Source organism: Staurois parvus, unplaced genomic scaffold (genome assembly GCF_062004578.1).
Source record: "Staurois parvus isolate SC_StPar_1 unplaced genomic scaffold, SC_StPar_1.0 ptg000191l, whole genome shotgun sequence".
Taxonomy (NCBI): Eukaryota; Metazoa; Chordata; class Amphibia; order Anura; family Ranidae; genus Staurois; species Staurois parvus.
The window spans coordinates 2415394-2487482 of record NW_028317987.1 but is presented as its reverse complement, the minus strand read 5'-3'; the positions used below and the strand labels follow the sequence as shown (position 1 = coordinate 2487482).

At 45.5% G+C, this 72089-nt stretch overlaps 1 protein-coding gene across 1 annotated transcript; it reads left to right on the top strand.

The window, feature by feature from the left end:
• Positions 1-15767: 15767 nt before the first annotated feature.
• On the top strand, positions 15768-53644 carry LOC149461858 (uncharacterized). The gene is made up of 2 exons (XM_089677649.1): positions 15768-16915; positions 51449-53644. Exons 1-2 carry the CDS (start codon positions 15778-15780, stop codon positions 52732-52734), a joined length of 2424 nt encoding a protein of 807 aa, XP_089533775.1. The 5' UTR covers positions 15768-15777; the 3' UTR covers positions 52735-53644.
• Positions 53645-72089: the final 18445 nt, after the last annotated feature.

Here is a 72089-nt window from a genome sequence, read left to right as displayed (position 1 = left end):
CTGATTGTTCACATTTATATATATTTATAGTGTACACGGAGTGATTTCATGATTCACGTGTTGCTCACGATTTGAATCTTGTTTTTATTTTGTGCATATTTTGTTAAGTATATATTATTGTTGGTAAAATATATACCAGATGATATTGAAGGTAATACACTATTTCGTTTTTCCGTTTTTTTGAGGTACACATCTTATCTGGATTTATGGGGATGTTGAAGTTGGACACGGAGGATTAATTTATTTGGACTTTAATTTATTTGGACTATAATTTTGGATTTTAAACATTGACTGGCACAAATAAGATTTTTGTATAATGTCTGATAGTTACTAGATTTTGGACCCACATGTTTAACCTTATGTACAGGGTGATGGGGGTTAATGTTGGTAGGGCCCCGGAAACGGCCCTCTTCCATAAATTTCCACTTACAGTACCAAAAGAAGACCCTTAACCACTTGCCAACTGCATATAGGCAAATGATGGCTTCATTGTGGCCGGCTAGTTCTGGGAGTGTCATATGACGTCCTCCCACAACACGCCCTCCCGCGTACCCCCGGAGGCGTGCACTCTGTGATCTCCATGATCGCTGTGTCCTACGGACACAGCTGATCATGTGATGCGATAAAAGGCCAATCACAGCAACCTTTTACCACATGATCAGCTGTGTCCAATGACACAGCAGATCACCAGGAAATGAAGTTGCCAGTTATCGGCTGCACTTTCCTCACACTGTCACAGCATGAGGAAAGTACTGCTGATAACTAGCAATTGTACCCTCCCCTCTCCTTCCCTTCCCTCCCCTCCCCATCTCCTCTCTCCCCTGCGCTCCCCTCCTTTCCCCTCCCCTCTCCTCTCCCCTCCCCTCCCCTCTCCTCTCCTCTCCTCTCCCCTCCCCTCCCCTCTCCTCTCCTCTCCTCTCCTCTCCCATCCCATCCCCTCCCCCATCCCCTCCCCTCTCCCTTCTCCTCTCCCCTTCCCTCTCCCTTCTCCTCTCCCCTTCCCTCTCTTCTCCCCTTCCCTCTCCTCCTCCTCCCCCTCCTCTCTTCTCCTCTCCTCTCCTCCTCCCCTCTTCTCTCCTCTCCTCCTCCCCTCTTCTCTCCTCTCCTCCTCCCCTCTCCCCTCCCCTGTCCCTTCTCCTCCCCTCTCCTCCTCCTCCTCCTCCCCTCTCCCTCTCCCCTCCCCTCTCCTCCTCCTCCTCTCCTCCTCCTCTCCTCTTCTATCCTCCTCTCCCCTCCCCTCTCTTCTCCTCCTCCTCTCCTCTCATTACTGTTACCCTCTTTTCTTCCTTTCTGCTGTCTCTTTTATTTTCCATGTTCTGGTGCTAGTTGAGTTCCATGTTGTATGTGTTGTGCACTATGTGTGGTGTGTATGATGAATGCTCTGTGTGATCCATATGTCTCCTATTATTGCTACCCCTGTACAAGGTGGACTTAATGTTGGGAATGTTCTATGTGACGTCTCCAGTCATTATTGCACACATTTCCTGCTTCCCTGCGGGATGTCTGTTGTTTATTCATCCGCCTGTTTGTTGGGGAGATTTCATACCTTATAACATGACACTTGTCTATTACATTTTCTGTAACTTGAAACATTTCAATAAAAATATTGGAAAATAAATAGTTGGTTGCATAAGAGATAGATTTATTTTTTCTCAGTTATTTTTTAGTTATTTTTGATCTTTCATGGAAACCACAGGAACGGATATTTTAATGTTTCTCGGGGCTGCAGTTCCTCTGAACGCCACAAGGTGGTGATCTCACTTCTATCCAGAAAGAAAGTTATTATAGAGCACAGACAGGAAGTGATGTCAGGCAGAGACAGGAAGTGATGTCAGGTAAAGACAGGAAGTCATCTGCAATAAAGACAGGAAGTTTCATACCATAAGAAGCAGCGAGGAGACAGTGGTCAAAGCAGCAGCAGAGGAGGTAATAAGATGTTATTTTATATTTACACCCAGTAACTCCCCATCATGTCCGTCCTCTTCCTCCATAGTCATGTCCGTCCTCTTCCTCCATAGTCATGTCCGTCCTCTTCCTCCATAGTCATGTCCGTCCTCTTCCTCCATAGTCATGTCCGTCCTCTTCCTCCATAGTCACGTCCGTCCTCTTCCCCCAAAGTCACATCCGCCCTCATCCTCCATAGTCACGTCCGTCCTCTTCCTCCATAGTCACGTCCGTCCTCTTCCTCCATAGTCACGTCCGTCCTCTTCCTCCATAGTCACGTCCGTCCTCTTCCTCCATAGTCACGTCCGTCCTCTTCCTCCATAGTCACTGTGACGTCTTTTATCTCCAGCAGATGATGATACACACATATATAGTGTGGGAACCCAGATGAACCCCTTCAGGGGCAGAACATTCCCCCACTTCCGGGGCCGGAACATTCTCCTCATTGTGGAGATAAATTCTAGTAATATGGTCCTCTAAACAAACAGCACTGACAATAAATAGACAAGACAAGGACCATCCTGACCATACATGGCCTACAAAGGGCAATGATGACACTACACAGGCAGCCAATGGGCAATCATTACACTATGCAGCCAACACAATGATGGAGTGCCGGGGTCAGGAGTATGGAGCATAGAGCCCCTTACATTGCTGCTCAGGAGGAAGAAAACATTCCCCAGCCTGCCATGAAGAATATGTTCCATGATTGGTGTCAGAGGGAGGAAAATACTGAGGGGTCTGAGGGAAGTAGAGGAGCTGAGGGGTCTCTCAGGGATTACTGAGGATGAGAGACTTTGGGGGCCTTTAGGGGGCAGTGGAGTTCAAGGGTTTTGAGGGGGTAGAGTAGCTGAAGGAATCTGGGTCCTTGATAGGGTTGGTGGGGAGCAGAGCTCTGAGGAAAGAGAAGTTTGTCAGGCTCAGGGGGACACTGAGGCAGGGAGGGGGGCTCTTGGTCTCTGATTGTCCTCTTACCTGCACTTACTTTCCAGACCTCCTTACAGAACTCCTACCAGGAAAGGAAGGCAACCTTCACCTTCTTACCATCTCACTGGTCAAATAATGTATTCCAAGATACCAAATGGAATGCAGAAGGACAATCCTTCACCCCTTGGTGGTCACTTGTTCTTTGAGGAGGTCTGTTGGTGCATTTTTTACTAAAAGGTAGTCAGGGGTCAGTGCTGAACATCTTCAGGAGACACTCCAATACCTCCCATGACACAGGCTCTGGCAGTGCCCGGTGCTGGAATTCAGAGCCCCAGGAACCCACCGCCACTCTGTACAATGTCCTGGATATTACAGTATACTTGGGAACCAAACAGCTCCCCCTCCTGTCCTCCTTCTACCCACTGTGGGAACTCGCTTCAACTGGTAGAGCTTTTCTTGTCTAAGCACACAGCAACTCGCTTCTTTAAGGGCTTTTTTTGCCCACTTTTATTTAAAGAAAGTTCAAATAACACAAATGCTTCCCACGCAGGGGTATCCACCATCAAGAAATACCAACAAAGATTCAGCCTCCTGGCTTGTACACAGTTCACTGTCTGTCTCCTGCAGACTCTTCCCAAATTATGGCCACTAGCACACAGCTAGTCTGGCTTTCACCTAACTCCAAGGCAGAGACCTCCTGTCTGCCGGGATGGAGCCCTCCTGACTCCGTCTGCCGGGGTGGAGCCCAGAATCATGGCCTGGCCTCCACTAAAAGGCCTGCACACACCTGTGCAATCAGCACGCTGGCTGCTCCCAAAATATGGGCCCAGGATTGGAGATTTCATCCCTCCCAAATCTCTAAGAAATCTCCAGGCTACAGGTCCCAAAACAGGCTTTACCAACCAAAGAGGAAACTGATAAACCAGTTTCCTCTGCATTAGGAGATCTGCTTGGAGCCCCTCAACCTCTATGGTTGAGAATCCTGGGTCTCCATCGTGCTTTCCACCGTGGCAGGATACCGCACTGCCACATATCCCCCCCCTTTGTTTTGATCCCGTAGGGGGCAGAACACACAAGCCCAAACTCTTTACTTTGGCACCTCTGTGCCAGCTTTCACCTATATGAGCCCATTCCTGACCGACATCACTTTCAAAGGGAAACTTTCCTTCCTGTCTTATGAGGCAACTTTCCCTGTGTTCTCCTACTACACGGACTAGGGCTTTAAAAAGACACTGCGCCTTTTTACGGGTTCGCTTCCAAAAGCGTTGCCTTTCTATTTTCCTTGGGGCCACCCAAGTCACCTTCCCATTAAGGAATTTCCAAAACTTGGGACCTTTCTGAGGATGAGGTTGACGCCTGAGTTTTAAATGCCTGGTACCTGTAACATTACAACGTGCTCCCTCAAATTCCTCTAGACCATCCCTTTTTGCTTTATTTAATTTTGATGGGGTTATATTTTTAGACCCTTTAGTAATAGAGGTGGGCTCTTTTATTTGGGAATCAAACACTTTTAACATCCCCTTGTTAAGCTTTGGGACAGTTCCCTTAGACCGTTCATTCTTACAACTTGGGCGTTTACTGGACCTTTGGAAAACTTTTCCAGAGTGACCTTCCTGAACCTGTACGGGGCCTATTTCCAGACTCTTAACCTCTCTTGTGTCTGTTAAGTACTCATTACCTCTTTCAGGAGAACCAGCTACCATGTCAACCTGACTACCTGGTCTACTATTTTTTGTTATCACACACAGTAATCAGACAATCCAAATTCGTCAACACATTTCCCTTTTTATCATTATCAAAATTACTCTTGTCAGAACTCATTTCACTAGTAATTGGCAGGGCCGTTTCTGGAGAGGAATCACACACAGCAGAGTGGGTGTCTCCCATGGAAACTTCACTACCCACTGACTTCGCTGTCACAAAAGACTCTGCCAGCAACTGTCCTGATACCAAACCATCCTTACATAATGCTACATTAGGGTTGACGACCCCAACCACATCACATATACATGTGTCTTCTGGCCAAACCTCTGTCCTGTCCAACAGTACTCTGGTGTGCCTCTCATACCGATTACTGCTATGAAGCAACCCAGCCATGCACTGAAAGACAATTTTCACCATTACCAACAAGGATGGTATCACAGAATTCCTATATTGACCATCTTTGTCTTGTATAGCCTGTAATACCCAGCTCCGATTAGCGGTACTCCGCTGTACCAGCTCTCCCGAACATGGAAGAGACAGCAAGGTATACACCGGCTGTACACTCCAGAAGACTAACATTTCCTTCAGCAGGTCTGTTATAAAAATACAGCCGGATTCCACACATAAGACCTTCCTGGAGACATGGAGACACTCATTTACTGATGCCTCAGAGGTGGTGCTTCTTAAAGAGGCTTCCTCTCGGCTCAAGGTACCCAACACAATAACCTGGGGCTCTCCCAGAGCGTAACCAGGTGTGGGATTCACCCAAATACTCTGAGGCTCAGTGTCAATGAGCTCTTCCACATCTCTATGGATATCAGTTTGGTACACCACACCATTAACTCCTTTATGGGCTGTGGGCAAAACTTCTGCTGAGTGTTTATCCTCAATGGTGCCTTTTTCCAGTGGTGGATTAATTTTGGCAGCGACAGGAGCGCCCTGGACTAATAGCTGCTCCACAGTCCCTCTATTCAGCACAGCAGAAACCATGTCCACCCCATTGTTACCCACAGAGGCATCTTTTATTATTGCCAACAAGCTTGTTGCCCATCTGTCCCAGTCCATCTTCCCTGTGATCCCATCAGAGGTACTACGCAGTACCACTCCAGCCGCTGAAGGAGACACAGAGGGACAGAGTGGCTCTGTATCAGATCCATTACCTATATCTTCATTATCCATATCACAATGGGAGACTCCATTTCTAGGCACAGCAGGTTGCAATTTCTTACTCTCACCACCGTGCACTAGGTGCTTGCCATTCACTACAAAAACTTTTGCATTAGTGGATTGCATTAACCCATCATTATGAATACGTTCATTCCTTTTAGATTCACCATTGCCAGACTGAAATAACAAATTCTCAACACTCACTTCAGATACAGTCTGGTCCACCAGAGCAACATCATAGTTATCCTGGGTTACCTTAACCACCGTTGCTAGGGGAGAGAACACATCCTGTTTAGTGGTCACCCCTACTACATTTAATTCAGCATTCTCTTTAGATGACATTGGTGCAACCCCAATATCAGTACTCTTCGCATTGACATTTTTAACCGTTGCCTCCCTACTAAAAGCATTATACAGAGGCAAGTCTTTCTCACAATCACCAGCAGTGGGTTTCCCAACTGGGAGTATCCCATATTTATAGCAGAGAGTCTCAAAGTCAGTCTCAATCAGTGCATTAGTATCTCTCACATTTATCTCAAAAGTACCAGTCTTACCCACCACTGCAACAGGCTTCACCTTCACTTGAGTGCGTGGGATCTGGATCCTTTCTGTCATCTCCTCTGCTTGGCTTTGGCCAGCCAGTTCATCCATGCAGCTATAGGATGATACTGTGGCAGGCCCTTCTGACTCCTTGGCACCCCCTGCAGGCACAACAGGTACTTCCTCACTGTTGCTAGAGGTGGCTGCCAACATTTTTAAACATGAATCTGGGCTTGCAGATGAAGACTTTTGCCCAGTAGCACCATCATCAGTGGTATTCCATAATCTGGGGCAGGTAAAGATACCATGCCCAAACTGACCACATTCCAGGCAGGGTATGGTTCCACAGATACCCTTCTTGGGATAAGGAACCACATCTCCCTTGTAGCCCCTTCTCCTGGTTGGCAGGCTTTCTCCTGTTGCTATGAGAGATGGCATTCTCCCAGCTGAACTTTGTGGGTTCCTCCAGATGCGCTGAACTCTCATCTCTGCGTTACCACAATCCTGTGCAGACGACACTCCTCTCACAGGGTCCGCAGGCCTGAAGTCACCTGTGTTGCTATGGGCAACCACATTCTTCTGAAATTTTTGGGCAGCCTGCTGCTCCTTCCTGGAACTCCAAGCAGGCTTCCCAATTGCATACCCAGACCTTTGTCTGGTTCTGTCACCTTGCACTGGAAGCTGGGATAAAGGGCATTTGGAGACAGTGTGCCCCCATTCACTGCACCGCAAACAGCGCTCTTGCGGCAGTATCTTAGCCGAACTTCCAACACTGCATCCTCTTTCAGGCTTAGTACTCTGCACACAGAAAACTGGTTTCCTTTCAGCAGCATTGCCAGGGACAACAGCATGCACTTCCCACTGTGGCAAACTCTGTGCAGCCATATAGGGGGCTTGTTCTGGTGATAACCCCTCCAGCCACAGGGCTCTGTCTCTCATTTCAGAAAATCTTGCTTCTTTGAGTTTTGACCGCCCCATCTTTGCAGTCACTCCACAACACTTTTGCACAGTCCAGCAACACAATGGAGCACTGTCTCTTTAAGGAAAGTTCCTTTTCTCTGCAGGATCTCCTCACCTGCACACACAGATAGTGCAGAGTCATGCACCAAACACAGTTCAACACATGAACTTACTTCCTTGCTGGGATCTCTAGTTCTGCCCGCATCCTCCACCATATGTGGGAACTCGCTTCAACTGGTAGAGCTTTTCTTGTTTAACCACACAGCAACTCGCTTCTTTAAGGGCTTTTTTTGCCCACTTTTATTTAAAGAAAGTTCAAATAACACAAATGCTTCCCACGCAGGGGTATCCACCATCAAGAAATACCAACAAAGATTCAGCCTCCTGGCTTGTACACAGTTCACTGTCTGTCTCCTGCAGACTCTTCCCAAATTATGGCCACTAGCACACAGCTAGTCTGGCTTTCACCTAACTCCAAGGCAGAGACCTCCTGTCTGCCGGGATGGAGCCCTCCTGACTCCGTCTGCCGGGGTGGAGCCCAGAATCATGGCCTGGCCTCCACTAAAAGGCCTGCACACACCTGTGCAATCAGCACGCTGGCTGCTCCCAAAATATGGGCCCAGGATTGGAGATTTCATCCCTCCCAAATCTCTAAGAAATCTCCAGGCTACAGGTCCCAAAACAGGCTTTACCAACCAAAGAGGAAACTGATAAACCAGTTTCCTCTGCATTAGGAGATCTGCCTGGAGCCCCTCAACCTCTATGGTTGAGAATCCTGGGTCTCCATCGTGCTTTCCACCGTGGCAGGATACCGCACTGCCACACCACACTAGGCTGTCATTGGAGGGAAGAGAATAGGCTCCTTCCTCACAACTCTATACTCAACCAACACCATCCTCCTGCTATCCCATCCAATCCCTTCTCTTACTGCAGAGAGTGACAGTGACATCACTCCTGTCAGTCAGCAGGCTGCCACAGATTGGAGCCTTGCAGCCGGAGTTCTGCCAATTGTCCTGATTATCCAGCAACTCCGGCCAAAAGTCATCAAGTTCCCCTTCCTGGACCTCATGATGACCCGACATTGACCTCACAGCACTGCCTCAGAGCAAACAAGTCATAGGAAGGATCGTATTTATCATTCCTTGTCTGCAGATCTAATACTCATCAAAACCAGTTCAGAGACCAAACAAACCCAACAGAGAAAAGGAGATTTCTGATCTGGCAGACCAAGAGGGTCCCGGGACCTCCAAAATGTAGCAAATGCTAAACAGTCCAGACTACTGTCTTCCCATGGGGGAAGTAGTTCTTCAATGTCCAGCAACCCTCCTATTCCCCCCTCACATCCACATCCTATTATTGTGTGACCAATACCATCCAAATCATTCTTACTTTCATTTCCCAAAGTTATCCGTCTACAAGGAGACCTGTATAGATCACATGATGGCACCAATGAGGATGGAGGAGGACCGGAGTCACATGACTGAGAAGATACTAAACCTCACCCTGGAGATCATCTACCTGCTGACCGGAGAGGTGAGGATTCTGGGAGGTCACATGACATCACTCTTATCTCTATTAATAAAACTCAGACCTGACCGGAGAGGTGAGGAGGATTCTGGGAGGTCACATGACATCACTCTCATCTCTATTAATAAAACAGACCTGACCGGAGAGATGAGGAGGATTCTGGGAGGTCACATGACATCACTCAACTTTTTTAATAAAACACAGACCTGACCGGAGAGGTGGGGAGGATTCTGGGAGGTCACATGACATCACTCACATTTCTATTAATAAAACACAGACCTGACCGGAGAGGTGAGGAGGATTCTGGGAAGTCACATGACATCACTCTCATCTCTATTAATAAAACACAGACCTGACCGGAGAGATGAGGATTCTAGGAGGTCACATGACATCACTTTGATCTGTATTAAAAAAAACACAGACATGACCGGAGAGGTGAGGAGGATTCTGGGAGGTCACATGACAGCACTCTTATGTCTATTAATAATACACAGTGTGAGGATTGCGATATCAAATCTCTGCCCCTCTCACCAGACTCGTGACCAAAGGACTAGCCAATCTAAAACTGCGATGTCAGGTGCGTAACAATGCCACGCCCAGCTGCACCCTGCACATTGATTTTCCAGCTAACTGGACCACAAATCTATGTACCGGCATCTTGAGCACGATAGTTACTGGGTCAGGTTAATTACGCAATTAACCCTTCACATTGCCGCCACCTACTTTTTGTACAGAGAAAGAGGAAACTCGGCAATATCAGCAATAACACTAGGGTGGTTGAAATATTCATCTGTATACCACTTTCACTGCAGACAGGTTATACAGAGGGTTAAAAACACACAGTAGCGCTCTTCAGCGGCAGGAATTCTTAAGTTGCATTAAAGAGCTTTAGAAACAGTTCAACACTTTCAGAAAGTAAGTTTTATTACTAAAAGGTCAAAAGGGTGCAATAAAAAGATTTACAGAAAAAAGATGTAACCAATATATATATATAAATATATAGAGAGCAATAACAAAGCAAAGAGATAACAGAAGTTTAGGTAGATAAGTACTAGCCAAAAAGCCTTGGGTTATGCAGTTTCAAGTCTCATGAGCCAATTTCTTGGCTCTACTGCTAGTCTCGATGTTAAAAGCAGGAGAATCTTCTCTTCTCTCATCCACACTCCAAGCATAACAGCCTTTTTCTAGCAAATCCCAGCAGGGTGTCTCTTTGGAGTAGTAACCAATGGTCTCCTTTTGGGGAGGGGTGTTGGGTGGAGACCTAAGTTACAAGCAGAATCTCTCCTAGCTTATATTTTGGCTCATAACTTTTCCTAGGTACATTTGCCGGCCTGGTCACTAGTATATTAATACTCAGCCGCATCTGCGGAATGGTTAGAGATGAAACATGAAATATGCACTTAAATGGTTCAAGAGATATACTTTTCTGCTTTTCTCTGTAGGTCAGCTAAGGGGTGTCACATACCAGGAGAATGGTCTCAAACTGAGCCTTCTGAATATAGGCTCCATGTTTAGGTAGTTATGTCCTACGTGAAGATATCAACTTATATGTAAAGTGAGTTTTTAAAAGTAAGTCTGTGTTTACAACCCCTTGGAAGGTCTTTTGAAGTTCAGTGACCCTTCTCATCACTCAGGCCACATGTCACCCCACAGCACGGGAGGGGGATGAGAGATCTACAAGATGGAGGGGGTAGCCTGCTTTGGGAGTTAGAAATGGTATAACATAGAAAATTCTTAAGAAAACGGAGGGCCGTGTCAGTCTCTGTGTGCACGATTCCTACACACAGACCTGACCGGAGAGGTGAGGAGGATTCTGGGAGGTCACATGACATCACACAGACCTGACCGGAGAGGTGAGGAGGATTCTGGGAGGTCACATGACATCACACAGACCTGACCGGAGAGGTGAGGAGGATTCTGGGAGGTCACATGACATCACACAGACCTGACCGGAGAGGTGAGGAGGATTCTGGGAGGTCACATGACATCACACAGACCTGACCGGAGAGGTGAGGAGGATTCTGGGAGTCTAACATGATATTCCTATTGGTCCCTCAATACAGAGATTTCCGCTTCTGAAGTCAGGTGATCATATGACCATCACAGTGCCTCCATGTGACTCCCTAAACCCTGAGAGACACAACATGCAGAAGATTCTAGAAGTCACCAAGAAGATGATGGAGCTGCTGACAGGAGAGGTGAGCGGTGCCGGGAATTCTGGGACATTCTCCAGTAACAGACAAGGGATGTGTCTGGATGGTGACTGTATCATTGTGTGTGTCAGGTTCCTATAAGGTGTCAGGGTGTCACTGTCTATTTCTCCATGGAGGAGTGGGAGTATTTAGAAGGACACAAGGATCTCTACAAGGACGTCATGATGGACAATCAGCCGCCCCTCACATCACCGGGTAAGAGGAGACTTTATTGTAAAGGAGAGAGCAGTACGGAGGATCCACCTAGATCCCCCATCATCTGATAAACACATAGAAACAATGGATTCAGTCAGTGTGTGTGTTTCCTACAGATGGATCCAGTCATGGGAACCCACCAGAGAGATGTCCCCGTCCTCTGTATTCCCGGGATTCCACACAGGAAGGTCACACCATCCCTCACCATCATCAGGTAGATGAGGAACAATCACTGATAGTATCATTAGGATCTGTACATTATCTGCATTGTTACCATTGATGTCATTTTTATTATATATTCAGAGTGGAAACCTGAGAGAATTTGAGGTTGAAGAAGAAGAGGCGTATGTGAGGGATGATCAGCAGTCTATGGAGGAGGATGGAATAACGGGGACATTTATAGAGGAGGACACTCCTACAGAGATCAGCACAGGTGGGTCATGAACACTAAATCCATTCCTCCACCCATACTGCTCACTGATTGGTCCAGAGTAGGGCGGGGACTGGGTGATATCAGCCTGTAATCCCCTGGTCACTTTCCTGAGCTGTGTTCCCCGTCCTGTATTCCTGGATTTCTCTCGGATAATCTTCCTTCTGTGTGCTGCAGACACAATTTATGTATCTAGACTGGATTTATGGAGGTTCTGGGGTTCAGCTGGCAGAAAAATGTTCATTTTCATCATAGACGTTACTAGACCTAGGCACCTGGGGTGTGTGCTTTGGGTCTTCTGCTCCATGCCCGGGTCTAGTAAGATCTCTGACAGAACATTTCTCCCAGGGTACCTTCTCTGTTATCTGCTGGCTGTGCCGGGTGGAGGGATATGTCTGTAGTGTCTCAGCCCCAAGTCACTGAGTGCAGTCTCAGGAGATGGGAGGCAGCGGTGTGGGATCTCTGCAACTTGTCTACAGTAAACATTTAAAGTGGTTGTAAACCCTCCATATACTCAGTGCAGTGACTGGCCTCAGGTGATACACAGAGATAAAACAAATCCTACATATGTTGCACCTTTTTATCTGCAGCAATCTCTTCTCTACAACTGTTCAAAGCCCAGAATGTATACAGCTTGTCTGAGAAGTCAGAAAAAAAGAGACAGAGAGATAAAGTCACATTCTGCAGAGTTCAGTGAGGTGAGCTCTAAAGGTGATTGGAGGGAAGGTACACACAGCACACAGGAACAGAGCTGAGGCTGTCAATCACAGGCTGTGTGCTGGAGCTTCTCCCCTTTCACATTTTTTCTCTTGGTGTCAGGAAGACTTGTCAGAAGTGATTCATGCTGATCGCAGAGGAAGGAGACAGCAGACAGAAGTGGCTCTTATTGCTCTGGAGTGAGACAAGTACACACTATAGAGGGATATGTTTGTCCATATTCCATGTCTGAGGGTTACAACCCCTGTAAGTGATCTCTGATTACTAAACACCAATTTGATGTGATCCTTACACTATTTATTAGTGTGGCCCCCTTGTCCTGAATAGAGGTACTATGTGGGTGTTAGTTTGTGGCTGGGCTGTACTTGGCTCAGGCTGATTGTATAGTTCTTCACTTGGTTTCTCCCTAAGTTTAGGTTGTCTTGTGATGTCTCACTGTGGCCAGTAGATGTCACTGCTATCACTGGACATAGGATGAGGTGGCGGCTGCATTCCTTTTCTTTGGCTTTTTTCCCTGTTTTCTCCTGGTGATCTGGCCAGTAACACACCTTCTGTATTAGAGCGCCCCCGCTGTGGAGGCAGCAGCATGGTCAGTCTGGGGGGAGGGGAGTGTTAGATGTATTAGCAGATTTAAAACAGTAACTAATTGAAGCCAAACTCCAGATCACACTTCATAATCAGTTTCATCAAACAGTTTTTTTCTTTTGGGATAAAAGTTTTACATGAATAAATAAAAGCTGATCATTGTAAGCCCCCTGTCAGTGGTAAATGGTCTGCCTCATCCCTGGAACTGATACATTCTGCTGCAGAGTTTTATAAAACAGATTTACTGGCTAGATCACCAGATGAATATAGAAGAAAACGAATACTGTTCAGTCCTAACTTTTGTATCCCGTATGATAAGTTGTACATTACATACAGTGAAGGAAATGCGTATTTGCTCCCCGGCTGATGGTGAATGTTCGCCCCTCACACAGAAATGATCGGTCTAACAATGGAATGTTCGCCCCTCACACAGAAATGATCGGTCTAACAATGGAATGTTCGCCCCGCACACAGAAATGATCGGTCTAACAATGGAATGTTCGCCCCTCACACAGAAATGATCGGTCTAACAATGGAATGTTCGCCCCTCACACAGAAATGATCGGTCTAACAATGGAATGTTTGCCCCTCACACAGAAATGGTCGGTCTAACAATGGAATGTTCGCCCCGCACACAGAAATGATCGGTCTAACAATGGAATGTTCGCCCCTCACACAGAAATGATCGGTCTAACAATGGAATGTTCGCCCCTCACACAGAAATGATCGGTCTAACAATGGAATGTTCGCCCCTCACACAGAAATGATCGGTCTAACAATGGAATGTTCGGTGTAACACTGAGAGACAGAATACAACAACAAATTCAGCAGAAATGCGTCTAACAAATGATGACTGATCTGCATGTTCATGAGGGAAAGAAGGATTTGATCCCCTATCATTCAGCAGGATTTCTGGCTCCCAGGTGTCTTTCATACAGCTAATAAGCTGAGATTAGAAGCAGTCTCTTAAAGGGAGTGCTGCTAATCTCATTGTGTTACCTGTATAAAGACACCTGTCCACAGGAGCCATCAAACCATCAGATTCCAAACTCTCCACCATGGCAAAGACCAAAGAGCCGTCCAAGGATGTCAGGGACAAGATGGTAGACCTACACAAGGCTGGACTGGGCTACCAAACTATGGCCAAGCAGCTTGGTGAGAAGGTGACAACAGTTGGTGCAATCATTCACAAATGGAAGAAACACAAAACAAGTGTCAGTCTCCCTAGGTCTGGTGCACCATGCAAGATCTCACCTCGTGGGGTGTCAATGATCATGAGAACAGTGAGGAATCATCCCAGAACTACACGTGAGGATCTTGTCAATGATCTCCAGGCAGCTGGGACCACAGTCACCAAGAAAACAATTGGTAACACACTACTCTGACAAGGACTGAAATCCTGCAGTGCCCGCAAGGTCCCTCTGCTCAAGAAAGCCCATGTCCAGGCCTGTCTGAAGTCTGCCACTGAACATCTGAATGATGCCGAGGAGGACTGGTGGGAAGTGTTGTGGTCAGAGGAGACCAAAATCCAGCTCTTTGGCATCAACTCAACTCATTGTTTGGAGGAGGAGGAATGCTGCCTATGACCCCAAGAACACCATCCCAACTGTGAAACATGGTGGTGGAAACATTCTGCTTTGGGACAGGACAACTGCACCGCATCAAAGGGACGATGGATGGGGCAATGTACAGTCTAATCTTGGGTGAGAACCTTCTTCCCTCAGCCAGGGCATTGAAAATGGGTGGTGGATGGGTGTTCCAGCATGACAATGACCCAAAACACACGGCCAAGGCAACAAAGGAGGGGCTCAAGAAGAAGCACATTAAGGCCCTGGAGTGGCCTAGCCAGTCTCCAGACCTTCATCCGATTGAAAATCTGTGGAGGGAGCTGAAAGTTCGAGTTGTCAAACGTCATACACCAAACCTTAATGACTTGGAGAGGATCTGCCAAGAGGAGTGGGCCAAAATCCCTCCTGAGATGTGTGCGAACCTGGGGCCAACTCCAGGAAACGTCTGACCTCTGTGATTGCCAACAAGGGATTTGCCACCAAGTACTAAGTCATGTTTTGTGAAGGGGATCCAATCCTTCTTTCCCTCATGAACATGCAGATCAGTCATCATTTGTTAGACACATTTCTGCTGAATTTGTTGTATTCTGTCTCTCGGTGTTACACCGAACATTCAATTGTTAGACCGATCATTTCTGTGTGAGGGGCGAACATTCAACATCAGCAGGGGAGCAAATACACATTTCCTTCACTTTAGGCCTTAATTATTTTCCACCCATTTCCTCCCAGCTGGACATTTTATATCGGATGATGTGATTGGAGCACAGACTTTTACATGGTGATAATAATGTGATAACATCCTCCAACTTTGGACCCTTAAACAGAAAGTGATAATGAGGGAGGAGTCAATACCCCAATGATGGTGGTCTTCAGGATCAGTCCAGTCTTCATCTTGGTTGTTCTCCCCCCATCCTCACTCTCTGACCTCTGGTGGGGCTCAGCCCCGCTGTTCTTCATGACTAAATCATGGAGTAAATAAGGAAGTGCAGTACTTCTTGTGTTGGGAAGATGGCGATGAGTGATAGAGGGGGTGGGGACCCTCGTCCTATAATCCCCTCATCACTGTCCCTCCTATAAAAGACAGTTCTGGTTGTTTCCTCACTCTCTGACTAAGGTCCATGAATAAAGAAATGACCTGGTAGGAGATCAGAGGAGCCATTTCCTAGTTCCCTTGAGGGTGGAATTGTAAACTCCTCAGAGACCAAGCTGCCTGATGTGGGCGGAGTCCTGGTTTGGGGGAACCAATCAGCTCCTGTCTAGTAATCCTCTTTGTCTTTGTATTTTAGTCCATGGCCGGGAGATGAGGAAAACCTCCGAGGATTGTCTCACTTTGTCTCCAGACTGTGAAGTAGAAGATGAGGACATCACACAGTATAGTCCAGGAGAAAACCCGGCTCCCTCCAATGTCCATCCGGCACCACCCAGTGTAGATGGACCATCGGATTCCTCGTATCCTGAGGAACCTCAGACTGTGCGGGACCAGGCCGGCCTTCCAATAGGGAAGAGCTTCTCCTGTACTGAGTGCGGGAAATGTTTCTGTTATAAATCCCATCTTAATGTGCATAAAAGAACTCACAGGGGGGAGAAGCCGTATTCCTGTCCTGAGTGCGGGAAATGTTTCCGTTTTAAATGTCGTCTTAATGAGCATAAAACATCTCACACAGGAGAGAAGCCACATTCCTGTCCTGAGTGCGGGAAATGTTTTTCACAGAAGTGCAATCTTTCCAGACATCAGAGATCTCACAAGGGGGAGAAGCCATTTTCTTGTCCTGAGTGTGGGAAAAGTTTTGTAGCAAAATCAGATCTTGTTAAGCATCAAAGATCTCACACAGGGAAAAGACCTTATATCTGTCCTAAGTGTAGAAAATGTTTCTCAGAGAAGTCTGATCTTTACAGACATCAGAGATCTCACACAGGGGAAAAGCCATATTCCTGTGCAGAGTGTGGGAAATGTTTTTCAGACAAGTCCAGTCTTTACAGACATCATAGATCTCACACGGGGGAGAAGCCATATGCCTGTCCTGAGTGCGGGAAATGTTTTTCAATGAGGTTCCATGTTTACAGTCATCAGAGAACTCACACAGGGGAGAAGCCACTTTCCTGTTCTGAGTGCGGGAAATGTTTTTCTGATAAGTCCAGTCTTCGTATTCATCAGAGATTGCACACGGGGGAGAAACCATTTTCCTGTCCTGAATGTGGGAAATGTTTTTCAGAGAAGTCTAATCTTCACGCACATCAAAGATCTCACACGGGGGAGAAGCCATATGCTTGTCCTGAGTGTGGGAAATGTTTTTCACAGAAATCCAATCTTTACACACATCAGAGATCTCACACGGGGGAGAAGCCGTATGCCTGTTGTGAGTGTGGGAAATGTTTTTCAGTGAAGTCCAATCTTTACAAACATCAGAGATGTCACACGGGGGAGAAGCCACTTTCCTGTCCTGAGTGAGGGAAATGTTCCTCACTGAAGTCCTGTCTTCCTGCACATCAGGGGTCCCACACAACCCTGGAGGTGTATTAGTGCCTTGAGTGCGGGAAATGTCTTCTAGATGAATGTTGCTGGACATCCCAGCTCTCATGTGGGGAAGAAGCACACCCTGATATACACCTCAGATATACTCCATGGCTGATCTTCATCATGGAAGAAACAGTTCATAAGGAGATCAGAGGTCCCCAAAGACATGGATGAAGTGTGGGACCGGGTTGGCTATTGATAGCAGCTCAGTGGTTAGCCCTTCTGCCTGGCAGTACTCGGGTCATTAGTTTGAATCCCAACCATGGCACCACCTGCCTGGAGTTTGCATGTTCTCCCTGTGCCTGCATGGGTCTCCTCCAGGTACTCTGGTTTCTTCCCACATGCCAAAGACATGCTGGTAGGTATATTGTCCCCTAGTATGTGTATGTATGAATGTGAGTTAGGGACCTTAGATTGTACGCTCCTCGGGGGCGGGGACTGATGGGAATGAACAATTTATGTATAAATGGACAGTGCTATAGAAGTACCTGTAATAAATATGGAGTCATCGCCTCTCATTGGCTGAGTATATTTATGGTGGAAGCTTTCACAAACACTTAGAGGTTTAGTAAAAAAAAAAAAAAGTTAGAAGGAATGTGAGTGACATTCGCCCGGCCATGACGAATATTAGGCATACTTTATTTCACACTCTGATTCCTTTGGCTCCATCTAGTGGCCATAATGTGGTATTGTGCTGCTGTTATTGATTGCTGTATTTCAGGAAAAATCCCCCATTATGTCCAATATTTGGAGGGCAATGTTATTACCAGGCTGCAGCTAGGGGGAGCTCTAATGTCACCCCAGCAGAGGGATCCCATCTAGCCCACATTAACCCTCTCACTGCCAGAGCTGTTTCTGCATGATTTTGCACACATGGGAAAATGCAGATTTTGGTCCTGAAGATGAGATAAACCCCCAAACATCTATTCTGTGACATCAGAGGCCCTGGAGAATAAAATGGTGGTGATTGTTAAGGTGTTCCCCGTACACAGATTCCCCTTCATATCCGCCTTTATTTCCTCCTTTCCCCCATTTTCTATGTTGGGATCTTTTCTACAATACTTTGTTATAATAATGGAACACGTTGTGTATTGTATTGTACACCAATAATAATGACTCCGCCCCCACATTCCAGACAAGGGATCTTCCTGACCAATCGGATTTCTGCCTTTACTATTTCCTGGTTATTTTTGTAATCTTGTTAAAAGTGAAATTGTAATAAAAATGTATTGAATGAAAACAAAATCCTGTGTGTGTGCAATGATGACAAAGCTGTGTATCCAGAAACGGCTGGTCGGTGACACTTCCATATACAGCCCAATGAAGTGACAAGGAAGCCCTAGAACCCTTTGGAGGAACCCTGGCTGAGAAAGGCTGGACTAGGCAGTCACATATCTCTGCCCCCCTTGCAGGGTTCCCAACCCTCCGTGACTTTTATTACTGACACAACATGAACATTTACTGACGGAGGACATGTTTTTCCTGACATCCTGAAAAATGACAGAACTCCTGTTAGGATTATTATTATTATACAGTATTTATATAGCGCCAAAGGGTTTGCTCAGCGCTGTACAGTAGCGGGGGGGGACAGAACATGAGACAAGATGGTAACAATACAATACACGAGGGGATCGAGGGCCCTGCTCTTTCCAGCTTACAATCTAGGAGGGAGGGGAAGGTGGTACAGGAGGAGATGGCTGTGGGGGATGGAGTGGTGGGAGGAGTGGAGGAGGTTAGTTGTTAGGTGAGGTCGGGTGTTAGGTGAGGTTGGGGTAGGCTTCCCTGAAGAGATGGGTTTTCAGGGTGCGCCTGAAGGTGAGGAGGGTAGGCGACAGTCTGATGGATTGGGGTTGGGAGTTCCAGAGGATGGGGGATGTCCTGGAGAAGTTCTGCAATCGGGCGTGGGAGGAGGAGACCAGGGAGCTAGAGAGCAGAAGGTCCTGAGAGGAGCGGAGGGCACGGGTAGGATAGTATTTGGGTATAAGGTCAGATATGTAGTTTGCGGCGGCGTTGTGAATGGCTTTGTAGGTCAGGGTTAGCAGCTTGAACTTGATGGGTTGGGCAATTGGGAGCCAATGAAGGGATTGGCAGATGGGGGAGGCAGATGTGGAGCGCTTGGTGAGGTGGATGAGTCTCGCCGCTGAGTTCAGGATAGACTGGAGTGGGGATAGTGTTCGTTTGGGTAGGCCAGTGAGAAGGGAGTTGCAGTAGTCCAGGCGTGAGATGATGAGGGAGGCCAGTGAGGAGGGAGTTGCAGTAGTCCAGGCGTGAGATGATGAGGGAGTGTACGAGTTGTTTGGTGTCTGGGGTGAGGAATGTGCGTATCTTGGAGATGTTGCCGAGGTGGAGCCTGCAAGATTTAGATAGCAGTTGGATATGGGGTAGGAAGGAGAGGTGGGAGTCCAGGGTGACACCCAGGACTTTGGCGTGTGGGGTGGGAGAGATGGTGGCGTTGTTAGTAGTGATGGAGAGGATGGGGGGGGCACGGGGTGGGGGGAAGACCAGGAGCTTGGTTTTGGATAGGTTAAGTTTGAGGAAGTGGAGCGACATCCAGTCTGATATGTTGTTTAGGAGGTGGGCAATGCGGGCAGAGAATGAGGGAGTGAGGTGGGGGGGTGGAGAGGTAAATTTGGGTGTTGTCAGCATAGAGGTGGTAATTGAAGCCGTGGGAGTGAATAAGTTTGCCAAGGGAGAAGGTATAGATGGAGAAGAGGAGGGGCCCGAGGACAGAGCCTTGGGGGACCCCGACAGAGAGGGGGAGGTGGCAGTGTTGTAGGTGACACTGAAGGAGCGTTGGGAAAGGTAGGAGGAGAACCAGGAGAGAGCAGCGTCCTTGATGCCAAGGGAGTGCAGTTTGGCAAGGAGGAGAGGGTGGTCAACAGTGTTGAAGGCCACGGAGAGGTCGAGGAGCAGGGGGATAGAATAGTGGCCATTGGCTTTGGCGATTGTAGGGCAGGTGCTCAAGGAGCTTGGAAGTGAAGGGCAACAAGGAGATGGGTCTAAGGTTGTTAAGGTTGGTGGGGTCAAGGGAGGGTTTTTTGAGTATGGGGGTGATGTGTGCATGCTTTAGAGGGGAGGGGACGGTGCCAGTGGAGAGGGAGAGATTGAAGATGTGGGTGAGGGAGCGAATGATGGAGGGGGGTGACTGGAGGAGCTGTGAGGGGATTTGGTCTAGGGGGCAGGTGGTGAGGCGGGCTTCAGGGAAGACCTTAGAGACCTCCTAGGGGGTAGTTGAGCTGAAGGAGCGGAGTGTTGGCGAGGTGATGATGTGTGGGGCATTAGGTATAGTGGGGGGTAGTGCGGCTATGAGGTCGGGGGAGGGGACGGTTGAAGGAGGGCAGAAGGCTGGGTGGAGAGGTGGATTGCGAGTTGACAATGTCCTTACGGATTGCGTCAATCTTGTTTTGGAAGTGATTGGCAATCTCGTGGGCGGTGAGTGAGGTGCTGGGTGGGGGTGGGGGGGATGTAGTGACTTTTGGGGGAATATTTATTAAAAATATGATTTCAATCCAACAGTAACAAGCCCAGCCGTCTGTTAAGGGTTAATCTTTCTTGGTGAGAATTCAAATGACCTTCTCGTGAAATCACACACACAATGAGTGGAAGAGACTTGTTCCAGAGACAATATACTATTTGAATCTCTACAGGTGGTCAAACAAGTCCCAGGAAAGATAATAGTGGGATCTGATGTCGGTGACTCGAAGACTGGCAAAGTATGTTTTCTCAACAATTACCATTGTCTGTTGAAAATGAGATTTCACCTGAAAAAAGTTAATTACAAAGTAAAATACCACCGTTGGACTTCCAAACAGTGAGTCATCACACCTGACCAAAATGACAATGGTGAGACGATACTTGTAGATCTGAGAAGATTAAATAAAACCTTGAAAGTGTGGATTCCCAGAGGAAACTTTATGGACTGTCACAATAGGCTATTGAATTCAGGTTTAACTACAGGCCAGTCTATGTACTTTAAGCACCCAACAATGGATAAGGTTCTCTGTCATATTCCCATGAACTATATTCCCAGCCAAGGAAAGTGTGGGGGATCTCAATGGGATGTTATAAAGGGTTCCACACACAAAATCTATTCAGCAGAGTTGGGGATTGCATACCACTAAATTAAGTATGAAATGGTGAAAAGTAAGATATTTTGTGAATTGGTATCAGTTGTATGTTTCCATCAGAAAGCAAATGTTTCACACAAGTTTGAATCTCAGGGAAATGAAAAACTGAATGCACATATATCTTTCTATGGTTCCTATCCGAAACATTAGTGGTAAAATCAAATATATTTGGATAAGACGTATATTTAATATCTAAAATTACCTTGGTTTCCACCCGAGGCATGAGTCATCATTAATACTCAAATTGTTTTGTGATCCCTGACTGACCCCCCAGTGGACAGGTGAGAGATATCTTAGGTACATACACTTCTCGACCGGCCAATCAAAAAGCCTGTTGGGAGGGTCTTTTAAAACAATGGTTTGGATGGTATAAAAAAGCCATGCACCTCATCTAAAAAAAAACATATACTAAAAGACTCATGCTAAGAAAAATAAGAAAGCTAAAGAAAAACCAATCAACAATCGGAAGGAGATCTGAAAAGCTGAAGAAATCTGACGAGGCTGAAATCTATCCCATCTGAAAAACTTAAAGACCTTTTAACACTATTTCTCAATATTTTCAAACTACTAAAACTTCTACTAGACTCCTAAATCTCTGAACTTCTACCATCCTACACTTTTTCTTAAACACTACCACCTATTGCACTATCTCTCACTTGCTCCCTGCGGCCATTCTTCTGCAGGAACTTCAATTGCCAGCTGAATGCACTGGGGAGGCGTCATAATCCAGGTTCTGGGTGTGGTGAGATTGTTAAGAATTAATATTGTATTTTATATTTCCTCTCTTGCATTGGGGTGATAATAATTGCATTGGGGTGATAGTAATTGCATTGGGTGTTCATATATATATAGAGAGATCCATATTATTACTGCTAAGAATTGTTTGGTGTAATATTGAAATTATAGATATTGCATAATTAATTAATTTTTAATTGGTTATAGTACGATTTATCAGGGAATATTTTCTCACATTTCTATGGCCACGTTTTGGGAGAAATGACCTCTGAAGTACTATAAATTAACACTTATCACTAAATTTGATTTTAATCTTTATTACTATCTAGAAGAATTGTTTGGTGTATAGAATTGGTATAGTATATCTTTGATCGTGTGTACCAGTATCCATTCATCACCAGTCTTTTGCGCTTTGTGTTAATATATATATAATTTTTGTACATAAATAAATTTATCTATTTATTTATTATAAAGGCAATTTTTGTGTGTATGGTACGAAATCATACTGGCTAAAAGGACTCAAGGTATATTAATAAGTGGTGATCAAATTATCAAGGTGTCCAAATTATTGGTTCATTAAATAATTGCCGTATTTTAACGGCTGGAGGCACTGTAATATTTTGTTTAAGGGAAAAGGACACCGCCCTTCATAAGTAGAATAAATTCTTACATAAACCACCACAGGGAGAGAGCAGGGATTTGAAAGTGGAGAAGAGCCGACGAGGACAGGTGGAGAGGGTGTTGATGAGGGTTATGAAATAGGCTTGCTTGGCAGCGTGGAGGGAGGTGGTGTAGGCGAGGTAGGCAGCTTTATAGAGGGAGAACCCGGGAGGGGATCTGGTTTTGCACCATAAGCACTCCAGGGCGTGACTGCGTTGTTTGAGGCATTTTGTGTGGTCGTTTTGCCAGGGTTGAAGCGGTTAATGCTACGTGTGGTTAGGGGTGCCAGGGAGTCAAGGGCAGCTGACAGTGAGTCGTTGTATGCAGTAGTGGCCAGGTCAGGGCATGACAGAGGGAGGATACTGTCATACAGACGGTCAGCTGCTGGGTGGAGATGGGTCGGGTCCAGATTGCGGAGGTTGCGGGTGATGGTTAGATGCTTTGGGGGGGAGTTGAGGGAGGGGGAGATGGAGAATGTGAGGAGGTGGTGGTCAGAGAGGGGGAAGGGGGTGTTAGTGAAGTCATGGGGGGTGCAGAGGTGGGAGAAAACGAGGTCCAGGGTGTTTCCGTTGGAGTGGGTGGAGGACTGAGTGTGCTGTGTGAGCGCGAAGGAGGAGGTTAGAAGGAGGAGTTGGGAAGTAGCCGGGCTGTTGGCGTTGATCGGGATATTGAAGTCGCCTAGGATGATGGTCGGTAGCTCGGAGGAGAGGAAGAAGGGAAGCCAGGCGGCGAAGTCCTCTAGGAAGAGGGATGCGGAACAGGAGGCCGATAGATTACCGCAATCCTTAGGGGGGTGGGAGAGAAGAGCCGGATGCAGTGGGCCTCGAAGGAGGAGGATAGGGAGGGGGGATAGGGAGGACCTGGAAGGTGCTCCGCGGTGGTAGGAGCATACCAAACCCTCCGCCTCTGCGTCCGCTCGGTCTGGGTGAATGGGTCCAAACGAGGCCTCTGTTGGAGAGGTCAGCAGGGGAGGTGGAGTCAGTGGCTTGGATCCAGGTTTCGGTGACCGCTAGGAGGTTGAGGGAGTGGGAGACAAAGAGGTCGTGGATGGCGGTGAGCTTGTTGCAAACCAAACAGGCATTCAGGAGTGCAACCGAGAGGGGAGGGGTGGATGTGGGGAGGAGGGGGACAGATATGAGATTGAGGGGGTTGTGGTGGTTGGCGTGAGTAGGGGGGTGCCGGGTGTTGGGAATGCAACAGCATGTACTATAATGTACTATATATAGTATTGTGTGTTATTATCACTTGACCAGTAGATGGCACTATACACTAAAGGTTACTAGTTGTGTATATCTGAAAACTTGTTTGTTCCTCTCTATCATCTCTTCAGGAAGTAATGTGTCTGTAATATGTCTGCTGAGAAATGTGCTCTGTATGTTTGCAACTTAAGCCACACAAGTAAAGTCTGAATTCTGCTATCACTACCAGTGTCTTCTATAACACATAACCAACAGGCTATGGGCCCAGCTCCAGACACTGGAAAAAGGAAAACTACAAGCAAGTAAGTGCTGCATTTACAATCCTACCAATTCACTGAAAGATGGCAAGTGCTTCAGATATGAAGTTTACAATAGCAAAGCTCAACAACACCAACTACCAGGTATGGAAGTTTAAGCTTGAAATGCTGTTATCCAAAGATGACTTGTGGCCGGTACTAGATATACACAGACCCAATGACAACCCGGAAGAATGGGACAGACCCAATGACAACCCGGAAGAATGGGACAGAAAAAACAGACAAGCAAAAGCAGTCATAAGCCTGTTAGTGGAGGACGATCAGCTCATTCATATAAGGAAAGAAAGCACAGCTAAAGGTATGTGGACTGCATTACAAAGACTGCATGAACGTGCAAACCTAAACAGTAAACTATATCTACTACGCAAACTGTATAAGATGAGGCTGGAAAAAGGGCAGGAAATGGGTGAACATGTACAGTCATGGCCGAAATTGTTGGCACCCTTGATATTTCTCCAGGAAATCATGTATTTCTCACGAAACGTATTGCATTAACACATGTTTTGCTATACACATGTTTATTCCCTTTGTGTGTATTGGGACAAAACAAAAAAAGGGAGGAAAGAAAGCAAATTCGACATAATGTCACACAAACCTCCAAAAATGGGCTGGACAAAAGTATTGGCACCCTTTCACAACTGCGGATAAATAAGAATGTTACAAGCATGTGATGCTCCTGTAAACTCACCTGGGGCAAGTAACAGGTGTGGGCAATATAGAAATCACACCTGAAAGCAGATAAAAAGGAGAGACGTTCACTTAACCTTTGCATTGTGTGTCTGTCTGTGCCACACTAAGCATGGACAACAGAAAGAGGAGACGAGAACTGTCTGAGGACCTGAGAACCAAAATTGTGGCAAAATATCAACAATCTCAAGGTTACAAGTCCATCTCCAGAGAACTAGATTTGCCTTTGTCCACAGTGCGCAACATTATCAAGAAGTTTGCAACCCATGGCACTGTAGCTAATCTCCCTGGTCGTGGACGGATGAGGAAAATTGATGAAAGATTGCAACGCAGAATAGTCCGGATGGTGGATAAGCAGCCCCAAACATGTTCCAAAGACATTCAAGCTGTCCTGCAGGCTCAGGGAGCATCAGTGTCAGCGCGAACTATCCGTCGACATTTAAATGAAATGAAACGCTATGGCAGGAGACCCAGGAGGACCCCACTGCTGACACAGAGACATAAAAAAGCAAGACTACAGTTTGCCAAAATGTACTTGAGTAAGCCAAAAGCCTTCTGGGAAAACGTCTTGTGGACAGATGAGACCAAGATAGAGCTTTTCGGTAAAGCACATCATTCTACTGTTTACCGAAAACGGAATGAGGCCTACAAAGAACAAAACACAGTACCTACGGTAAAATATGGTGGAGGTTCAATGATGTTTTGGGGTTGTTTTGCTGCCTCTGGCACTGGGTGCCTTGACTGTGTGCAAGGCATCATGAAATCTGAGGATTACCAAAGGATTTTGGGTCGCACTGTAGGGCCCAGTGTCAGAAAGCTGGGTTTGCGTCCAAGATCCTGGGTCTTCCAGCAGGACAATGACCCCAAACATACGTCAAAAAGCACTCAGAAATGGATGGCAAAGAAGCGCTGGAGAGTTCTGAAGTGGCCAGCAATGAGCCCAGATCTAAATCCCATTGAACACCTGTGGAGAGATCTTAAAATTGCTGTTGGGAAAAGGTGTCCTTCCAATAAGAGAGACCTGGAGCTGTTTGCAAAGGAAGAGTGGTCCAAAATTCCGGGTGAGAGGTGTCAGAAGCTTATTGATGGTTATAGGAAGCGACTGATTTCAGTTATGTTTTCCAAAGGGTGTGCAACCAAATATTAAGTTAAGGGTGCCAATACTTTTGTCCAGCCCATTTTTGGGGTTTTGTGTGACATTATGTCATATTTGCTTTTCTGCCTCTGTTTTATATTTGTTCCAATACATACAAAGGGAATAAACATGTGTATAGCAAAACATGTGTTAATGCAATACCTTTTTTGTGTGAAATACTTGATTTTCAGGAAAAATATCAAGGGTGCCAACAATTTCGGCCATGACTGTAAATGCTATGCTAGAAATTGTGGACCAGCTGGGTGCAATAGGTGAAGAATTAAAAAGCAACCATGTTGTGTCAATACTTCTGTGCAGCCTTCCAGAATCATACAGTGCCCTTATAAATGCTCTAGAAACTAGACCGGAAGCTGAACTGACGCTAGAATATGTTAAGGGAAAATTAATTGATGAATACAGCAGAAGAAAGAAACATTTGCATAGTGAAGAGAACGAGAGACCAGAGGCAGCTCTGAAGGTGCATGAAGGCAGAAGACAAAGCAAAGAAACCAGGGTATGTTTTCGCTGCAAAAAGGCCGGTCACCTGAAAAAGAACTGTTCAATCTGGAAAGCTGAACAGCGAAAGCGGGAGCTACCCACAAGAGAAAGAGCTAAAGCAGTCATGAAAGAAAATGAAAGTACATCATGGAATGGTACTTTAAAGTGACTCAGAATAGTACCCCACACGGATGGTACATTGATTCAGGGGCAACAAGTCACATGACAAGCGACAAGACATTCTTCACAGAAATTGATTTTAGTGTAAAAGATAAAGTCTTCCTAGCAAATGGGAAAAGTATTACAGCGGAAGGTAATGATCAGGGATTTCTGAACTGCAAAACGCCATCAGGGGGCAAGCAGAGCATCCTTGTAAAGAATGTTCTATATGTTCCAAGCCTAGAAGGAAGCCTCCTATCAGTTAAAACCCTTGCAAGCAATGGACTCACTGTCCAGTTCAGAGGTAATGAATGCACAATTCAAAATGGAAAGCAAATTTTAGCAAGAGGAAGATTAAATGAACATCTGTACAAAATCATCACTGAAAGTGAGAAGGCTAATGCGGCAACTCATAACCCACATGACAAGTGCATCCACCTGTGGCATAGAAGATTGGGGCATCCAAACCCAGAAGCTATAAAGGATTTTGCAAAGAGAGGTCTATCAGAAGACATGAAAATATTGCCTTGCCACACACTCAGCAAGTGCACGTGTTGCATCAAAGCAAAGGCCACCCGAACCTCTCTTCCACAGACCAGTCAGAGTAAAACCATTAAACCCATGGAACTGATACACAGTGATGTGTGCGGACCAATGAAAACCATCACACCTGGCGGGAACAGATATTTACTGACTTTCATCGACGATTATTCCCGGTACACAATAACGTATCTAATGAAGCACAAAAGTGAGACATTAGAAAAACTTCAAGAGTTTGTAGCTATGACAAGCAACAAGTTTCAAAGGAAACCTGGAATAATACGCACTGACAATGGAGGGGAATATATGAATAAAGAGATGGAATCATACCTAAAGAAACAAGGTATTATACACCAAACAACTGTACCATACACTCCTGAGCAAAACGGTGTAGCTGAAAGAAAGAATCGCACTCTTGTAGAAATGACCAGATGAATGATTACGGACGCTGCCTTACCTAACAAATACTGGGGAGAAGCAATAATCACTGCAACATACCTACAAAACAGGCTCCCATCAAAACCTATTGAGAGTACACCATATGAACTGTGGAATGGATCAAAACCTAACGTAGGACACATCAGAGTGTTCGGCTGTAAAGCATATGCCCACATTCCAAGTCAGAAACTCTCCAAGTTGGAGAACAAAGCCATAGAAGGCATTCTGGTGGGCTACAGTGAGCAGAGTAAGGGATATAGAATCCTTTGTCCAAAGACCAACAAGGTCACAGTAAGCCGCAGTGTTTATTTTGATGAAAGTGAAGCATCAGATAATACAATTCTTGAAAAATATGGAGAGGATTTACACGCTGAATCGGCAAGAGACACTGACCCATGCGAAGCAGGACAAGAGCCAGAACAAGAAGTGGAACTTACAATCAACGAGCCAATAGAACCCACTGAACAACAAGAAATCAGAAGATCCTCACGAATGACAAAAGGGATACCACCCCACAGGTTATCATACGCTGCTAAAACACATCAAACACAGGAGCCAACATCCTGGGAAGACATAGAAACTTTGCCGAGAAGGGAAGCAGATCAGTGGAGAAAAGCAGCTGAAGAAGAAATAAAATCACTTCAAGAAAATAAAACTTGGTCACTAACAGAACTCCCTCCTGGTCGCAAAACCATCGGAAGCAAATGGACATACATCCTAATATACGTCGATGACATCTTGACGTGTTTTGAACAAGAAGGGGACTATGACCAAATAGTTCACAAACTGAAACAAAATTTTGAAATTAAAGAGTTGGGGAACATTACTCACTACCTAGGAATTCAAATAGAGCGGGAAGAGGATGGAAGCTATCTTCTTAACCGAAGTCAGAAAATTACAGAAATGTTACAACAGTTTCACATGCAAGATGCAAAGGAAGTGAAAACACCAATGGAACCAGATTATCCAAAAACAAGGGAACGTTATTGTTTTCTACAAAAGAGACTAAATGTCATATAATTATGCACATGCCGTTGAGAAGGGGTGTTGGGAATGCAACAGCATGTACTATAATGTACTATATACAGTATTCTCTGTTAATGTCACTTGACCAGTAGATGGCACTGTACACTAAAGGTTACTAGTTGTATATATGTAATACTTGCTGGTTCTTCCTGTTCTTCTCTATCATCTTCTGGAAGTAATGTGTCTGTAATATGTCTGCTGAGAAATGTGCTCTGTATGTTTGCAACTTAAGCCACACAAGTAAAGTCTGAATTCTGCTATCACTACCAGTGTCTTCTATAACACATAACCAACATGTTCCACCCCCTCCCCTTCCTCTTCCTCTATGGCCTCTTCTGCTGAATTGTCCTCTGAACCAGCAGTGCTCCATAAGCGTTCAAGGAGCTACATAAGCAGTCAGGCTAATAGATGCCATGTGGTGCTTCAGCTGGTCTGTCTAGGGGACAGGAGCCACACCGGGCCAGAGATTCTGTCAGCTCTGCAGGGGCAGGCTCAGAAGTGGTTGATGCCACGACAGCTTGAGCCAGGAATGGTTGTATATGACAATGGCACCAACCTTCTCTCCGTCTTCTTACAGGTACACTTGACACATGTTCCATGCTTGGCACACATCCTGAATTTGGTGGTGCAGTGTTTCTTGAACAGGTACCCAGGCTTTCAAGATCTTCTGAGGCAGGCCAGAAAAGTCTGTGGCCATTTCCAGCAGTCATACATGGCCAGTGTTCGGCTGGCTGAAATTCAATGGGAATTCAATCTGCCCACCAACCAACCAACTCATTTGTGACATGTCCACTCGGTGGAACTCCACATTGGCAATGCTGCAGTGGCTGCACATGTAGCAGAGGGCCATCAATGAGTACCTGTGTGAAAATGGCACAAGGACAGGCTCAGGGGAGCTTGGCTTCTTCTCACCTCGCCAGTGGCTGCTGATAATGGATGCATGCACTGTCCTGTCACCATCTGAGGAGGCCACAAGGATGGGGAGCTGTGAAACTGCATGCATAAGTGACACTATCCCTCTAGTGTTCCACACTATGTGGAATCATGGGCAGGGCACTTGAGGCAGAACAGCGAGAGGAAGAGGAGGATGTCCTGTCCTCTCAAGGCCCCCTTTATGCAGAAACCATTCCTGTGGGGCCACAGAACACACAGCAGGAGGAGGAAGTGAAGGAGGATTGCAGCAGCATGGAAGTAGAGGATCACATAGAGCAGTCTTCAAGGGACACTTTTCAGTCCCCAGAAACCCAGCCTGGAGTAGTACATGTCTGGGAGGAGGTAGTTCCTGACAATGTCATCCTCAGTGACCCAGAGGACTCAGAATCTCCTGCCTCCTCAAACTTACACTGCATGGGCTCCCTGATTCTGCAAAGCCTGCGCCAGAACCTGAGGATTTGTGTTATCAAGAAGAGGGATCAATACTGGTTGGCAACCCTTCTTGATCCACGTTACAAGGGTCAAGGTGCAGAGCTCATCCAGTCTTCCCAGAGGGAGCAGAGGATGAAACATCCTGAGGATGCCTTGAAATTGTGTAACACCTCTCCAGACACTGGGAGGTTACCATTTCCTGGACAACGTGTTTCTGAGGCTTCATTCTGTCAAAGGAAGAGCGGTGGAGAAGGCGGCCAGCTGACCGATTAAACAGTTCTTTAGTCCTCAGCACCCAGGGCTGTTAGGTTTAAGCACCCATCGGCAGGGTCTGCATCATATGGTGCAGGATTATCTAGGGGCAAGGACAGACTTGGAGACCTTTCCAACTGATCATCCACTGGGTTACTGGGTCTTGAGGATGGATCACTGGCCAGAACTTGCTCAATATGCCATCAAGCTACTGGCCTTTCCTGCATCCAGCGTGCTTTCCGAACGGACATTCAGTGCTGCTGGAGGTTTTGTGATGGATAAAAGAGTGCGTCTGTCCACAGACTCCATTGACCAGCTGACATTTATCAAAAGGAATCAGTCCTGGATCAACAGCAACTATTTTGCCCCTGATGCTGATGTAACTGATTACATTTGTTAGGGATCTGGGATCCCTGGAAGACTGCCTATGTTGCCTATCCTATTCCTCAATCCTGCTAGCTTTGAACAATTTTTTGGTTTAGGGCACCACCAACCCCCAAGTTTAACAAGAGCATGGCATTTCAATTCTTTTAACCATTTATCTATAATTGTTATCAGTTTATAAGTGCAGGGCCCATTCCTGCACCCAGCAAAAGTAGGTGTGAGGGGTTACAGTGTTCAGGCACCATCAACACCCAAGGCAAAATTTTTCTGCACCTGTATGATAGGTGCATATAATTAGACTTTTTAGAGCTGGGTCCAATCCTGCACTCATCAAGAATAACTGAAGGGTTACGGTGCGAGTCCTGCTTTAGCAGGTTCTATACATTGTACATATGTGCAACTTTGCACGTAGTTTAAGGGGACCCCCAAGACATGATATTTAAAGGAATATTTAATTATTATTTTTATTTTAAGCAAAAAAAAATGACTGCCCCTTTAAAATTGTACTATTTTAATTTTTTTTTCCCCCTGATTCATGTCCCTCTGGGCAGCACCCGAGTCCCCATACCACTTTACGGCCAATACCTTACATATAAGCCATCAAAATGGGCACTTTTGAATTTGCAAGTTCGAGTCCCATAGACGATTAGGATTGGATTGATGTTCGCGGAAAACTTTTGGTCTGTTCAAATATTCTACCGGGAGCCGAACCGGGGGTGTTCAGCCCATCACTAGTCTTAAACTAGAAGTGCAGAGAGAGAGCACATGGAGGCAGATCACACAAAACCGACATATAGGGGTTTATTGGGGAATGTGAAGGCACATTACAGATAACAAGACAAAGCACAACAAAATAGTCCACCGGGTAGCAATGTAATACCACATAGATAGTCCATGTAGGATGGCCAAGCAAAATGGAGAACCAGTACAGCAGGCCACCGGGCAGTATGGCAAGGGAAATGTACACAGCCCACAACGCATGGATTTGGAGAGACCAGAGTATAGTGTAGCAGTGGGTAAGTCCATCACACAATGCAGTGATCCAGGTGGACCAGGGTAGGATGTAGCAAGGGTCAAATCCAGCAGACTTGGCAGGGATCCGGGCAGACATGTGGTTGAGTCCAGCACAGGGCAGGCATCCGGGTGTACATGTGGTTGAGTCCAGCACAGGGCAGGGATCCAGGCAGACAAGGAGCTAAGTCAACACAGGATAGAGAACTGGGCAGCAATTGGATCCAGCAGGCACTTACTCCAGAGTCCAGGACCATAGTCCAGGCACAATGAGGGATGAGCAGCAATAGACAGAGCATAGGTTCAAGGACTCACCAGTCAACAGTGGCTCCAACTTAGGAAGTCCAGGCAGCAAGTCAGGGAAACAGATAGTCTGGTGCGCAGAGGTTCTTCATATGCACATCACAGGTCCTCAGAAGGCTGTGTGTCCTGGCCGCAGTATCCGGACCACACAGACAGAAGTTTCTGGAAGATCAGAGAGTAGAGCAGAGTCCCAGTGTCCAGGTAGCTATCTGTCTCAGCAATTCAGTGCACCAGGTAACCTCTTTCTAATACGACATGCAGCCCTCAGTCCTGTGTGTCCATCACAGAAGTAAACTCAGAAACGTCTGACCCTTTCTGCCAGCATAGGGTTATTATATTGTCCTTTGAATCCAGCCAAGCCTTAAGCATCCAAACCTGCTGCTGGCCCATCTGGCTTTATCCAGCTACAGGACACAATGCTGCCCTCCGCTACAACCCCTGCCCCTTCCAAACATAGGATGGTCCAGCAAATTGAGGAACTGGTACACCAGGCTACCAGATGGTATGGCAAGGGGAATGTACCCAGCCCAAAAGCTGAGCATAGTAGCTGTTCATTGCAATGTGAACCAGGCCTTAGAATTTTGGAACTGTTCCCCTCCTTACTTCATGCTTCATGTTTTTTCTTTGATTCTACACAAGTCCTTGGATCTCCAGATAGTCAAGCCCTGCTGTTACAAAGCCTGATTTTTCCAGCCTTATGGTGTCAGTGGGCATACTGGATTGACTGTTGCAGCTGAAAAAGGTTTTGAGAGACAGAAGTATCGAGGCCTTTTGTTGTTTCTGCTCTTTTGAAGGCTAGGAATTCTAAATTAGGGAGACTTCCCGCAGGTCTTTACAATCATATTTTGTGTTTTGTTGACCTAAGAGGTTTCCTCCTTGTTTTGGTCCGTGTCTTGGTTTCCTTCTTGGGGTGGGGGGTGAATGTGTGCCTGGCCTTGTGTATAATCAAGAGTCAGATTTCAGCCTTGGCAGTCTCTTCTTTCAGGGGCTGATTACATTACACTTTCTAGTTGCATGCGTTGGTACTAGATGTCATGTATGTTGTTCCTCCGGTCAGCCTGTCATTGTTTCTATGGGATCTCTTTCTGTTTTTAGAGAATTCTCTATTTGAGTCCATTCAGGACCTTCCTTTTGTATCCTTTCTTCTTTCACAAAGATGGCTTTTTTACCTTAGCTTTTTATTTATTATTTTTTTTTACCTAAAGGGGTTTGTACCTTTCCATCTCAGCCGGGACATCGTATTACCTTCCATTACCCTCATCTCAGCCAGGACATCGTATTACCTCCCTTTACCCTCATCTCAGCCGGGACAGCGTATTACCTTCCTTTACCCTCAGCCAGGACATCGTATTACCTTCCTTTACCCCCATCTCAGCCGGGACATCGTATTACCTTCCTTTACCCCCATCTCAGCCGGGACAGCGTATTACCTCCCTTTACCCTCATCTCAGCCGGGACGGCGTATTACCTCCCTTTACCCTCATCTCAGCCGGGACAGCGTATTACCTCCCTTTACCCTCATCTCAGCCGGGACGGCGTATTACCTCCCTTTACCCTCATCTCAGCCGGGACAGCGTATTACCTTCCTTTACCCTCATCTCAGCCGGGATGGCGTATTACCTCCCTTTACCCTCATCTCAGCCGGGACAGCGTATTACCTCCCTTTACCCTCATCTCAGCCGGGACAGCGTATTACCTTCCTTTACCCTCATCTCAGCCGGGACGGCGTATTACCTCCCTTTACCCTCATCTCAGCCGGGACAGCGTATTACCTTCCTTTACCCTCATCTCAGCCGGGACGGCGTATTACTTTCCTTTACCCTCATCTCAGCCGGGACAGCGTATTACCTCCCTTTACCCTCATCTCAGCCGGGACAGCGTATTACCTTCCTTTACCCTCATGTCAGCCGGGACAGCGTATTACCTCCCTTTACCCTCATCTCAGCCGGGACGGCGTATTACCTTCCTTTACCCTCATCTCAGCCGGGACAGCGTATTACCTCCCTTTACCCTCATCTCAGCCGGGACAGCGTATTACCTCCCTTTACCCTCATCTCAGCCAGGACAGCGTATTACCTCCCTTTACCCTCAGGCTCAGTAACTGGGGGAATAGGTTTTTATCACGTTGGGTATTTGTTTGTCTATCAGGTTACCTGTAGTTGACAGCCGCAATTTGGCAACAGGATTTCTCTTTGTGGCTCCTGAGGACCGAATAGAAGGATCCCGCAGCTTCCATGTCTACGTTTATTCCCTGAATTTGTCGGCTTGTTGCTCCAGTTTCCAGTATGAAAGGACAGGTTCCCCCTTTATAAGGGATGACACTACCTACCTTCAGTGTATCATGTTGGTGAAGCCTCTACCTGGTCTTCGGTGCACTCTTTATGATGTTACCAGGTGGATGTTGGAGTCACTAAGGACTCTTCCCTTTGGACACATTGGTTTTTGCAGGCTGCTGCATGAGGTTCTTTCCTATTTCTGGTTGTTTTTTGGGACCTGTTGGCTTGTTGTCCTCCCCTCATGTTCTAGGTGGGACATCCCTGATAGTAAGGAATGTAAAAGATGTTCTGTGTCCTGTGATGGGCGACAAAGAAAATGACATTTGTGGTTTACCTGTAAAATCCATTTCTTGGAGTCCCTCAGGAATCCCAGAGATCCGTCCCCTCCTGTTATGGGCTATGGCTTGCTACAAACCTTTCCTATGTGGGAGATCTGCTCTACAAGGGGACGTCCTGTCTATTGTTTGCCAATGTCCGATCACCTGTAGGTGGGCATAACAGTGTTAGGAAGGATTTATAAAGATGCTTTGTGTCCTGTGATGTATTCCAAGAAATGGATTTTACAGATCATTGATGCCATTTGTTACTAAGAGACAGGAATTGTTCATTGCTGAAGGAGCCCCTAGAAACCTTTGGAGGAACCCTGGCTGAGAAAGGCTGGACTAGGCAGTCATATATTTCTGTCCCCCTTGGTGGGAGTGGAGGTGACCCCTCTATAAGGATCTACAGTCCATACACACCCAGCACAAGGCCGGGGTCACACTACCAGACGCTTCTCGGGGCTGCAGTTCCTCTGAGCTCCACAAGGTGGGGATCTCACTTCTACCCAGACAGGAAGTCTCTATGGAAGACACACAGGAAGTGATGTCAGGTACATAGAGGAAGTGATGTCAGGTACATAGAGGAAGTGATGTCAGGTACAAACAGGAACCATATCGGAGATGTTGCTGGAAGATGCAGCAGAGCAGGTAGGAAGATGTTATTTCCTATTTACACCCAATAACCCCCTGTCATGTCTGTCCTCCTCCTCCATAGTCATGTCTGTCCTCCTCCTCCATAGTCATGTCTGTCCTCTTCCTCCATAGTCATGTCTGTCCTCTTCCTCCATAGTCACTGTGACGTCTTTTATCTCCAGCAGATGATGATACACACATATATAGTGTGGGAACCCAGATTAACCCCTTCAGGGGCAGAACATTCCCCCACTTCCAGGGCCGGAACATTCTCCTCATTGTGGAGAGGTGTCACCTTCTCACCTCATCAGTCTATACTAATGGATTTTATGACTTTAATTAGTGGCGGGGGATGGGGGGATATTTAGGGGGATTGGAATATCTATGTCTTTGTTTTATAAGATTCAAATAGGAAGAAAGAGAGAAAAATGTCATTTGTAGTAAATGTCCTGAACACAATGGACACGTCCTCCACTCACTCTGATGGGAATACATTAGACCTTGTTTTCTCCCATCTTTGCACTCCCTACAACCTCACAAACACCCCCTTTCCTCTCTCTGATCACAATCTCATCACCTTCACAGTCTCCTCGTCTTCAAACACCTATCCCTCCAAGCAGCCAACAATTACCCGCAGAAACCTTCACAACTTGAACCCGGCTCCTTTCCACTCTGCAACTGACCTCCTCTATGACAGAATCTCTCCCCTGTCCTGCCCTGACCTGGCCACTGCTGTCTACAACAGTTCACTGTCATCCACACTGGACTCACTTGCTCCTCTAACAACACGAAGCATCAGGCCCCGACCATTACATCCATGGCAGACTGACCACACCAGAAATCTTAAATTACATAGTTGTGCGTTGGAGCGATTGTGTCGTAAAACCAAATCCCACCAAGCATTCAACCGATATAAATCTGCTTTCTTCACATACAATTCCTCCCTCCATGCTGCCAAACAAGCCGACTTTGTCACTCTTATTAATAGCTTGTCATCCAGTCCTTGTTGTCTCTCCTCCACTTTTAACTCTCTACTTTCTCCACCTCCACCCAGTACAAGCAGCTCAACCTCCACCTAGCACCTCATTCACTGCTTATGAGATTACAAATCATTTCAAAAACAAGATTGATGCAATTTGTAGGGGCCTCTCCACTGCACAGACATCCATCCCACTTAGCATACCTTATACTAAACCTCCCTCAACACTTTCCTCATTTTGACCTCGCTACTACTGAAGAGGTCACTAAGGTTTTCTCAGAAGCCCGTCTCACCACCTGCCCCCTGGATCCTGTCCCCTCATAACTACTACGGTCACCCTCTTCTTCCATCCTATGCTCCCTCACTCACATCTTCAATCTTTCCCTCTCTACTGGTGCCTTCCCCTCCCCTCTAAAGCATGCGCACATCACTCCCATACTTAACAAGCCCTCCCTGGACCCCTTCAACCTTAACAACTTAAGACCCATCTCCCTGCTGCCATTTCCCTCTAAACTCCTAGAACGCTTAGTCTACAATCACCTGAGCTCCCACCTCACCGACAACAACCTTCTCGACCCTTTACAGTCTGGCTTTCACTCGCTACACTCCATTGAAACTGCCCTACTAAACCTCACTAATGATCTACTAACTGCTAAAACCAATGGCCACTACTCCATACTCATCCCAACCAATGGTCACTACTCCATACTCATCCCAACCAATGGCCACTACTCCATACTCATCCCAACCAATGGCCACTACTCCATACTAATCCCAACCAATGGCCACTACTCCATACTCATCCCAACCAATGGCCACTACACCGTACTCATTCCAACCAATGGCCACTACTCCATACTCATCCCAACCAATGGCCACTACTCCATACTCATCCCAACCAATGGCCACTACTCCATACTCATCCCAACCAATGGCCACTACTCCATACTCATCCCAACCAATGGCCACTACTCCATACTAATCCCAACCAATGGCCACTACTCCATACTCATCCCAACCAATGGCCACTGCTCAGAACTCATCCCAACCAATGGCCACTACTCCGTACTCATCCCAACCAATGGTCACTACTCTGTACTCATCCCAACCAATGGCCACTACTCTGTACTCATCCCAACCAATGGCCACTACTCTGTACTCATCCCAACCAATGGCCACTACTCCGTACTCATCCCAACCAATAGCCACTACTCTGTACTCATCCCAACCAATGGCCACTACTCCATACTCATCCCAACCGATGGCCACTACTCCGTACTCATCCCAACCGATGGCCACTACTCCGTACTCATCCCAACCAATGGCCACTACTCCATACTCATCCTAACCAATGGCCACTACTCTGTACTGTTACTGCTTGACGTCTCTGTGGCTTTTGATACTGTTGACCATCCCCTCCTCCTCAAAAAACTCCACTCTCTTGGCCTCAGAGACTCCACTTTCTCCTGGTTCTCCTCCTATCTATCACAGCGCTTCTTCAGCATTACCTATAACTCTGGCTGCTCCTCTATACTCCCTCTTTCTGTAAGGATCCCTCAAGGTTCTGTCCTTGGACCCCTTCTCTTTTCCATCTACACCTCCTCATTTGGTCACTTAATAAACTCCCATTATCTCTATGCTAATGACAAACAAATCTATCTTTCTATCCCTCACCTCACCCCTTCAGTCTCCTCTCACATTACTAACCTACTGAGTGACATATTGGCATTGATGTCTGTCAGGAATGGACTCGCCAATGGTGGTGGGACTCACCTGCCTTGTGGGCTGCAGTACCAAGGCTGGCCAGCGGATGCTCTCAGCAGCCAGAGTCTCACTCCTGCAATCAAGCCATCACCTGAGGCTGATTGCAGGAGGTGTATTTAAGCAATGGTCAGGCCTGCAGTCGGTTCCTTGGTGTTGTTTCCCATAAGCCCCTGTACCTGTTGGCCTGCATATCTGCCTATCCGATCTGCTGACTTCTCCTGCCCTTATCCCTGGCCTGTCTGACTTCTTTTGGATACCCCCATTGGATCTGATCTCCTGTTACTGACCCGGCGAGTGACCCAACTATTCTGTGCCTGCTGCCTTGTACCACGCTGTCCCCACCGTTACCGACCCGGCCTGTCTGACCACGCTTTTGCTCAGCCATCCATCCATACATCCTGCACGTACTCATCCGCCTCTTCACGTCAGGCTCTTCTCCAGAATATACCTCTGGCAGATCCCTCTACCATGGGTGGGTGTACTCATGGGCCGCGACCTGGTCTCTGTCTGCTCAAAGTCCAACCCCACCATCTGGGGGATTGGTGAACAAACAGACTGGGACTTAGACTCCATGCTCTGGGGAATCCTATTCCGTTGTTTCTTGAGGTACCGCCAGGTGGTGCATTACAGGACCATATGGCCTGCCTGACCATTCCACCTCTCCAGCCCTGACTACGCCTGTATTACCACACATTTCTGGTCATACCCAGATCCCTGACAATGTCACTCCACTTCCTCAAACTCAATCTTTCCAAAACTGAGCTCTTAGTATTCCCCCCAGTCTTTGCCCCCTCCCCTGATTTTTCCATCAAGATCAATAATACAACCATCAGTCCCTCCCCTCATGCCAGGGTACTAGGTGTAATCCTAGACTCCCATCTGTCCTTTCAGCCCCAAATCCAATCACTGTCCAAATCTTGTAGACTTCACCTCTGCAACATCTCCAAGATACGCCCGTTCTTAACCTCGGAAACCACTAAGCAACTTATTCACTCCCTTGTTATATCTCGCCTTGACTATTGTAACTCCCTCCTCATTGGCCGACCTCATCGCAGGCTATCCCCTCTTCAGTCTATCATGAATGCTGCTGTCAAACTTATCCACCTTACTAACCGTTCCATATCCACCACCCCTCTCTGCCAATCCCTCCACTGGCCTCCATTCAGTGTCCTCCACCCCTCTCTGCCAATCCCTCCACTAGCCTCCATTCAATGTCTTCCACCCCTCTCTGCCAATCCCTCCACTGGCTTCCCATTGCCGAATGGATACAATTCAAAACATTAACATTAACATATAAAGCCATTTATAACTCCGCCCCAAATTACATCACCAATCTTGTCTCTAAATATCACCCAAACCGTACTCTCTGCTCCTCCCATGACATTCTGCTCTCTAGCTCCCTTGTCTCCTCCTCCCATGCTCACCTCTAGGACTTCTTCAGCACTTCCCCCATCCTCTGGAACTCTCTAACCCAATTTATCAGACTATCGCCTACTCTGCTCACTTTTAGGCGATCTCTGAAAACCTCTCTCTTCAGGGAAGCCTATCCTGTCCTCAGCTAATAACGGAATCTTCTGTTCTTCCAACCACTCCATCCCCCACAGTTACAACCATTTGTACCACTAGCCCCTCCCTCCTAGATTGTAAGCTCCCGGGATCAGGGCCTCCTAACCCTCTTGTATTGAACTGTATTGTTGCTGTATTGTCTCCCGTTATATTATAAAGTGCTGAGCAAACTGTTGGCGCCATAAATCCTGTATAATAATAATAATGTCCTGAAACCATATTTCTTCATAATGATCCAAGTCTCAGATATTCATCTAAAATGAGAAATATGATGTGTCCTGGCAAGCCCAAAGATAAAGTTCATCTTTCATGTTTGGAGAGGTGGGATGAACCTGGGAGCAATGTACAGAAACCTCATAGAGTGCCCCCACAGCTCCTCCTCCCAATGTCCCTCCATCCAGAGTCAGGGAATCCTATGACATCACACTGACCTCACAGCTCCTCCTCCCAATGTCCCTCCATCCAGAGTCAGAGAATCCTATGACATCACACTGACCTCACAGCTCCTCCTCCCAATGTCCCTCCAACCAGAGTCAGAGAATCCTATGACATCATACTGATCTCACAGCTCCTCCTCCCTATTTCCCTCCATCCAGCTCTTCTTTCTTTTAACCTGTGCTCTTAGGATGTGGGTGGACACTTTGCATCCTCACAACCAAAGCAGAATTGTTGATCCTTCATTTTATGTAATGATGTCAGAATTCATATACTAAGCGCTGAAGTGGAGCTTCACTAAAACAGACCTGAATGGAGAGGTGAGGAGGATTCTGGGAATATCATTTGATGTGACTATTTGTGTTCAGATGTAGAGTTTTCCTCCTGTGAAGTCTGGAGATCATATGACATCACATTGCCTCCACCTCCCTCCCTGATAGAAGAGAGAAAGAAGAAGAAGATTCTAGAAGTCACCAGAGAGATCACTGAGCTGCTGACAGGAGAGGTGAGCGGTGCCGGGAATTCTGGGACATTCTCCAGTAACAGACAAGGGATGTGTCTGGATGGTGACTGTATCATTGTGTGTGTCAGGTTCCTATAAGGTGTCAGGGTGTCACTGTCTATTTCTCCATGGAGGAGTGGGAGTATTTAGAAGGACACAAGGATCTCTACAAGGACGTCATGATGGACAATCAGCCGCCCCTCACATCACCGGGTAAGAGGAGACTTTATTGTAAAGGAGAGAGCAGTACGGAGGATCCACCTAGATCCCCCATCATCTGATAAACACATAGAAACAATGGATTCAGTCAGTGTGTGTGTTTCCTACAGATGGATCCAGTCATGGGAACCCACCAGAGAGATGTCCCCGTCCTCTGTATTCCCGGGATTCCACACAGGAAGGTCACACCATCCCTCACCATCATCAGGTAGATGATGACAATTATTGGTAGTTGTGATTTATACACAGCATGTTTGTTACAATGAATGTTTTATTATATCTTTCAGAGTGGAATCCTCGGGGATGATAATATTGATGTTAAAGAAGAGTATAAAGAGGAGGATGAGGAGTATGGAGTGATGGAGGAGTTTTCAGAAGGACACAAGGAGATGATGGAGCCACCTAATACCAGGAACCCACCAGAGAGATGTCCCCGTCCTCTGTATTCCCGGGATTCCACACAGGAAGGTCACACCATCCCTCACTATTACAAGGTTGGTGGGATGGAGCATCTAGAACATGGATTCATAGAGACAATGTGTGGATATTTTATGTGACCTTACATTTTACAGATGATATTTTCTCTCATTTCCTTGATTTAGAGTGGAGATCCAATCGATATAGAATTTGAGGTGAAAGCAGAAGAAGAAGAGGCGTATGTGAGGGATGATCAGCAGTCTATGGAGGAGGATGGAATAACGGGGACATTTATAGAGGAGGACACTCCTACAGAGATCAGCACAGGTGGGTCATGAACACTAAATCCAATCCTCCACCCATACTGCTCACTGATTGGTCCAGAGTAGGGCGGGGACTGGGTGATATCAGCCTGTAATCCCCTGGTCACTTTCCTGAGCTGTGTTCCCCGTCCTGTATTCCTGGATTTCTCTCGGATAATCTTCCTTCTCTGTGCTGCAGACACAATTTATGTATCTAGACTGGATTTATGGAGGTTCTGGGGTTCAGCTGGCAGAAAAATGTTGATTTTTACTATAAGCATTGCATAATGTAGCACCCAGGACATGTGACTGGGGTCTCCTGCCTTGTGCCTGACTCTTCCAGGGGACCTTCTCTGTTATCTGCTGGCTGTGCCGGGTGGAGGGATATGTCTGTAGTGTCTCAGACCCAAGTCACTGAGTGCAGTCTCAGGAGATGGGAGGCAGCGGTGTGGGACCTACATAGTTACATAGTTAGTCTGGCTGAAAAAAGACATCCATCTAGTTGTACCATTAAAAATAAAAGTTATAATCTGACACCCACAGCTGATCCACCAGAAGGCAAAAACCCAGCAAAGTACGATCCAATCTGCTCCTGCAGGGGAATAAATTCCTTCCTGACCCCCGAGAGACAATCAGATATTCCCTGGATCAACTTTCCCTATAAATGTTATATCCAGTTATATTCTGTGTATCCAAGAAAGAATCCAGGACTTTCCTACAGCAATCCCCCCTTATGTATTATACATGGAGATCATATTCCCCTTATGTATTATACATGGAGATTATACCCCCCTTATGTATTATACATGGAGATCATATCCCCCTTATGTATTATACATGGAGATCATATCCCCCCTTATGTATTATACATGGAGATCATATACCCCTTATGTATTATACATGGAGATCATATCCCCCCCTTATGTATTATACATGGAGATCATATCCCCCCTTATGTATTATACATGGAGATCATATCCCCCCTTATGTATTATACATGGAGATCATATCCCCCCTTATGTATTATACATGGAGATCATATCCCCCCTTATGTATTATACATGGAGATCATATCCCCCTTATGTATTATACATGGAGATCATATCCCCCCTTATGTATTATACATGGAGATCATATCCCCCTTATGTATTATACATGGTGATCATATCCCCCCCTTATGTATTATACATGGAGATCATATCCCCCTTATGTATTATACATGGAGATCATATCCCCCCTTATGTATTATACATGGAGATCATATCCCCCCTTATGTATTATACATGGAGATCATATCCCCCCTTATGTATTATACATGGAGATCATATCCCCCTTATGTATTATACATGGAGATCATATCCCCCCTTATGTATTATACATGGAGATCATATCCCCCCTTATGTATTATACATGGAGATCATATCCCCCTTATGTATTATACATGGAGATTATACCCCCCTTATGTATTATACATGGAGATCATATCCCCCTTATGTATTATACATGGAGATCATATCCCCCCTTATGTATTATACATGGAGATCATATACCCCTTATGTATTATACATGGAGATCATATCCCCCCCTTATGTATTATACATGGAGATCATATCCCCCCTTATGTATTATACATGGAGATCATATCCCCCTTATGTATTATACATGGAGATCATATCCCCCCTTATGTATTATACATGGAGATCATATCCCCCCTTATGTATTATACATGGAGATCATATCCCCCTTATGTATTATACATGGAGATCATATCCCCCCTTATGTATTATACATGGAGATCATATCCCCCTTATGTATTATACATGGTGATCATATCCCCCCCTTATGTATTATACATGGAGATCATATCCCCCTTATGTATTATACATGGAGATCATATCCCCCCTTATGTATTATACATGGAGATCATATCCCCCCTTATGTATTATACATGGAGATCATATCCCCCCTTATGTATTATACATGGAGATCATATCCCCCTTATGTATTATACATGGAGATCATATCCCCCCTTATGTATTATACATGGAGATCATATCCCCCCTTATGTATTATACATGGAGATCATATCCCCCTTATGTATTATACATGGAGATTATACCCCCCTTATGTATTATACATGGAGATCATATCCCCCTTATGTATTATACATGGAGATCATATCCCCCCTTATGTATTATACATGGAGATCATATACCCCTTATGTATTATACATGGAGATCATATCCCCCCCTTATGTATTATACATGGAGATCATATCCCCCCTTATGTATTATACATGGAGATCATATCCCCCTTATGTATTATACATGGAGATCATATCCCCCCTTATGTATTATACATGGAGATCATATCCCCCCTTATGTATTATACATGGAGATCATATCCCCCTTATGTATTATACATGGAGATCATATCCCCCCTTATGTATTATACATGGAGATCATATCCCCCTTATGTATTATACATGGTGATCATATCCCCCCTTATGTATTATACATGGAGATCATATCCCCCTTATGTATTATACATGGAGATTATATCCCCCCCTTATGTATTATACATGGAGATCATATCCCCCCTTATGTATTATACATGGAGATCGTATCCCCCTTATGTATTATACATGGAGATCGTATCCCCCTTATGTATTATACATGGAGATCGTATCCCCCCTTATGTATTATACATGGAGATCGTATCCCCCCCTTATGTATTATACATTGAGATAATATCCCCCCTTATGTATTATACATGGAGATCATATCCCCCCTTATGTATTATACATGGAGATCATATCCCCCCTTATGTATTATACATGGAGATCATATCCCCCCTTATGTATTATACATGGAGATCATATCCCCCTTATGTATTATACATGGAGATCATATCCCCCTTATGTATTATACATGGAGATCATATCCCCCCCTTATGTATTATACATGGAGATCATATCCCCCCTTATGTATTATACATGGAGATCATATCCTCCCTTATGTATTATACATGGAGATCATATCCCCCCTTATGTATTATACATGGAGATCATATCCCCCCTTATGTATTATACATGGAGATCATATCCCCCTTATGTATTATACATGGAGATCATATCCCCCCTTATGTATTATACATGGAGATCATATCCCCCCTTATGTATTATACATGGAGATCATATCCCCCCTTATGTATTATACATGGAGATCATATCCCCCTTATGTATTATACATGGAGATCATCTCCCCCCTTATGTATTATACATGGAGATCATATCCCCCTTATGTATTATACATGGAGATCATATCCCTCCCTTATGTATTATACATGGAGATCATATCCCTCCCTTATGTATTATACATGGAGATCATATCCCCCCCTTATGTATTATACATGGAGATCATATCCCCCCCTTAATCTCCTCTTCTCAGTAGAGAATACATTCAGTTCCTCTAATCTTTCCTCATAGCTGATCTCCTCCATGCCTCGTATCCGTTTGGTTGCCCTTCTCTGTACTTCCTCCAGTTCCCCAATGTTCTTTTTGTGAATTGGAGCCCAAAACTGAACTGCATATTCCAGATGAGGTCTTACTAATGATTTGTACCGGGGGGGGTGATATCTCTCTCTCTCTGGAGTCTATACCTCTCCTAATACAAGAGAGGATTTTGTTCGCTTTAGAACCCGCAGCTTGGCATTGCATGTCAATATTAACTTGTGATCTACTAGATCCTTCTCCACCATTGACCCCCCCAGATCCTTCTCCACCATTGACCCCCCCAGATCCTTCACCATTGACCCCCCCAGATATTTCTCCTCCATTGGCCCCCCATATCTTTCTCCACCATTGGCCCCCCAGATCTTTCTTCACCATTCGCCCCCCAGATCTTTCTCCACCATTCACCTCCCAGATCCTTCTTCACCATTGACCTCCCCAGATCCCTCTCCACCATTGACCCCCAGATATTTCTCCATTTCCCTCCAGAACCTTTTCCACCATTGACCCCCCCCCCCCAGATCCTTCTCCACCATTGCCCCCCCAGTTGTACCCCCCTAGTATGTATGATGCATATTCTTAGCCCCCCCAAGTGCAGAGCCTTACATTTATCACCATTAGCCCTCATTGGCCCCATAGCCCCCCAATTACACAGAGCATTGAGGTCGGCTTGTAAGTTGGAGACATCCTGTAAGGACGTTATTCCCCGGCACAGCTTGGTGTCATCTGCAAAGACTGGAATGGGGTTTATAATCTCACACCCCATATTGTTTATATATATATTAATAAGTAAGGGGCCCAACACTGAACCCTGGGGTACCCCACTAATAACACTGAACCTTGGGGTACCCCACTAATAACACTGAGCCTTGGGGTACACCACTAATAACACTGAACCTCGGGGTACCCCACTAATAACACTGAGCCTTGGGGTACCCCACTAATAACACTGAACCCTGGGGTACCCCACTAATAACACTGAATCTTGGGGTACCCCACTAATAACACTGAACCCTGGGGTACACCACTAAAAACAATGAACCCTGGGGTACCCCACTAATAACACTGAACCCTGGGGTACACCACTAAAAACACTGAACCTTGGGGTACACCACTAAAAACACTGAACCCTGGGGTACCCCACTAATAACACTGAACCTTGGGGTACCCCACTAATAACACTGAACCCTGGGGTACACCACTAATCACACTGAACCCTGGAGTACACCACTAATAACACTGAACCCTGGGGTACACCACTAATCACACTGAACCTTGGGGTACCCCACTAATCACACTGAACCCTGGGGTACCCCACTAATAACACTGAACCCTGGGGTATCCTACTAAAAACACTGAACCTTGGGGTACCCCACTAATAACACTGAACCCCGTAATATCCCACTAACCCCTTCCATACCGGGCACTTTTACCCCCTTCCTGCCCAGGCCAATTTTCAGGTCTCAGCGCTCTCACACTTTGAATGACAATTGCGCAGTCATACAACACTGTACCCAAATAAAATGTGGCGGATATCTGTACCATTCTGACATTTGGGGAAAATCTGTACCGTCCTGAAATTTGGGGAAAATCTGTACCATCCTGAAATTTGGGGGATATCTGTACCGTCCTTACATTTGGGGGGTATCTGTACCTTCCTGACATTTGGGGGATATCTGTACCGTCCTTACATTTGGGGGGTATCTGTACCTTCCTGACATTTGGGGGATATCTATACTGTCCTGACATTCGGGGGATATCTGTACCATCCTGACATTTGGGGGATATCTGTACCGTCCTGACATTTGGGGGATATCTGTACCGTCCTGACATTTGGGGGATATCTGTACCGTCCTGACATTTGGGGGATATCTGTACCATCCTGAAATTTGGGGAAAATCTGTACCGTCCTGACATTTGGGGGATATCTGTACCGTCCTGACATTTGTGGGATATCTGTACCGTCCTGACATTTGTGGGATATCTGTACCATCCTGACATTTGGGGGGATATCTGTACCATCCTGACATTTGGGGGGATATCTGTACCATCCTGAAATTTGGGGGAATATCTGTACCATCCTGAAATTTGGGGGAATATCTGTACCGTCCTGAAATTTGGGGGATATCTGTACCGTCCTGACATTTGGGGGATATCTGTACTGTCCTGACATTTGGGGAATATCTTTACCATCCTGACATTTGGGGAATATCTGTACTGTCCTGACATTTGGGGGATATCTGTACTGTCCTGACATTGGGGGGATATCTGTACCGTCCTGACATTTGGAGGATATCTGTACCATCCTGACATTTGGGGGATATCTGCACCGTCCTGACATTTGGGGGATATCTGTACCGTTCTGACATTTGTGGATATCTGTATCTTCCTGACATTTGGGGGATATCTGTACTGTGCTGACATTTGGGGGATATCTGTACCATTCTGAAATTTGGGGGATATCTGTACCGTTCTGACATTTGGGGGATATCTGTACCGTTCTGACATTTGGGGGATTCTGTACTGTTCTGACATTTGGGGGATATCTGTACCGTCCTGACATTTGGGGGATACCTGTACTGTGCTGACATTTGGGGGATACCTGTACTGTGCTGACATTTGGGGGATATCTGTACCGTCCTGACATTTGGGGGATATCTGTACTGTTCTGACATTTGGGGGATATCTGTACTGTCCTGACATTTGGGGGATATCTGTACCGTCCTGACATTTGGGGGATATCTGTACCGTCCTGACATTTGGGGGATATCTGTACTGTCCTGACATTTGGGGGATATCTGTACCGTCCTGACATTTGGGGGATATCTGTACCGTCCTGACATTTGGGGGATATCTGTACCGTCCTGACATTTGGGGGATATCTGTACTGTCCTGACATTCTTGGACCTCAAGAAATTAGATTGGCTGTCAGTACTTCAGGATTGATCAATTTTCAGATATCTCCCATACTTTGTGAACTCTATATATAACTTTCCTACAAACTAAATCATAATTTGGGTTATTTTCACCAAAGACATGGAGCAGAATACATCTCGGCCTAAATTTATGAAGAACAATTATTTATTTGCAAACTTTTATAACAGAAACAAAGAAAAACTTTTTTTTTTCAAAATTTTTGATCTTCTTTTGGGAAGAAAATGAAGCCATCCATTGTATACAATTGTCATGTGACCTGCAGTGATTGGTCACAGCAGGTCACATGGTACTGACAAAGGAGCCAGTACACAGATCTGTCATTGGCCGTGTCCAAGGTATATGGCCGGTGACAGGTTGCACCACTGCGTGGCTCTGTGGGCATGCAAACTGCGCATGCCTAGAAGGGTGCCATTTGGCTTCCAACCGGAGGCACGAGGAGCTCGCCCGGCCACCATCTGGCCATAGGCCGGGAGGGAACCAGCTAATAACACTGAACCTTGGGGTACACCACTAATAACACTGAACCTTGGGGTACACCACTAATAATACTGAACCCCGTAATACCCCACTAATAACACTGAACCTTGGGGTCCCCCACTAATAACACTGAACCTTGGGGTACACCACTAATAATACTGAACCCCGTAATACCCCACTAATAACACTGAACCTTGGGTCCCACATTAATAACACTGAACCTTGGGGTACACCACTAATAACACTGAACCTTGGGATACCCCTCTATTAACACTGAACCTTGGGGTACCCCACTAATAACACTGAACCTTGGGGTATCCCACTAATAACACTGAACCTTGGGGTACCCCACTAATTACACTGAACCTTGGGGTACCCCACTAATTACACTGAACCTTGGGGTACACCACTAATAACACTGAACCTTGGGGTACACCACTGAGAATGCTGAACCTTGGGGCACCCCACAAACAATGAACCTTGGGGTACACCACTGATGACACTGAACCTTGGGGTATCCCATTAATAACACTGAACCTTGGGGAACCCAACAAAAACACTGAACCTTGAGGTACCCCACTGATAACACTGAACCTTGGGGTACCCCACTAATAACACTGAACCTTGGGGTACTCCACTAATACTGAACCTTGGGGTACCCCACTAATAACACTGAACCCTGGGGTACCCCACTAATAACACTGAACCTTGGGTACCCCACTAATAACACTGAACCTTTGGGTACCCCACTAATACTGAACCTTTGGGTACACAACACTGAACCTTGGGGTACCCCACTAATAACACTGAACCTTGGGGTACCCCACTGACACCCCTGGACCATTCAGAGTATGAATCATTAACCACTACTCTCTGAATACGATCTTTCAGTCAGTTTTCTATCCATTTACATTTGCATTGTTCCAGCCAATAGACTTTACCTTACACATTAGTTGTGTGTGGGGAACTGTGTCCAAGTATACCACGTCCACCATCACCCCTCTGTCCAAGTATACCACGTCCACCATCACCCCTCTGTCCAAGTATACCACGTCCACCATCACCCCTCTGTCCAAGTATACCACGTCCACTATCACCCCTCTGTCCAAGTATACCACGTCCACTATCACCCCTCTGTCCAAGTATACCACGTCCACCGCCACCCCTCTGTCCAAGTATACCACGTCCACCGCCACCCCTCTGTCCAAGTATACCACGTCCACCGCCACCCCTCTGTCCAAGTATACCATGTCCACAGCCACCCCTCTGTCCAAGTATACCACATCCACCACCACCCCTCTGTCCAAGTATACCACATCCACCACCACCCCTCTGTCCAAGTATACCACGTCCACCGCCATCCCTCTGTCCAAGTATACCACGTCCACCACCACCCCTCTGTCCAAATATACCACGTCCACAGCCACCCCTCTATCCAAGTATACCACGTCCACCGCCACCCCTCTGTCCAAGTATAACACATCCACTGACACCTCTTTGTCAAAGTATACCACGTTCACCGCCACCCCTCTGTCCAAGTATACCACGTCCACCGCCACCCCTCTGTCCAAGTATAACACATCCACTGACACCTCTTTGTCAAAATATACCACGTCCACCACCACCCCTCTGTCCAAGTATACACGTCCACCACCACCACTCTGTCCAAGGATACCACGCCCACCGCCACCCCTCTGTCTAAGTATACCACGTTGACCACTACCCCTCTGTCCAAGTATACCACATGCACCGCCAACCGTCTGTCCAAGTATACCACGTTCACAACCACCCCTCTGTCCAAGGATTTGCTCACCTCCAATCTAACTGGTTTCATGATGGTTTAATCCCAGCTCACCTCTACATGTTGCCTACAGTAAACATTTAAGCTTCCACTGATTACAGAATACTAATACTGTGAGTCCTGACCCCTTATACTATATAACTTGTACATTACATACTCCTGACCCCTGCACTATATACTCTATGTTGTACATTACATACTCCTGACCCCTGCACTATATACTCTGTGTTGTACATTACATACTCCTGACCCCTGCATTATATACTCTATGTTGTACATTACATACTCCTGACCCCTGCACTATATATTCTGTTATACATTACATACTCCTGACCCCTGCACAATATACTCTGTTGTACATTACATACTCCTGACCCCTGCACTATATACTCTGTGTTGTACATTACATACTCCTGACCCCTGCACTATATACTCTATGTTGTACATTACATACTCCTGACCCCTGCACTATATACTCTATGTTGTATATTACATACTCCTGACCCCTGCACTATATACTCTATGTTGTACATTACATACTCCTGACCCCTGCACTATATACTCTATGTTGTACATTACATACTCCTGACCCTGCACTATATACTCTGTTGTACATTACATACTCCTGACCCCTGCACTATATACTCTATGTTGTACATTACATACTCCTGACCCCTGCACTATATACTCTATGTTGTACATTCCTCCCAGATGGACATTTTATATCGGATGATGTGATTGGAGCACAGACTTTTACATGGTGATAATAATGTGATCACATCCTCCAACTTTGGACCCTTAAACAGAAAGTGATAATGAGGGAGGAGTCAATACCCCAATGATGGTGGTCTTCAGGATCAGTCCAGTCTTCATCTTGGTTGTTCTCCCCCCATCCTCACTCTCTGACCTCTGGTGGGGCTCAGCCCCGCTGTTCTTCATGACTAAATCATGGACTAAATAAGGAAGTGCAGTACTTCTTGTGTTGGGAAGATGGCGATGAGTGATAGAGGGGGTGGGGACCCTCGTCCTATAATCCCCTCATCACTGTCCCTCCTATAAAAGACAGTTCTGGTTGTTTCCTCACTCTCTGACTAAGGTCCATGAATAAAGAAATGACCTGGTAGGAGATCAGAGGAGCCATTTCCTAGTTCCCTTGAGGGTGGAATTGTAAGCTCCTCGGAGACCAAGCTGCCTGATGTGGGCGGAGTCCTGGTTTGGGGGAACCAATCAGCTCCTGTCTAGTAATCCTCTTTGTCTTTGTATTTTAGTCCATGGCCGGGAGATGAGGAAAACCTCCGAGGATTGTCTCACTTTGTCTCCAGACTGGAAAGTAGAAGATGAGGACATCACACAGTATAGTCCAGGAGAAAACCCGGCTCCCTCCAATGTCCATCCGGCACCACCCAGTGTAGATGGACCATCGGATTTCTCGTATCCTGAGGAACCTCAGACTCTGCGGGACCGGGCCGGCCTTCCAACAGGGAAGAGGTTCTCCTGTACTGAGTGTGGGAAGGGTTTCCGTTATAAATCCCACCTTAATGTGCATAAAAGATCTCACACAGGGGAGAAGCCGCATTCCTGTCCTGAGTGTGGGAAAGGTTTTTCAGACAAGTCCAGTCTTCACACACATCAGAGATTTCACACGGGGGAGAAGCCGTATTCCTGTCCTGAGTGCGGGAAGGGTTTCCATACTAAATACAATCTTAATGTGCATAAAAGAACTCACACTGGTGAGAAGCCGTATTTCTGTCCTGAGTGTGGGAAATGTTTTTCAGATCATTCTATTCTTCTCAGACATCAGAAATCTCACACGGGGGAGATGCCGTATTCCTGTCCTGAGTGTGGGAAATGTTTTTCAGACAAGTCCAGCCTTCACACACATCAGAGATCTCACACAGGGGAGAAGCCGTATTCCTGTCCTGAGTGTGGAAAATGTTTTTCAGTGAAGTCCAGTCTTCACACACATCAGAGATCTCACAAAGGGGAGAAGCCGTATTCTTGTCCTAAGTGTGGGAAATGGTTTCCTTCTAAATTCCGTGTTAATCGTCATAAAAAGACTCACACAAGGGAGAAGCCATTTTCCTGTCCTGAGTGCGGGAAATGTTTTTCAGAGAAGTCCAGTCTGCACACACATCAGAAATATCACACAGGGGAAAAACCATATTCCTGTCCTGAGTGTGGGAAATGTTTTTCAGAGAAGCGTATTCTTCACAGGCACCAGCAATCTCACACAGGGGAGAAGCCGTATGCCTGTTCTGAGTGCGGAAAATGTTTTTCAAAAAAGTCCTATCTTCACACACATCAGCGATATCACACAGGGGAGAAGCCATATTCCTGTCCTGAGTGTGGGAAATGTTTTTCAGTGAAGTCTGTTCTTTACAGGCATCAGAAATCTCACACAGGGGAGAAGCCGTTTGCCTGTTCTGAGTGCGGGAAATGTTTTTCAGAGAAGTCCAGTCTGCAAACACATCAGAGATCTCACACAGGGGAAAAGCCATATTCCTGTACTGAGTGCGGGAAATGTTTTTCAGTGAAGTGCAATTTTTACAACCATCAGAAATCTCATACAGGGGAGAAGCTGTATTCCTGCCCTGAGTGTGGGAAATGTTTTTCACGGAAGTCCAGTCTTTACACACATCAGAGATGTCATACGGGGGAGAAGCCATATTCCTGTCCTGAGTGTGGGAAATGTTTTTCACGGAAGTCCCATCTTTCCAAACATCAGAAATCTCACACGAGGAAGAAGCCACTTTTCTGTCCTGAGTGAGGGAAATGTTCCTCACTGAAGTCCTGTCTTCCTGTACATCAGGGATCCCACACAACCCTGGAGGTGTATTAGTGCCTTGAGTGCGGGAAATGTCTTCTAGATGAATGTTGCTGGACATCCCAGCTCTCATGTGGGGAAGAAGCACACCCTGATATACACCTCAGATATACTCCATGGCTGATCTTCATCATGGAAGAAACAGTTCATAAGGAGATCAGAGGCCCCCAAAGACATGGATGAAGTGTGGGACCGGGTTGGTCATTGATGGCAGGAGAAGTTTTCAATGTATTTTCCATCGATGGAAGGCATTCCAGCAGCTCAGATGTGATCCTAATAACATTGGTTCCCCCATTCACACAGGAGGAATGGACATGAACTCTCACTGAGGGAATTGCTATACAAACATTCTATGAATAGACCCCAAATGTCAGGAGACGTTTCTATAAAGACGGGAAGTATGGAGCAGAGAAATGAATAGACCTCCCAGCAATGTTATTACCAGGCTGCAGCTAGGGGGAGCTCTAATGTCACCCCAGCAGAGGGATCCCATCTAGCCCACATTAACCCTCTCACTGCCAGAGCTGTTTCTGCATGATTTTGCACACATGGGAAAATGCAGATTTTGGTCCTGAAGATGAGATAAACCCCCAAACATCTATTCTGTGACATCAGAGGCCCTGGAGAATAAAATGGTGGTGATTGTTAAGGTGTTCCCCGTACACAGATTCCCCTTCATATCCGCCTTTATTTCCTCCTTTCCCCCATTTTCCATGTTGGGATCTTTTCTACAATACTTTGTTATAATAATGGAACACGTTGTGTATTGTATTGTACACCAATAATAATGACTCCGCCCCCACATTCCAGACAAGGGATCTTCCTGACCAATCAGATTCCTTCCTTTACTGTTTCCTGATTTTTATGCTTCAATCTTGTTAAATGTAAAATTATAATAAAACATTTATTGGACAAAAACTATTGTGTGTGTCGGTGCAATGACGGCAAACTTCAATATAGAACATTGCTCCTCGGTGACACCTCACACCCTTCAATAACGGCGCAGAGTGCGGGGGTCAGCAGTATATCATATACAGCCCACCATACAGAGTGCAGAGGGGGGCTGTAGTGTGCCCCCCCCTCCTGATCCATACCAGACCACATGTCCACAACATGGGGGTCACCTTACCAGGGGGGTCACCTTACCAGGAGGATTCCCCCAGGCATAGCTCCTTGTCTCCTTGGCTAGTGGCTGTGGGGGTCATATTGGATTCTGGAAGCCCTCGTTAATAACAGGGGGCCCCCATATACCATCCCCCCATGTGAATGAGTATGGGGTATATAGTACCCGACAATAGCACCAGCCCAATGACAGCTCCCTAAACTGTCATCATCTACATAAGTGAAGGGACAGGGATGGTGGGACCTTATTACCCAAATGTGACCAGTGACCATATTTGGTCAGTGATGTCACTTCTATCCCCGCCCCCTTCCTTACATGGCAGGGATTCCCAATGACATCACTGATTCCTGGGGGTGTGGCCGCTGTACCCATCCATGTCTTCCTCAGGCACCAGTGACAGCGGGAAGCTGTTATATATAGAAGTGGTAGAAATGTCTCTTCTATATGTGATGATCGGCTCCTGCAAAACACGGGACCGGAACAGGCAAAGTTTGGTTTGTACTGTCGTCTCATCCCTACTCTCCGACAACTAAACCCAGAGATCATCCCAAGTGGTCATTGTATTTGACCCTTACATTGGTGACCAATGGGAGAAGGACCCCTTATATCAGTGGTCAGTGTAGTGGTCCCTTACATTGGTGACCAATGGGAGAAGGACCCCCTTATATCAGTGATCAGTGTAGTGATCCCTTACATTGGTGACCAATGGGAGAAGGACCCGTTATATCAGTGGTCAGTGTAGTGGTCCCTTACATTGGTGACCAATGGGAGAAGGACCCCTTATATCAGTGGTCAGTGTAGTGGTCCCTTACATTGGTAACCAATGGGAGAAGGACCCCCTTATATCAGTGGTCATTGTATTTGTCCCTTACATAGGTGACCAATGGGAGAAGAACCCCCTTATATCAGTGGTCAGTGTAGTGATCCCTTACATTAGTGACCAATGGGAGAAGGACCCCTTATATCAGTGGTCAGTTTAGTGGTCCCTTACATTGGTGACCAATGGGAGAAGGACCCCCTTATATCAGTGGTCAGTGTAGTGGTCCCTTACATTGGTGACCAATGGGAGAAGGACCCCTTATATCAGTGGTCAGTGTAGCTGTCAGGGATCTCCTCGATCCCTGCCGCGATGGTCCCGGCGCAGGCGCAGTGCACCGCCCTGTGCAGGGACACGGGCACTAGGTCCGGGCCGGCCGCGGCGTTCGAGTTCGCGCATGCGCAGTAGAAGCCGCGGCCGCCCGCTGGGCACCAATGGCAGCGCAGGGCGGGATATTTAAATGGCCCTGAGCTGTCATTCAGTGCCTTCTGGTCTTCCCTGCATCCTGTGAACCTGTGATCCTGTACCCCTTGTAAGTTTTGACCCGGATTGTACCTGACCTTGCTGCTTTCTCCTGCTCTGACCCTTGCTTTGCCTGACCTCTCTCCTGAATGCCCCTGATTGGATTTGAGCTGCTGTTGCTGACCTGGCGTGTGACCTGACCATTCTATGCCCGCTGCCTTGTACCTTGCCGTCCTCTCTGTTACCGACCCGGCCCGTCTGACCTTGCTCATCCATCCATCCATCCCTTGCAGTGGGGTCTTCCGACCTCCTCACATCAGACTCTTCCCCGTGGGAGCCCCTTGCGCATACTACTACCACTGACGGACGCACCCAGTAGTCACGACCTGGTCTCGGGGAGCTCCAAGTCCATCCCCACCATCAGGGGCCCTGGTGAACAAGCACCCTGGGACTTAGATTCCGTGCGCTGGGGACGCCTATTCAGTGGAGTGCTAGTAGTACCGCCAGGCGGTCCCTTACAGTAGCGGTCCCTTACATTGGTGACCAATGGGAGAAGGACCCCCTTATATCAGTGGTCAGTGTAGTGGTCCCTTACATTGGTGACCAATTGGAGAAGGACCCCCTTATATCAGTGGTCAGTGTAGTGGTCCCTTACATTGGTAACCAATGGGAGAAGGACCCTCTTATATCAGTGGTCAGTGTAATGGTCCCTTACATTGGTGACCAATGGGAGAAGGACCCCTTATATCAGTGGTCAGTGTAGTGGTCTCTTACATTGGTGACCAATGGGAGAAGGACCCCCTTATATCAGTGGTCAGTGTAGTGGTCCCTTACATTGGTAACCAATGGGAGAAGGACCCCTTATATCAGTGGTCATTGTATTTGTCCCTTACATTAGTGACCAATGGGAGAAGAACCCCCTTATATCAGTGGTCAGTGTAGTGATCCCTTACATTAGTGACCAATGGGAGAAGGACCCCTTATATCAGTGGTCAGTGTAGTGGTCCCTTACATTGGTGACCAATGGGAGAAGGACCCCCGTATATCAGTGGTCAGTGTAGCGGTCCCTTACATTGGTGACCAATGGGAGAAGGACCCCCTTATATCAGTGGTCAGTGTAGCGGTCCCTTACATTGGTGACCAATGGGAGAAGAACCCCTTATATCAGTGGTCAGTGTAGCGGTCCCTTACATTGGTGACCAATGGGAGAAGAACCCCCTTATATCAGTGGTCAGTGTAGCGATCCCTTACATTAGTGACCAATGGGAGAAGGACCCCTTATATCAGTGGTCAGTGTAGTGGTCCCTTACATTGGTGACCAATGGGAGAAGGACCCCCTTATATCAGTGGTCAGTGTAGCGGTCCCTTACATTGGTGACCAATGGGAGAAGAACCCCTTATATCAGTGGTCAGTGTAGCGGTCCCTTACATTGGTGACCAATGGGAGAAGGACCCCTTATATCAGTGGTCAGTGTAGTGGTCCCTTACATTGGTGACCAATGGGAGAAGGATTCCCTTTTATCAGTGGTCAGTGTAGTGGTCCCTTACAAAAGACTAGAAGGTCTAAAAAAAATAAATGAATGAATCACCAGGACCAGATGGCTTGGATCTGAGAGTCCTCAAGGAATGTAGCCAGGTCATTGATAGACTGTCATTCCTCATCTTTAGGAAAGCTTACTGACCGGAATGGTGGCAGCAGATTGGTGAAAATCTAACGTGGTTCCAGTATTCCAGAAAGGGCCGAGATACATATCTGGAAGCTCCAAGCCAGTCAGCCTAACATCAATAGTTTGTAAACTATTGGAGGGATGATAAGGGACCATACCCAAGAATTTGCTGATGAACATAGTATCATTAGTAGTACCCAGCATGGATTTATGGGAAAAGATCGTTCTTGTCAGACCAACCTATTAACAATCTATGAGGAGGTGAGATGTGATCTGGATAAAGGAACCCCCGAGGATGTAGAAGCAACGAGGATTGTGTCACTTCCAGAGTCACTCAGATGTAAACAAGCCATTTCCAGCTTGTGAAAGCATCAGAATGAACTGATCTTGGTTTGATCGGATGTTTTTATGGTCAGATTGAGATCTGGGGTCCAATAGACCCGAGATGTCTCAGTAAAGAGAACCTGTCTGATAGCAATAAAAGTAATAAATAAATTGGGACAGTGCAAAAATAGAAAAAAAATAAAATAAAAAAATGAAATCCCCCCACCCCCCCGTGTTTGCACACAAAGGCTAACACATATAGAAGTCCACCACGCATTGTAAACGGTGTTCTCACCACACGTGTCTCCACACAGGTATGGCTGGAAATGTCAGAGTGAGAGCGATAATTCCGGCATCAGACCTCCTGTGTAACTCTACACTGGTAACCTGAGTGACACCTATGGGGGGTATTTAGGCCCCGTAGTTTGGCGCCGTTCCACTGGCATTTGTAATTGTAAAGCGTGACATGTTAGGTATCTATTTACTCAGCATAACATCATCTTTTACCCCCAAAACTGTATTATATTGTGTTTGCTGCACTAACATTAGGTAAAGTTTCTTTTCTAAAAAATGTACATTAAAGAAAATCTGCAGAAATACGGAGCGACAAATATTGTACCAGCAACCATGTTCCTCTCCAGGGTCTCTGCTTATATATAATATTTGGGGGCTCTCAGTCATTTCCCAGCAAATAATGACTTTTACATGTCGGAATGTCAGAATTGGCCGGGTAGGGAAGTATTAATAATAAATACAATAAATAATCGTCTCCTGACATTTAGGAGTCTATTAATAAATGGAACAACAACTCCCCCAGGTAGAAGTGCCGGTACAGTCCATTCCTTCTGTGTGAATGGGATGGGGGGACCAATGGTAGGAGGCTCTTTGCTGAGCTGCTTGAAGGGTTTCCATCCATTTCACATGGAAAATACCACATTTGTCTATTGGATGGTGAGAATTCCTAGGATACTTAGCGCCATCTAAAGGCCAAATGCAGAATTTCCCATTTTAAATCAATGGCTGGTGTCATAGTGTTGGTTTAACCCCCTGATGCCGAGTGCATGCAAATTAGTGACCTCTCAGACCAGACCTGGGATTTGTTCCGTGGGGCCGCTAATTTGTGTACCTGTCTTTGTGCCGGAAGCACACCGCACGGCGCACTCCCAGCACAATGACCGGGGTGTCACTGAGAGCCCCGGGTTCTGGAACTCTCAATTCCGGGTCACATGATTGCTGTGATAGCCTCTAATTGGCTATCACTGATCAGTCACTATGAAGCCCACCCCTTTGTATTCTCTCTCTGAATGAAAGAGAGAAATATATTGTATCATTATGTATATATTATACATTGTTTCATTATATACATTATATTATACTTTGTATTATTATATACAATCCATTATACATTGTATCATTATATACATTCCATTATACATTGTATCATTATATACATCCTATTATACATTGTATCATTATATACATTATATTATACATTGTGTCATTATATGCATTATATTATACATTGTATCATTATATACATTATATTATACATTGTGTCATTATATACATTATATTATACATTGTATCATTATATACACAATTTTACACATTGTATCATTATATGCATCCTATTATACATTGTATCATTATATACATCCTATTATACATTGTATCATTATATACATCATATTATACATTGTATCATTATAGACATCCTATTATACATTGTATTATTATATACATTTTATTATACAATTTATCATTATATACATCCTATTATACATTGTATTATTATGTACATTTTATTATACAATTTATCATTATATACATTCCATTATACATTGTATCATTATATACATCCTATTATACATTGTATCATTATATACATCCTATTATACAATGTATCATTATATACATCATATTATACATTGTATCATTATATACATCCCATTATACATTGTATCATTATATACATTATACTACACATTGTATCATTATATACATCCAATTATACATTGTATCATTATATACATTCTATTATACATTGTATCATTATATACATCCTATTATACATTGTATCATTATGTACATTTTATTATACATTGTATCATTATATACATTCTATTATACATTGTATCATTATATACATTCCATTATACATTGTATCGTTATATACATTCTATTATACATTGTATCATTATATACATCCTATTATACATTGTATCATTATATACATTATATTATACATTGTATCATTATATACATCCTATTATACATTGTATTATTATATACATTCTATTATATATTTAATCATTATATACATTCCATTATACATTGTATCATTATATACATCCTATTATACATTGTATCATTACATACATCCTATTATACATTGTATCATTATATACATTATATTATACATTGTATCATTATATACATCCTATTATACATTGTATTATTATATACATTATATTATATATTTAATCATTATATACATTCCATTATACATTGTATCATTATATACATCCTATTATACATTGTATCATTACATACATCCTATTATACATTATATCATTATATACATTCTATTACACATTGTCTCATTATATACATTATATTATACATTGTATCATTATATACATTCTATTATACATTGTATCATTATATACACCCTATTATACATTGTATTATTATATACATTCTATTATATATTTAATCATTATATACATTCCATTATACATTGTATCATTATATACATCCTATTATACATTGTATCATTACATACATCCTATTATACATTGTATTATTATATACATTCTATTATACATTGTGTTATTATATACATTCTATTATACATTGTAGCATTATATACATTGTATCATTATATACATCCTATTATACATTGTATCATTGTATACATTCCATTACACATTGTATCATTATATACATTCTATTATACATTGTATCATTATATACATCCTATTATACATTGTATCATTATATACATCCCATTATACATTGTATCATTATATACATTATACTACACATTGTATCATTATATACATCCAATTATACATTGTATCATTATATACATTCTATTATACATTGTATCATTATATACATCCTATTATACATTGTATCATTATATACATTCCATTATACATTGTGTCATTATATACATCCCATTATACATTGTATCATTATATACATTATACTACACATTGTATCATTATATACATCCAATTATACATTGTATCATTATATACATTCTATTATACATTGTATCATTATATACATCCTATTATACATTGTATCATTATATACATTCCATTATACATTGTGTCATTATATACATTTTATTATACATTGTGTCATTATATACATTTTATTATACATTGTATTATTATATACATTATATTATACATTATGTCATTATATACATTATATATATATATATATATATATATATATTACACACCTGACTCCAAGCAGCAGATTCTACTTCTCCCGCAGCACTTTCCTATGGAGGCCTCCTCTGGACCCACTCACCCAGACCCAGTGGTCAGAAATGTGGTGGAGTTGGTTTGTTTCTATCATAACTGAGCACCTTTCAAGTCCCCCCTAACCCTCCCTCTCTATCCTTCTCTTCTTCCCAGACTCACTGGCCCTGATTCACTAAGATGTGAGTCTACTGGCAGAGACTGACCATTCAGGCAGACTCAGGTCAATCAATCAGTCGTCTGACCAGCGTCTAGCAAGCTCATTAACGAGCGTCTACTGACTACTTTGCTATTAGTAAATGTGGTATCCCGTCTGGCACATGTTTAGGTGCAATACCGGATATGTTCGCTAGATGGCGCACAAGCGCGGGCTTTATTAATATTGGCGTTTTTCTGATAGCAAAAGAGAATCCTTAGAATGTAATAAATAGTACACCTGTATTAGAATTTTCTATTTTTTTTTATTTCTTTTTTTGCTGTTTCTCCAAAATGATCAGGAAACGAATGCATTTACTAATGAATGTCATACATTCTGTATTCAAATGTTAAACATTTTCACACTTATATCTCAAATAATTTATATACTTCTAATTTCCCAATATAATGATATATCTTCATTCTCTGTAATCACGTAACTATTCTATGTTAAAGACAAGTGCAGCGCTATAAATGCATGTTATCAATAATGAACGCATGTAAAAACCAAAAAGTGCAAAGAATTGCAACAATGATGTAAAATTGTAAATGGTGCTAAAATAAGTTCATAGAATCATTCCTGAATAATGGAATGTCCTTCATGTGAGAGTACCAACTCAGAGAGTGCCTATGAATGGCACGTGTGTTCTCTCCGTGACGGACAGTAGTGCATGAACTCGTGAAAGGTAAACCACCCTTGGGACTGGTCTACACTCACCAGAACAAAAGTATTAATGTGCATGGGTTATACACATCACACATCTGGGGGTGCAGCGGTATGCTGGCAGTTATGGGTTCGTCATCCAGCTCCATCCATCCATCCATCCATACATCCATCAGGGTGGGTGCCCAAATGGTCCTGGGGAGGAATTAGCTCAGCCACAGGAGCCAGAAAGGTGCTCAATAGTGTAGTACACTGTCACAGGGGTGGATGACCTTTCACGAGTTCATGCACTACTGTTCGTGGTTATATTTATCTTGTGTAATACCATTTTACTAGTCTATATCATTTGACCAGCGCTCGCTTTATCATTTTTAAACAATGTAACTATTCTACATTATAGCTCAAACTGTGTCTCCCACAGTGGTTTAGTGGTTAGAGCTCAGAACTTACAGCACTTGGGTCATGGGTTCTAATCCCAGTCATAGCTACATCCTGAAAAATAGAGATGAATGTTACCTATGTACTGTTCTTCTGCCAATTATGAAATGTGCAAGTTTCATGCCGTGTATATTTCATTGTAACTTTTTTCTCTTTTAAAACCGTCTCCTTATACAACTTGACCCCCTCCCCCACCCCATCATCACCTGTCCCATATGCAAATCTATGGATCACCGCCCCACTCTTTAACTATCTATTTACTGATCAAGTGAATGTGTCTCATTTTCTATCAGCTACAGCTCAGATCTCACATTATTATACGATTCCTGATTGTATCTCACCACTAGTCTGATTGAATTCACAATTCCTGGTCAGTCCCGTTCCCTGACCTCTAATAACCTTTAGGGCCAGTTCACACTACATGTGTTTCAGTTGCTTTTTCGGCATCACAAACGCACAGAAAGAAGGTTATATGGTTGTCAATGTCATAGTTCACATCAGCGCTTGCATTTTCAATGCATTGCAGGTGCTGTAAACAAAGTTGACCACGCTGCATTGTTTCTGCACAGAACTGTACTGGAACACATTGAAACGTCCTTGAATGTACTAAAGCGCACATGTCCCTAACTACATTGAATACAAAGAAAATAGAAAAAAATAAGTGGAAGGGATACAAAAATGCAATGTAAACATGTCCAAAATGCATCCAAAATGTACTGGAACACACTAAACATGCATGCCAAAAGGGCATGAAAAAAACCCATCAGGAACACATCTAGACTGTTTCTATAGTGTGAACCGGCCCTTAGGACTTGTTCACACCATTGGTGGTGCAGAAACGCATGCAAGAACACACATTTTTCAGCACAGCAAAGAAATGCAATGCCCTGTGTAGATGTGCGCAGGTACCATGATGAAAACGTTGTTGCACCTACACACGTCTATTAAAAACAGCCCCATTCACAGCCACAAAAACGCATGGCACCACACTACTGTGCGGTTAGGTGCGACACACTTGGAAAATAACATGCCTGCAGTATTTTGGTATGTTTCCACATGTTAAGCAGCCCATTAAATTCAATGGGCTGAGGGAAAAAAAGAAATATAACAAACACAAAATGCCACATTCACACAGGTCCTCTGTCCTGTACAGCATGAATGAGGGGGTTGTTTATGTGGCTAGAGCCACCTGTTACACTATGGGGACACAGCAGCTGTATGAACACAGGTTTTAATCTGACAGGTGTGAAGGCGTGGGGAAGTGGCCCTGAATGCTCACTGTGTGTGTTCAGGGCTGTACACCTGCAACCATATGCTTGTCAAATTAGGATCTGCAGTATTCACATAGTGTAACATAGGTTGCATGCTAATGGCGACAGCCACAAAAACCAAACACTGATTCACACTCTACAGGCCACAGCACCCATGTGAATGAGCCCTCAATTACACAACGTTTGATTTATTAACTCAGTACAGGTTTATCATTTGGATTGAACAGGAATTTGTTTGTGATTGTGTCCATGAAGAAAATGTTGTGTATTGTTACCATATATATAATTTGGATATTTTCTCTGGTGGTGGGGGCCTGTCAGGTATGCTGTACGGGCCCCGTGATATCTAACAGTGGCCCTGGGTGTATGCTTGTGCCACCTGTATAGTTAGGAAGAACAATAAGTTCTTCTATGGAGTATCTTGAACCTCTGCTATGTACCTCAATGCATCTAGGGATCGGCCACGTTTTCCTATGAAAAATAACAAAATTGGTTGTAATGTTTCCCCTGAAGCAAGCGTGAACTGACCCCTTCATATTATAAAGCATCCGAATTGGCATTTTCCACAATTATGCATAGGCCAGATCTGTGTGCCCAGATAGGACCTCCCAGTGGCCATTCTATGGACAAGGTACACTTTTCTGTATGCCTGATCTTTATTGAGCTGCAATAGTCAATACGCTGCAATGGGCAGAAATATTTGGAAACAAACCACATGAGCTCAAGTATCCAAACGTGAATGTTCCTTCATAGCAAGCCTCCATGATGTACTGTATGGGCCTGGCCCACTCCAAATGAATGCATTGTTCTGGTAGGTCCTCCTATGACACACTTTAGTTACTTGTGGAGGACATTGCACTGACTTTTCCTCAGATTGCATGTTATCTGGCCATCTGAAGTCTCGGGAATACAATCAAGAGGATCTGACACTTTTTTAAGGTAACAAAAAATAGTCTTTAATTGACTCAACATAAAAATAAGCCAACATGGCTAAAACATATCTTGAAAATATGGGGACTCTGATATCCGGCGACAGTCCGTTCACCAACGAGAAGCAATTCTGCACCCCTAAAACCAACATAGAGGAAAGGGATGGTCAAATTGCTGTGCTGCTCCCAAACCACCTCTGGCATGCCAGGGTCATTATGCAGGTCCTCAATGCCAGTTCTTGCCTGGGGCCACAAAATATCCACTGGCCACAAGTGAAGGTGAGTGGAGGACGTGATGGTGGATTTCTACCAGCTTCAACCGCAAGCAGTACCACTCCTGAAAAATGAGAGCAAATTATCAAGCACCAGAGGGGTAACAAGCACATAGAGTCCCCCAGATCTCTCAGAGTTTGCACTCACAGGTCCAAGGACAGAATGGTTGCCTCCTTCCAATCTTCCAAGCCACTCTCTCCAGTGATACCAGACAGAGCTTTGGCAGACAGCTCCCCTCAGTCAGCTTACTGTAGAATCAGGGTCACTCTCTCTAACTTCAGGCCCTCAGGTCACATAACAGCAAGTGCCAGGCGAGGCAGCCTGCCTCCAGCCTGTCTGGTGCAATCCTCTCCGAGGAAAGACACTGAACCCATGTGCTCTCAGAGTATAAATACCACTCCCAGCATGCAATGGGGCCACCCTCCCCTGCAATTGGCCAGGACTGTATCCATATTCATGCTGGTCATTTGTCTAGCCAATTCCCATGTTCTGGAAGACTCTCATAGCTTCCTGAAGGCGGGCAGAACTCAGACAAACTCCAACAGAACCAGAGCAGCATGAGCAGACCTGACTAATCAATCCCAGCTCTCTGTAAATCAGAATACCGACTGAATTTACCTGACAGCCTCTCTGGTGAGCAGAGAAACACAGCTATGCTTTACCTGACTCTACACATCCTAGACCTGACCAGGAGGGGGCGCTACATTCATTCATCTCATCAGATTTGCTGCTATAGGAAATCATCTCAAATCCTGTGCAAATCCATGGAGACAGACAATATTGTGTGCTCAGTATAGTGTTCTCTGCAAGTCCACCGCTTCCACTTTGCATCTACTTCAATCAACTTATTTTACTCCAAAAATCCACCAATCAGTGAAAAGTTGATAAGGTGTGAAAGTGCTCCGCCCTCCAAACTGTGTCAGCTGTAGTGTAGCCCCGCCTTCTTCCACCTCTTGTACACGGGATGGTGAGGGCGCCCCCTAGTAGTGCTTCCCCCTCACCACACCAATAGGACTCCCAGCTTTTCAGCTCCCAGAGTCAGAAACATCCTTCACACTCTCCTCATCTCCGATGGTAAAGGAACCGGATCCTCCTCGCTCACTCCTGCAAGTCTGCTGCGGGTTCTGTCAGTCTCCCTCCTAGACTCCGCCTCCGACCGCCATTCCAGCAGGAGCTCCGCCTCTAAATACACACTCAGGGAGGAGAGAAAGGGGAACCCGACATCATGTGACACCTTTTCTTACATGGAAATACGAAAATCAACGGGACTAATGCAATCACATTTACTGCAAAATCAAAGGAGCCAAAATCCCTCCCCCGAGCAGTCATATATTTCTGTCCCCCTTGGTGGGAGTGGAGGTGACCCCTCTATAAGGATCTACAGTCCATACACACCCAGCACAAGGCCGGGGTCACACTACCAGACGCTTCTCGGGGCTGCAGTTCCTCTGAGCTCCACAAGGTGGGGATCTCACTTCTACCCACACAGGAAGTCTCTATGGAAGACAGACAGGAAGTGATGTCAGGTACAGACAGGAAGTGATGTCAGGTAAAGACAGGAAGTGATGTCAGCTACAGACAGGAAGATCCATGAATGAGGAAGTAGAGGAGACATTCCTGGATCTGGCGGCAGAGGAGGTAATATGTAGATTATCCCCTTCAGGGGGAGGAGTTGATGATAATATATTTGCCCCCAAAGCTGGCCTACATGGTTCAGTTTTATCGTTCAGCCAGCGGGATGACCATAAAAACTGAAGTGATTCCCCCATCCACACATTGGAGGTGGATGGGGGAATCCTCCCCGCTGCACTCTTGTATTCTGACAATGGGGGGACTCCTCCGCTCTCAGAATACACGGATCAGCACTGAAGCTATTGGCTGCAGCCGCTGGGGGAGTGGCTTTTATCCGGCAGTGGCCACACATGGATGGAAATGTGAGTGATCCCTGCTGAACCAGCTGAATTTCCATGGATCTATGGTCACCTTCAGTGACTTCCTCCCCTCCCCCTCATCTCCTTCATGATGGAAGTCATGCTGAGATCATCTCCCATTGGCTGAGCAATATTCTCATTTGTCTCTCAGCTCCTTCTTGCTATTCCTCGTCCTGCCTGTTGTTTCCTTGGATTGATTTTCTGTGTAGTGACCCCGGCTTGGTCTCTTGGATGCGCTCGTCTGTTGCTTGCCCTGACCTTTCTCCTGATTCCTGGATCTCCTCCTCATCTCTCCTCCATATCCTCTTACACAGCTTTTCTCCACACCTGCAGTGACCCTGGGGGGAGGAAACTTGGCACCAGCACGCTGCCAAATCCATCCCCACCATTAGGGGCTCTGGAGACAATTGTCTGCTATTTACACTCCGTTCCTCCGCACGTCACCTGATCACATGACAGCTTACTTCCACAGATTCCGGACAGATTTCTGGATGGTAAAGGTCAAAGGTCACTCTTCAGTTTAGGAGAGGTAGGACGCACCCAGGAACAAGGATTTGGTTTATAGGGGAGCCTCATCTAGAGGACCCCTCAAATCTCCCCATCCAAATGTCCCTCCATCCAGAGTCTATATGTCCTATGACATCACACCTCACAGCTCCTCCCCCCATTGTCCCTCCATCCAGAGTCAGAGAATCCTATGACATCACACTGACCTCACAGCTCCTCCCCCCAATGTCCCTCCATCCAGAGTCAGAGAATCCTATGACATCACACTGACCTCACAGCTCCTCCTCCCAATGTCCCTCCATCCAGAGTCAGAGAATCCTATGACATCACACTGACCTCACAGCTCCTCCTCCCAATGTCTGTCAGGGATCGCGGTGGCACACGGGTCTGTGCATGCACAGAACGCCAATGCGCATTAGCCGGCGGGCACTAGGGCATAGGCAACAGCGGCAGCTGCGCATGCGCACTCGCAATCGCGGACGCGTGCCTGGCACCAATGATAGCACAGGGCACACTATTTAAACCAGCCCTGTGCATTACCAAATTGCCGTATGGTCTTGTTCCTGTGTTCCTGCTCGTTTCTGTCCTGTGATTGCCTTGTTGCCGACCCAGCCTGTCCCTGATCCTGTTGACCATCTCCTGCTCTGACCTTTGGCTCGTTCTGACGATTCTCTGCCTGATCCTGATTGTCTGACCTCCTGTTGCTGAACTTGTCCTGTGACCCGTTTATCCTTTTGCCTGCCGCTCTGTAGTGTGTAGAGTGCAGTGGTCAGAAACATGTCATATACAGCCCTGTGTATAGAGTGCAGTGGTCAGAAACATGTCATATATAGCCCTGTGTATAGAGTGCAGTGGTCAGGAGTATGTCCGATACAGCCCTGTGTATAGAGTGCAGTGGTCAGGAGTATGTCATATGCAGCCCTGTGTATAAAGTGCAGTGGTCAGGAGTATATTATATACAGCCCTGTGTATAGAGTGCAGTGGTCAGGAGTATATCATATACAGCCCTGTGTATAGAGTGCAGTGGTCAGGAGTATGTCCGATACAGCCCTGTGTACAGAGTGCAGTGGTCAGGAGTATGTCATATGCAGCCCTGTGTATAGAGTGCAGTGGTCAGGAGTATGTCATATGCAGCCCTGTGTATAGAGTGCAGTGGTCAGGAGTATGTCCTATACAGCCCTGTGTATAAAGTGCAGTGGTCAGGAACATGTCATATACAGCCCTGTGTATAGAGTGCAGTGGTCAGGAGTGTGTCCTATACAGTCCTGTGTACAGAGTGCAGTGGTCAGGAGTGTGTCAGATACAGCCCTGTGTATAGAGTGCAGTGTGTCAGGAATATGTCAGATACAGCCCTGTGTATAGAGTGCAGTGTGTCAGGAATATGTCAGATACAGCCCTGTGTATAGAGTGCAGTGGTCAGGAGTATGTCAGATACAGCCCTGTGTATAGAGTGCAGTGTGTCAGGAATATGTCAGATACAGCCCTGTGTATAGAGTGCAGTGTGCCAGGAATATGTCAGATACAGCCCTGTGTATAGAGTGCAGTGTGTCAGGAATATGTCAGATACAGCCCTGTGTATAGAGTGCAGTGGTTAGGAGTATGTCCTATACAGCCCTGTGTATAGAGTGTAGTGGTCAGGAATATGTCATATACAGTCCTGTGTATAGAGTGCAGTGGTCAGGAATATGTCATATACAGCCCTGTGTATAGAGTGCAGTGGTCAGGAGTATGTCATATACAGCCCTGTGTATAGAGTGCACTGGTCAGGAATATGTCATATACAGCCCTGTGTATAGAGTGCACTGGTCAGGAATATGTCTTATACAGCCCTGTGTACAGAGTGCAGTGGTCAGGAGTATTTCCTATACAGCCCTGTGTATAGAGTGCACTGGTCAGGAATATGTCCTATACAGCCCTGTGTACAGAGTGCAGTGGTCAGGAGCATGTCATATACAGCCCTGTTTATAGAGTGCAGTGGTCAGGAGTATGTCCTATACAGCCCTGTGTACAGAGTGCAGTGGTCAGGAGTATGTCCTATACAGCCCTGTGTATAAAGTGCAGTGGTCAGGAGTATGTCATATACAGCCCTGTGTATAGAGTGCAGTGGTCAGGAACATGTCATATACAGCCCTGTGTATAGAGTGCAGTGGTCAGGAGTATGTCATATACAGCCCTGTGTATAGAGTGCAGTGGTCAGGAGTATGTCATATACAGCCCTGTGTATAGAGTGCACTGGTCAGGAGTATGTCATATACAGCCCTGTGTATAGAGTGCAGTGGTCAGGAGTATATCATATACAGATTTGTGTACAGAGTGAAGTGGTCAAGAACATGTCATATACAGCCCTGTTTAGAGTGTGCAGTTATCAGGAGTATATCATATACAGCTCTGTGTACAGATTGCAGTGGTCAGGGTTATATCTTAGGCCTGATTACAGAGTGCAGTGGTCAGGAGCATGTCCTATACATGCCCTGTGTATAGAGTGCAGTGTTCAGAAGTATATCATAAGCAGCTCTGTGTACAGAGTGCAGTGGTCAGGAACATGTCATATACTTATATCTTAGGTCCATATACAGAGTGCAGTGGTCAGGAGTATATCTTAGGCCTCTGTGTCGTGTGCAATGGTCAGGAGTATGTCATATACTGCCCTGTGTACAGAGTGCAGTGGTCAGGAGTATATCATATACAGCCCTGTGTACAGAGTGCAGTGGTCAGGAGTATATCTTAGGCCTGTGTACAGAGCGCAGTGGTCAGGAGTATGTCATATACTGCCCAGCATGCATAGTACAATGGTCAGGATGTTGTGGTATACAGCCCGGTATACAGAGTACACTGGTGAAGAATATAAACCCTTGTAAGGAATGCAGGTATCCAGTGACAGCAGGGAGGACCAGATCGGTGGGCTATGCCTAAGAAATGTGGAATAAGACGGAGTAGGAGGAGTGTGATTACAGGGGGTGTAAAGTCAGAAGGTTTGTTACCTCCATGCATTCTATATATGAAGGTAAATACCCTTCTCTGTGCAGCAGCCCCCCCAATACTCACCTGAGCCCCATCCTGATCCAGCGATGTGCACAAGATCCTTGGCAGTCTGGGGACTCTCCCTCCTCTTTGGCTGAGACAAGAGCAGAGGCCATTGGCTCCTGCTGCTGTCAATCACAGCCAATGAGGAGGGAGAGGGGACTCTGTGGAGACACAGCAGTGACTCGCTCCCGAGCCTGCTTGGATGCCCCCATAACAAGCTGCTTGTTGTGGGGGCACTCAACAGGAGAAGGGACCAGGAGCGCATGTGGGGGACTCGAGAAGAGGAGGATCCAGGCTGCTCTGTACAAACCATCACACACAGCAGTAAGTATGACATGTTTGTTTTAAAAGAAAAAAAATGTTGCCTTTACAATCACTTTAAGTCTCATTTACTAATGGACACGACACCCTCCGACACCCACAGACCATAAACAAAGCAAAAGTGACAAATAAATGTGACAGCAAATAACCAACCCAACAACCTGACTATAATACACTGTGTACAATGGAGGGAAGCTGACATACACCGGGCAGACCCGGGACTGGGAATCAGGGGAGCAGAGATGGGGAACAGGATGCAGGAAACCAGAATCAGGGGAAAGTATACAAGATACAGGACACAGGATCCAGCAGGGAATCGGCTCACAGGAAGAACACTGAGGCACTGATGAAAACTACGGGGGGATTATATACCTTCCCAGCAGCCAGCATCAGGTGGAGCCTCATTACTGACATCTTCTGTCTGCTGGGAGACACAGCAATGTCTCTACTCTACTTCCTCCCGACTTACCTCACCCAGAGCTTCCTGTCTGTACCTGACATCACTTCCTGTCTGTACCTGACATCACTTCCTGTCTACCTGACATCACTTCCTGTCTATACCTGACATTTTCTCTCTAGGTAGAAGGGCACTCATCCTCTGGTGGAGCTCAGAGGAACTGCAGCTCCAAGAAAAGTCTCATAGTTTGAACCTTGTTGTTGTTTCCAAGTGTTCTGGAATGATCATGTCCATGTCTGGCAGGTTCCAGGACTCTTCAGAGTGGCAGTGCAATTATACCCGACTGCTGGGAGCCACCATCTCCTTTCCTACAGTGAAAGTATAATTCTAACATCAGCAGAGAGGTAGCGGGAGGATGGGATCAGGTAAGTACCACCACTGACCACTACTGTTGGGCTGGGGGTACACTTTATTCTCACTGACACCAACAATGGGGCTTATTTTATCTCACCGACACCAACAATGGGGCTTATTTTTATCTCACTGACACCAACAATGGGGCTTATCTTATCTCACTGACACCAACAATGGGGCTTATTTTATCTCACTGACACCAACAATGGGGCTTATTTTATCTCACTGACACCAACGATGGGGCTTATCTTATCTCACTGACACCAACAATGGGGCTTATTTTATCTCACTGACACCAACAATGGGGCTTATTTTATCTCACTGACACCAACAATGGAGCTTATTTGTTCTCACTGACACCAACAATGGGGCTTATTTTTATCTCACTGACACCAATGATGGATGTCAAGGTAATCAGGCCCACGGTGACTGGGTAACTGGAGATCCATGATTGGTGGAGAAGGAATGAGGGTGGAGCTTTCTCTGAATTCTCATCTGTTGACAATTGATGGACTGATCTGAATTCTGTGTGAAATATATCTGGTTGTTAATGATTGGCTGGAAATCAGGCGGTCACACCCCTAACCGATGACTCCTCATCTGTCGGCAGGTTTCCCCACTGACAGCTGAATGTCCACAAAAGAATTGTCAGCAATTACAAATTGTGGAAAACCCCTCAGAATGTCTCTGAGAAGAAATGATATTTTATCTTCTCTCCAACTCAGACTATATTTGTGTTAGACGTAAGAGGCCCAAAATCCCGAGTCCCTGTCAGGTCTGAGCTCCAGCCGGATACAATCACCTTCTCCACTCACATAGTTTGCTTTTGTAAATGAAGTGAGTACAGAATTGAGGAAATCGAGGACACCCGGCAACAATGGGATTCTGTCCTATCTCCTGCACCCGGAGCAAATGAACAACATGTACCAGCCTTCCCAGCCCCATCAATGTACACTGTGGAGGCATCTTGTATGTAGACTCTGGATTCAACAAACCAGCAGCCTGGCCATTCAGGAACGTACCATTGTTCAGCTCTGGGGG

Coding starts and splice junctions, on each gene's coding strand:
- LOC149461858 (XM_089677649.1), top strand. CDS start 15,778: ATGAGGAAAACCTCCGAGGATTGTCTCACTTTGTCTCCAGACTGTGAA. Junction 16,916..51,448: donor GGGGGAGAAGCCACTTTCCT/GTCCTGAGTGAG, acceptor GCCTTCCAACAG/GGAAGAGGTTCTCCTGTACT.